The sequence below is a fragment of the Nicotiana tabacum genome, chromosome 16, assembly GCF_000715075.1.
Source record: "Nicotiana tabacum cultivar K326 chromosome 16, ASM71507v2, whole genome shotgun sequence".
Classification (NCBI taxonomy): domain Eukaryota; kingdom Viridiplantae; phylum Streptophyta; class Magnoliopsida; order Solanales; family Solanaceae; genus Nicotiana; species Nicotiana tabacum.
In genome coordinates this window covers 151,439,194-151,496,294 of record NC_134095.1, presented here as the reverse complement: position 1 = coordinate 151,496,294, position 57,101 = coordinate 151,439,194, and the positions used below count along the sequence as shown (strand labels likewise).

Genomic DNA, 57,101 nt, shown 5'->3' with positions numbered 1-57,101 from the left:
TTCTAGTAGCCGGGCCTGAAGTTCAGTTCTAGAGCTAAAGTTTTTGTTTTGTAACTGGCAAACTTCAGCTCTAGAGCTAAAGTTTCTGTGTTGTGAGTGGGAAACTTCAGCTCTAGAGCTGAAGTCTGTGTTGTGACTGGGAAACATCAAAGATAGGAGCTGAAGCTTGGATAAAATTAACTCTTATATGAAGCCGTTGGATTTGCTCCTCTCCATTGATCCAATTGATGAAGCCTTCACCAGCTATTAGCATTCAACCATTTCTTTCAATTGATGTACTGACAATGCAATTAACTATTTGTAAATCAAGTGCATTATTTCTCTGTTTCGTTGTTTTCACGTCAACGACTAAACAATATTAACTAGAAAATAAGCGCTATATTTTACACAGAAATTGTATAATGATCGTGCTGGCTACCCAATCTTTTTCCACAATATTCTGTACTTTGATTTTGTTTAGATAACTTTACTAAAGTTTTATAGAGTAATATGGTATCTGATCAGAGATAACTCCTTGTTGACATCTAGCTGTAATGAGATGGAGTTCCTTTCTTTCAATTTGCTTGTTTGCATGTTTCAGCTATTTATTTCAGAAGAAGAAGAAAATGAAGGAGGAGAAGAAGGAAGACAAAGTGGGCTGAAGTTATTTAAGAATTGGGTACAAGTTAAAAGTTTTTTAAAAAATGAGTATATGTTAAATGAGGACGACCAAATAGGGCGCTCCGTGCAATTTTTACGAGGGGCCATCCCTTGGTTATGGCATGTTCCAGAATATTATTAGCTCTTTGACTAGGATACTATTACAGTATTAAATGCCGAACGTATAAAGAGATTAATTATTACTGTAAGCACGTGATTTTTGACTCTCCCCGAGAATTTTCACATTTTTAGCGTGAATATTTTAACTATTTTACTTTATTTCGTTGCAAAAAGAAAAATCACAAAAAATATATATATAATTTTAGTTTATGTATTTCTCATAAACTTGAAAAATACAAAAAAATTGTACTTTATTTTGGTACTTTATATAAATTCGAAAATTACAAAAAAATATAGTTCTATTAATGTTTGCAGTCATTATAATTTTGAAAAATACAAAAAATATTACTTCATATTTTTGTCTTTATTAAAGAACGAAAATTACAAAAAATATAAGTTTTATTAATATTCTATAGTCATTTTAACTTTGAAAAATACAAAAAAAAATTACTTCATATTTTATCTTAAAAACGAAAATTACAAATAGTTTTATTAATATTTTGTAGCTATTTTAAATCTTGAAAAATATTTAAAAAGATATAGTTTTGTTTAAATACTAGTATTATTTTTGGTAGTTATTTTGCTTACATAGGACTAGTTAAGCAACGTGTTCCTATTTTTCGGGTTCGGGCAAAAGAATAATATTCGGGTTCAAACTACCCGATTTTAGGCCTAATTTTCGGACCTAGCCCATAATAAACCGTGTCCAGGACACGTGGGGAACCCCACCACGCGCGGGGGACATATGCCTCGAACCCCATCACGCGTGGGGCTCATTTTCATGGGCATTGTATTACAAAAACACGGACCAACGAAGAGGACTTTGAAAATTTGAAAGGAGAATACTGTTCTTTCTTCTTCTTCCTCCATTGAAAAAAGAAAAAAAACCTAAGAAACCCTACTCCTTCACGGCAAGAACGCCACCACCAGGCGCCGTCAACCACCAGTTCCCCACCATCGTCAAAACCACCCAACACCACCCGTTCCCTCCAACTCCGTCAACTGCTCATGACCACCAACCAAACACCAGTCCGTCGGCCACCAAGCCTCTCAAACGACCACCCTCGTTCCACCCCGAAACCACCACCGGACAGTCCCGACCGTAGCAGCTTCCCCATTTTCAGTCCGACGAGCAGCTGTTGCTGCGTGCCAAGCAGCTGCGGCTGCGTTTCTGAGCAGCTGTTCGTTGCGCGTCTTAACATTCCCATCGTGACCCATCTCCGACCTGCTGCATCGTCCAACCAGCAACCAGCTCCCCCCCCGTTGTCGCTGTCCTCCACCAAACAGACCATCGACCATCTTAGCCCAGTTCCCTCCATCTCGTCACCATTGGTTGTCCCCCGTCGATAGCCCAGTTCCCTCCGCAGCAACCAAACAATCCTTGGTTGTTGACAGTTGTGGGTCCGAGCTTTCTATTTCCGTCGAGGTCGTCTTTGGTTCGTCGTGGTCCGGCAAGTCGAGGTGCTGTCCGAGGTTCCGTCGTTGTTCTTCGTTCAGAGAGGTCCGGTTTGAGTTCCGTCGGAATCGTGTTTGTCGTCCTAAGTTTGCCGAGGTTCAAGGGTTAGTAAACCTCAAGCATTAAATAAGGAAATGTTATGTCAAAAGTTCAAAAAATACAATATAGAAATTGGTATGATAATTTTCTGCTTATGTTTTCATCGTATACATTTTTGCTCATTTTGCGTTATGTGATTCTTGTTTATTTGATGTCATTTAATTAAGTTTGACTAGTTGTTCTATGACACAAGTTTGCCGTTAATTTGTTCGTCCTTTCCTTCGCTTAGTTCATTCAAAAAAAAAAATTTATTATTAGTACATGTTATTACTACTCCCGAAATACTCATTCGCTAAAACTCTTTTTATTAAACTTCTAACAAGTTATGAGATTTTAGTTGTAAAGAAGCTGTAAGGTTTAGTATGGTTAAAAGCGTAAAAATGGCATCCCTTTAAAATATAAAAAAAATAAATAATAAATAATAATAATAAAAAATAAAATGAGACGAGCCTCGCCAAATAAAAGGGACAAATTGCGGGGCCCTCACAAAATATATGTATTAAATACTTAGATTCCGGGATGGGTCGTTTAGCAAATTTCACGGCCCTACCCAAAAATAATAATGCGCTAGTTGCTTTAGGCGCGCCTTTAATAATGTTATCTCCCTAAACTCGGGTGCACATTTATGTGACCCAAATCCAAATCTCAACGGAGTCGAAATATGTCTCTAGTCACGGGCGCATTGATTGTGGCGTGGCCCGAGATGCATTTCCATGACGTTGCAAATTCCTTTAAAAAATAAGAATGAGATGAGCCTCGCCGAATAAAAAATACAAATTGCGGGGCCCTCAGTAAATACTTGTTTTAAATTACTTAGAATTCAGGAGGGCCGCTTAGTGAATTTCGTGGCCTTCCCAAAATAAATACGCTAGTCGCTTTAGGCGCGCCTTTAATAATTTAATTTCCTTAAACTCGGGTGCACATTGATGTGACCCAAATCCAAATCTCAACGGAGTCAAAGTGTGTCGACAACCACGGGTACATTGATTGTAACGTGGTTCGAGATACATTTTTATAACGTTGCAATTCTTGATAAAAATAACTGTAAATGATAAAAGCGGTTGAAAGATAAAATTTGCACATAAGTTCATATTGTATTTAAAATCAGATAAATAAGCCAAATATAACAGTTGAGCGACCGTGCTAGAACCACGGAACTCGGGAATGCCTAACACCTTCTCCCGGGTTAACAGAATTCCTTATCCGGATTTCTGGTACGCAGACTGTAATATAAAGTCATTCTTCTCCTCGATTCGGGATTAAAATTGGTGACTTGGGACACCCTAAATCTCCCAAGTGGCGACTCTGAAATAAATAAACCAATCCCGTTTCGATTGTCCTTTAATTGGAAAAAACTCCCCTGCGCCCCCGCGGGCGCGGAAAAAGGAGGTGTGACAATTACACATTATTTTTTGTATTGTTAATTATTTATACAACATTTTTTACCATAGAATTAAGATTTCCGAGTAAACTCCGGAAGCAAGGTGGAGAAAAGAGAGGAAAGAATAATTTAATTTGTCCCATCGTCTGCAGTAGAAAAAGATTTAACAAATTATTGAAAAAATGGTAGTAACATTATTTTAAATCCAAAGGATATGGGTAGATATCACATAAAAGAAAACTTTTTGAAGCCACAAATTTCACTCTCAATTTGTGCAATAGGATTGATGTTTCTTTCAATTTTTTAACATTGTTCCTTTTGAAGTCCTTAAAAAATATCATTGGGACCAAAGGTGAAGAAATACATTCTTTTGATGAGGTAATTAAGATAGATATGGACAAAACCACCAAAGGAAGTGTGCAACGAATGAGGCTATTATTCCCTTAATCAGAGGTCTCGGGTTCGAACCGTGCGTATGAAAATTTTTTCGGTATTATGAATGGGGTCTTATGCGGTCCGAATTCGAATATAATCTGGCTCCAACGCGTGCACCAGACACCATACGGAAAACCAATAAAACAGATATGGACAAAGGATATCTAGTCATTGGCTGTCCAATGGCAGGGAGTCTCAGTGACAAGGTGGCAATTTCTTATGGATAGCAATAACTGTGACCTGACCAATTTATATGGACCTTTAAATTTAACAGAAGAAAAATAAGAAAAGAAATTGCACGTAAAATAACAAAAAATAACTCTTTGGCAACAAAAGAAAAAGAATTTTTATTGATCACATAAAACTATAAATGTGAATTACCATTTAATAACGCACAAATTAAACTTATAGAAAAAAGATTAGGGGTATGTTTGGTGTGAAGGGAAATTATAATATTTCTGAAATTAGATTTCATACGACATATCAAAATTTCTTTATGTATAATTAATATTTCGAAAAAAAATAAAAATAAAATCTTGAATTTTTTGACATTGTTTCTCAAATCTCCAAGTTTTATTTTAGAAAGTCAGAGTTCTTAATGTTCGACGTCACTCTAAAATTTGTTCTCATAGACATTCAAAACCGAATTAAAAGGTCTCTTCACATGATTTAGCATATTAGCTAATATAAACCAGAAGTATAATAATACTAATTTCTAAAAATAGAGACTACCTTGAATAAATTAAGGTTTTAATTTATGTACAGTGACAAGAACTTTGACACTATCAATATAATTTGCCTTGTCCTAGTAGGTTATTTGCCTTATTTTTCATGTTACTAATTTCACTTGTTATAGGCAGTTACTAACTGCATCTTTTAAGTGATTGTGTAAAGTTGTTTACACTTTTGGTGTTTAGAAGCTAAACTCATTACAACAACAACAAATACATTGTAATCTTACAAGTGAGATCTGGGGAGGATAATGCGTACCTTATCACTACTTTGAAAATATAGAGAAGTTATTTCTAATAGACCTCGGCTCAAGAAGTTAAACTCATTTACTAAAAAAGTGAGAAAAATATACACATCTAGATTAGTCGGACCAATAGATTCTGGAAACTTGAAAAAACAAAAGGTGTAGCACGTAAGGAAAAGAACATGCAAGTAGGCAACCACAGCCATACAATGAGTGAGAGGCTATCTATCTAGTTATCATCCATAATCTCATCCATTTTCTTCCCTCCATCCATTTTGTCCTACTCATCCCCTTATACCTTCCATATTTCTTTAACTTTCACACCAAATACCACATTCTTCTGCTGCATTTCTAAAAAGAACAATGGCTTCGGCTGCTCTCTCAGTAGCCAACTCTTCTCTTCAGGTCCTTCTTTCACTCACTCTATAATTAATGTTGTCCTTTTTTCTTGTCATTAACTTGATGGATGAACACTTTAATTTGTTGAATTCTTGTTTGTTGTATTGATGGGAATGCAGGTCAGCAACAAAGGATTCTCTGAATTCTCAGGGCTGCGCACCTCATCAGCTATTCCATTCGGAAGGAAAACTAACGATGACTTGCTCTCTGTTGTTGCCTTTCAAACCTCTGTTGTGAGTACTATTATTGTATTTTTATCTTTGAATGATTGAGTTTGAGTCTAGTAACTTGTTCAAGCATTAACTGGTAACTTGACAAGTACGGTAACTAATCTGCTATCACGGGTTAAACTATACTGATAGGGTAACACAGTGTAAAAGGACAGCCCGGTGCACTAAGCTCCCGCTATGCATGGGGTCGGGGAAAGGGCCGGACCACAAGGGTCTATCGTACGCAGTCTTACCCTGCATTTTTTGCAAGAGGCAGTTCGTATATTACTTAAATCCTTCATGTCTATTGTGATCAAGACTCCCGCTGTGTTCTTGTTGTAGTCTATGCTTCCTTTTTTATGTTGGATGTTGATTCACTTTTTCATCGAGTATACTTTATGTCGTTTTTAGTATAGGAAGATTTGATGTGTTTGGTTAAAAGGAAAAAGTCAGAGACTTTAAGCCTCTAACTGTTAGTCTTCTAAAAGTAAGTGCAATTCTTGTGCTCTAATGCTAGCAAAGAGAGTTAGAAATAGAACAAGAAAAATAGCTCCTCACTGGATCTTGATGCAAATTGGTAATTGCATAAGTTTGAAGGAAGATCAACACTACTCTTAAAAAGAATTTGAACCACATAAATTAATGATAACATTGTATAACATCTAAATTATACTTCCACAATTTTGGTCATTGTATAACAATATATTGGCTTGTCATTGCCCCCTCGTTTTATTTTTCATGAGCCGTGGGTCTTCCGGAAACAACCTCTCTGCCTTTTAAAGGCAGGGGTAAAGTATGCGTAAACACTACCCTCCCCAAACCCCACTTGTGAAAATACACTAGATTTGTTGTTGTATAACAAGATTTCTTGTGATAATTACATGAAATTGGATTTATAAAATGTAGATTGGAGGAGGGAACAGCAAGAGGGGAGTAGTGGAGGCCAAGTTGAAAGTGGCAATCAATGGATTTGGAAGAATTGGGAGGAATTTCTTGAGGTGTTGGCATGGTAGGAAAGACTCTCCCCTTGATGTCATTGCCATCAATGACACTGGTGGTGTCAAGCAAGCCTCTCACCTTCTTAAATATGACTCCACCCTTGGCATCTTTGATGCTGATGTCAAGCCCGTCGGCACTGACGGCATCTCCGTCGACGGAAAAGTCATCCAAGTCGTCTCCGATCGCAACCCCGTCAACCTCCCCTGGGGGTAAGTTCTTTCATGCTAACATATAACGAAAGGATTTAAGTTGTAGACATTCATGTATAGTGTAAGGAAATTTATATCTTAACCGTAACTTAACCGGCTATAGTAAGTTAGTTATCCTCTTTTCTCGAGTTAAAAAAATTTACCTTACTATTTGTTGTCATCTATAATTGGTTTTTAAGTATGGATAGTGTAAAAAATTCATTATACTTTCAGCGTACAAAAATTTGAATTATCACAAAATAGCAATCCATTTGTTCTTAGTGTGATTAGTGCAATATCTGTGGTCCAAGCACAACTTGGACGAGCATTGCAAGTGATTGTCATTATGCTGAGAACAAAAAACAAAAATATGAAACAGTAGTTATAAGTTTTAACAATGTCCAACAGTGAGTAGCTAGTAATGAATCATGATAACATGCTTAAGTTAGCTCATGTACTGTCTAGTATAATACTAGCTTGTGATATCTAGTCAACCTCTAACAGCTACTAAAGGGCAGCCCGGTGCACTAAGTTCCCGTTATGCGCGGGGCCAGGGAAAGGCTGGACCACAAGGGTCTATACGCAGCCTTACCCCGCATTTTTGCAAGAGGCTATTTCCACGGCTTGAACTGGCCGTGACCTCCTGGTCACATGCCAGAAACTTTACCAGTTACGCCAAGGTTCCCCTTCAACCTCTAACAACTACTATTGTTCAAAATGTTTGTGTAATTTGTTCAGAGATCTTGGGATTGACTTGGTGATAGAAGGTACCGGAGTGTTTGTCGACAGAGAAGGCGCCGGAAAACACATTCAGGCTGGAGCCAAGAAGGTGCTCATCACCGCTCCCGGAAAAGGTGACATCCCCACATATGTTGTTGGTGTCAATGCTGATCTCTACAACCCTGATGAACCTATCATCAGCAATGCCTCTTGCACCACCAACTGCCTTGCTCCTTTTGTCAAGGTTCTTGACCAAAAATTCGGTAATACATCTTTATCTAGTTATACACGAGCATAACTGTTCTTTACTGTCAGTGCATATAACTTAAACTCATAAACAAAATATTTTTCCTAGGCATTATCAAGGGAACCATGACAACTACTCACTCTTACACCGGTGACCAAAGGCTTCTTGATGCGAGCCACAGGGACCTTAGACGTGCACGAGCTGCAGCCCTCAACATCGTTCCAACCTCAACTGGTGCTGCTAAGGCCGTGGCCCTTGTCCTCCCAAGCCTTAAGGGGAAGCTCAATGGCATTGCCCTCCGTGTGCCAACCCCTAACGTCTCGGTCGTTGACCTTGTCGTCCAAGTCTCCAAGAAGACATTTGCTGAGGAAGTGAATGCTGCATTTAGGGAGGCTGCTGACAAGGAGCTCAAAGGCATTCTCGATGTCTGCGATGAACCACTCGTGTCAGTCGACTTCCGGTGCAGTGATGTGTCATCAACTGTTGATGCTTCACTTACTATGGTCATGGGAGATGACATGGTTAAGGTTATTGCTTGGTATGACAATGAATGGGGTTACTCACAGAGGGTGGTTGATCTTGCTGACATTGTTGCAAACCAGTGGAAATGAAATATGAAATAACAGTACTGCTAAATAGTTGCTTAAATTTTTTCCACTGCTTGTAGATTATTATTCCTTTTTGAAAATTGTAATGAGAACCAAAACAATTTTCCACCTTGTGAAGTCTCAGCTTCAATAAAAGTTTCCTTCTTGTCTTTATACAATCTGATTTTGATTCTGCTTATACTTATTACAAGATATTCTTTAGTTCTAACATCATGTAATCAGGTGATGAATAGCCTAAGTACCGACGAAGAAACTTATTATACTCATTGGTAAAAACAACAAAGACACAGTTAACTTATAACTAGAAAAGAAAAGAAGATGTTTTCAGCATGCTCCTGAATTTTTTTCTGATTTCAGAAGAGCATCTCTGATAGAGTAGGGGCAGCCCGGTGCACTAAGCTCCTGCTATGCACGGTGTCCGGGGAAGGGCTGGACCACTAGGGTCTATTGTACGCAGCCTTATCCTGCATTTCTGCAAGAGGCTGTTTCCACGGCTCGAACCCGTGACCTCCTGGTCACATGACAGCATCTCTGATAGAGTACAATTTGGAAACAGTTTCAGTGATGTTCATTCTTTCAGCTCCAGAATATGCAGAACAAGCAACCCCAACTTGAAGTATAGAAACCAGACACTCCTCACTCTGGTACATTCTTGTGTTTTCACCTCCATTGTCTTCATTACTTCCAAAGATAAGGGATGGTTCTATGACTTTTGTAGCTCCATTAAGCAAAGCATACTTAGCAAAACTGGGCAGGTCTAAACCATCCCTAAACATTCCATCTGTAGGCCTTTTTCCTATGAACATTTCAAGCAAGAGGATTCCGAAGCTGTACACATCACCACAAGTCGATAGCTCGCTGCCCATCCCATATTCTACAATTCACAAAACAAAATAAGGAACTTTAGTTTCTTAATAGGAACATAACTTAGTAGGATTTGATTTTATAAAAGTAAACAGTTCGCGATAAGTTTCTTATTGTAGAGAAAAAAAAAAATGAATGAGAGAAACAGTTACCTGGGGCAGTGTAACCAATAGTTCCTCTAACAAGACTAGAGCTTCCTTCTGAAACAGAAGAATTTTGTGCAGTTGGTTGAAGGAACTTTGCCAAACCAAAATCACCAATATGACCAATCAATCTATCGTCTAGAAGAATGTTGCTTGGCTTGAGATCACAGTGAATTATCGGAGTCTCACAGTGGTGATGAAGATAATCGATTGCAGAAGCAACATCAATAGCAATGTTGAGCCTTTGAAGAATATTCAACCTTTTCGATTCTTCCCGATTTGCATCTTCACTTGGACTCGGATGCAACCAGTCTTCGAGGCTGCCATTAGCCATAAACTCGTAAACCAATGCCTTGAATTCATTCCCTTGATAGTCGATTCCTGAACAAGCTGTGAGAACCTTCACCAAATTCCGATGTCTTATGTTTCTCAAGACTTCACATTCAGCCATAAAGCTTTTGGAAGCTCCATGTCGCGAGAGGTTTAATACTTTCACTGCGACGACTATTCCTCCATCAAGAGTTCCTTTATACACAGATCCATAGCTACCAGCACCAATCAAGTTGTCTTCAGAGAATCCATTAGTAGCTTGAAGCAAACTTTGGTAAGATACATTTATGAGTGATTCGCCAAATGAGCTCAAAACAGGCCCCTTTTTTGGTTTCTTGAACAAGAAAAAAAATAGTAAAGTGACTAGAATGGCAAGTCCTAGTATACCAAAGACAATAGACATTACAATCTTGAGGATAAACCTCGAACCAAATTTTTTTGATCTTTTGATGTCACACTCTGGAAGATGTATGTGAGGCACACCCCCACAAAGTTTTGGATTTCCAATTACTGATATTGCACTTGCATTCTTAAAGATGCCATCATTTGGTAACATTCCTTCGAAACCATTGAACGACAAATTCAGGAGTTGAAACTTAAAATCTTCCAAGTAATTTGGTACTTGACCAGACAAGTTATTCCTAGAAAGGTCTAAAACATGCAGACCTCTCAAAGAACTGAAAGAAGGTGGAATAATTCCTTGAAAAGAGTTTCCTTTCATGTCTAAGACTTCAAGTCTCACACAGCTACCAATGGTACTTGGGATTTTGCCAGTCAAATTGTTCTCGGAAACATTGAGATATTCGAGATTTCTCATGTGTCCAGCTTCGAGAGGAATGAAACCATCTAGATGGTTCTCAGAAATATCTACAGCAACTAAGGAAGAGAGAGCAAAAAGTTCCTTAGGTATTTGTCCTAACAGGTTATTTTGAGCAACATATATTTCAATCAAATTATTGCAATTTCCTAAACTTGCTGGTATCTCACCCGTAAGATCATTATCGTGAAAAAGAAGGATGGTTACTGCACTCAGATTTCCTAGAGATGATGGAATATTCCCAGAAAATCTATTCTGAGACAAATCCAAAATCTGCATTATCTTAACCTTCCCAAAACTGGTAGGAATAGTACCAGTGAGTAAGTTTTCCCTCACCTGAAATTCTTCCAAGTTGATGAAATTTCCAATCTCAGCCGGTATGTTACCACGTATTTTGTTGTATGACAATTGCACAACCTGAAGCTCAGTTGAGAGATTTTGGAAGGATACAGGAAAAATTCCTCCAAAACTATTGAACTGCATCTCCAAAATTCTGAAACTAGATGCGTTCGTCAGAGAGGACATGAAACTTAAATCATCTGGTTCTCCAGTTCCAAGATAATTCCCTGGAATGGTTAACTGTTGAAGTTCATTCAGGTTTTCAAGACTTGGTACACTTCCTGTAAGTTGATTACCTCCCGCAAGAAAATACACTAACTTTGATGAATTGGACAATGAAGATGGTATTGATCCAGAAATGTTGTTCCCACCAATTATAAATAGTTCAAGATTGGGGAGGGTGATTCCCAAACTTGAAGGAAGAGTACCTTGAATTTGGTTTATTCCAACATCAAATGTTGTCATGGAAGAGATGTTGAAGATTGCATAAGGAATAGTACCAATCAAATTATTTGCAGCTAATCCTAAACTGTTTAAGTTCTTCAGCTGCCCGAGTGAGTCAGGGATTTTCCCATGAAGATTATTCAATGGTGCATAGAATCCTCTCAATGAAGTTAGGTTTCCAAAAGAATAAGGGATTTCACCTGTCAAGTTGTTTCGAGTGAGTAACAAGTATTCGAGTTTGGACAATGAGCCTAGCTCCGGAGGAAGACTTCCGACTAACTTGTTACCTCCAAGGAGAAGAGATACAAGATTTGAGCACCTTGATAAATTTGAGGGAATATCACCATGAAATGAATTGTTACCAAGATTCAATCGTTGTAGCCTTCTCAAACGACCTATCTCCGAGGGGATTTCACCACGGAAGCTATTGTTTGACAGGTATAGAGACCTGAGAAAACTCATGTTGCCAATAAAGGGTGACAAGGGACCATCTAGATTTTGGTTCGCGAGGTTTAGTTGAAGGACTCTCATGTGTTTACGTCCACAAGTGACACCAGGCCACTGGCAAAAGTGTGTGGATACATTCCATGGTTTCATATATCCAAAAGGATCCTTTATTGCTCTCCTGAATGCAAGTAGTGCTTGTTGGTCTGTGTCATTGCCATGACACAATGCCACAGAAATACACAGAAAACTTGTAATGAAGAATAGAAGGGAAAATTTACTAGTTACTGAGTGATAGGAGGAGAACAATGCTGAATCCATATGCGAATGCAAAATCATAACAAATTTGGTGGTGTTTTTGTCCCTGAACACTTGAGAATATGTAGAGGAGGCTAGCAAGCTACACAGCTTAGCACGGAGTCCATTACTTAAACGGTCGCTCAACTATCTGAAATTATCAAGTAAAGTCGTCATCTTTCTTTCGTTTGTAATTGAAAAGTCACTTAACTTTACCTATTTTTATTCTAGGTAAGTTCATAATATATTAACAACAACAACTAAGTAAAATCCCACTAGTGGGATCTGGGGAGGGTAGTGTGTACGCAGACCTTACCCCTACCCCGAAGAAGTAGAGAGGTTGTTTCCGAAAGACCCTCGGCTCAAGAAAACAAAATAGGTATTTTATAATATTAAAAAGTTAAAAAAATAAAAAGAAGACAAGTAATTTAGAGGGTAAAATAGGTATTTGGTAATCAAAAGTTTGAGAAATTTAGTTGAGTGACCTTACTAGTGGTAAAGTGACTTTCTGTTATAAATGAAAGAAAGATGACTTTAGTAGGTAATTTCGGATAGTTATATGACTATTTGAGTAATGCGCTCCTTAGCATGAAATAAATGATGTTCTTAGAGGCAATTGCAGACCGGTCATATTGTAACTTACAGATGCATAAATGACCAACTGTATTTCTTCTTTTGACTATGATGTAATTCCCAAAGTCAAGCTATTAGAATCTGCTAAAACTTGTTTTCAACTTGTTTTAAAAAAGTTTAACTTGATTATTACTTAACTAATGATAAGTTGACTATGATGTAATTCCCAAAGTCAAGCTTTCATATCTGCTAAAACTTGTACTCAACCTTGTTTTTAAAGTAGTTTAACTTGATTATCACTTTTTAAATTGGTCAAACACTAAGCTCTATACAATACATGCACATGCATAAAAGGACAGTTGATATTGTTATTTTATAGAGCTATTTGTACTTAATAAACATGGATTAGTTTAACAGCAACTCCTTTTTTATTACTTGTGTAAACAATGAACATTATAGCAGAGTGTGAGGATTGTCTAAACACCTTTTCTGATTTGGCCTCTTTCAAATTTGTTAAGTTCAAAATCTGGATCCGTCTTTATACCTTGTCCATCACTTGATGTCCACTGAAAAAAAAAATGGAACACTAGTTGGTACAGACTCTGCTTTTTATTTGATAATAAGAGAGAGAATTAAACAGGATATAACATTAATTTTAACCAGAAGCGCAAAATAACGGGTCAATTGGTTTTGTGACCCATTACAAACTTGTATTTAGTTTTATGATCCCATCTTTTTTTTTTTTTTTTTTTTTACATATGGGAGATTTGCTTTTACACATGAGAGATCTATCCTTTACAGGTAAGAGATAAAAAAGATATTTTCTTAAATTCAACATTGTAAAAAGCCATGAAGGCCTAAAACCCCAAAAGAACAAGGGCTGAAAGTTATGGATATTGCTCCTGATCGTCTCAAAAAGAATAAACATATTACTATTTGACGAGTCAAACAAGATTTTTTTTCACCATATATTTTGCAAATAGTTTTTAAATATTTTGAATTATTAAATATTGTGACTTACGGTACTTTTTATGTAGCTCCAATTTGGCCATAAACTTTGGAAGCTTATTTTCAAATTTTGTTTACAAATATCTGTTTGGTTATAGATTTTAACTATTTTTTGGCAGATTTTGAAAACGAAATCTTCAAATTCCAAAACAAACTCTAGTTTTTGGAGTTTTCTACTCACAAAACTTCAAATTCTTTTCAAATAAAATTCATGACCAAACATAATTTCAACTTTCAAAAACTATTTTTCATCTCATTTTCAAAAAACTCATGTTTTCATTTTCAACCAGATCTATTCCAAACGCTAGCTTAGTTTCAAAATATATAAATTTTATTTCGAAAACTTAAAGAATCTTCCGCATTCACACAAAAAATAGTTATTTTGACCGAAAAGGTTCAAACTTCAAACAAATTGAAATGGACGAAATATTTGATTGTCCATTTCTCAAATATAAAACTATGAATTTGGGACTGCTGGCAGGGGCGGAAGGGGATCCCGAACCCCTTCGTCGAAAAATTACATTGTACTTATAAAGGAAAATCTATATTTTGCCGGTATATATTACGTTTTGATTAATCTCCTTGACATAACCCAAGAGCTCAGTGGTTAAGGAGGTTCAAAACCTTTATTAGATTGTTGGTTCAATTCCGACACTTTCTTTGAGCTTTGTTGAAGGGACTTTGAGAAGTACTTGGGTATACTAAGAGCTAATTGGCTGAAAATATGGATATTCTCAGTTGGAGTCCGGAACTACAATGTGGTTCTTTTGGACTCAAAGAACAAAAATATGTGGAAAAAAATATAGTGACCAAAATATATATAACGTCTTTTTAAAAGACGCTATACCTTAGCGGCTGTTTGCCCAGTTAAGTATATCGTCTTTTTAATTTAAATTAATTTAAGCGGGAAACTATAGCGTCTTTTGTTAAGACGTTATAGATATAATGTCTTAACAAAAGACGCTATATATATAATATAGACCCGTCTTCTTCCTTCCCCAAAACAGAATCATTGCCCCCCCCCCCTCAAATTAAAAAATTCAGCGGTCCCCCTCCATTTTTAATCCAAAAAAACTTGAGTGGAGCTTACCCGTCCCACAAAAAATAAAGATTCTCATTCCCACGTGCTAGCTAAGGCGTTATCTCGGATATTGTTGCTTGTTTCGGCTCCAAATCACAAAATCTTCGACTTTCTAAAAACCTTAAATCAAGGTATTCCAACTTAGTTTTTGTTAAAACTTATATAAAAAATGCATCCTAGTTGTTTTTCTCTTTGTTATTTTGTGATTGTTTTTCGATTTAACTAATTTATCATTTTTTATCCGGACTATAGTATTAGTGTGCTAAAAAAATCGTAAAATAGAGAAATTGTTATTAGTTCTTAAAAAAAATATTAATTAGTTACTTTTTACTGTGGTATATGTAATTTCGTGATTGTTTTGTGATTAAATTGATTTATTATTTTTATCTGATATAGATTATTTATTTGCTAAAAGATTAGTAAACTAGATAAATTGTTACTTTAGCTCCCTGTAGTGGTATCTTGTAGCCTAATGTAGTACTCGTATTTATAATGTAGTGACCTTTTAGCGTAGTAAAACGTAGTGCCCTTTAGGTAGTATCCTTGTAGTTATAGAAATTAATCATTTAATATCTCTTATTCCCAAAAATACGTCAAAAAGCTGGTAGTTCAAACACAAACTATCTCCAATTGAATGTGTGCTACTGGGCCTCAAATATTGTGTCCAGAATCAAAATATAAATATTTAATAATTAAATCTTGTGTAGTTATGAAAATTAATTATTTAATTTTTGTATAGTAAAAAATAAGTCAGTAACAAACAAACAAATAATAAAACTAACATATAAAATAATAAAACTAACATATACACTATATACAATAATAAACTAACATATGAAATAACAGACATGTTGAGTGAAAATCGAAAAACATTTCTCATCATGAACATAAGAATTCATGATACATTGGTGCTACTGGGCCTCAAATATTGTGTCCGGAACCAAAATATGAATATTTAATAATAAATCTTGTATAGTAAAAAATAGGTTGATAACTAAAAGATATATAAAATAATAAAACTAACATACATATAAAATATAAAATTATAATATTAAAAATGTATCAACCTAATTAACAATATAGTAAAAATATCGAATAAAATTTAATATTTAAGGTATTGCAATATATTTAAGTAATGGAAAAGAAGAATAATGTAATTAATTTTGTTCAATTTACAGTAGTTGTCATGGAGGTTGCGCCTTTGCATCCCGGACCTGCCTCCCTAGAGCTACTACAGCTACTGGCCGAGCATATGTCTTCCTACATATGAGAGGGGCAGTTATTGGCCCAGGCTTTACGTTCTAGTAGAGTAGATGATATGTGGGATTTTTTTACGGACCGCCAGCTCCATCCCCATATAGTCAGACACTTGCAAGATACGGGTTATAGGATCATTAATATCGGCCGGCTGCAGCTGAATTGGTCGCTGATCATTGCTTTGATAGAGCAGTGGAGACTAGAGATGCACACATTCAATTTGCCCATTGGCGAGGCCACTATCATGTTGTAGGACGTGGAGGTTCTGTATGGGCTGCCGGTTGATGGACTTCCTGTTGCTTTGCCGCAAGCCATGAGAGATTATACTTGAGATCATTATCGGGAGACGTTGCAGCGGCTCACCGGTTTCTGGCCAGAGGATGAGGGTGCATTGGTTGGGGCTAGTCGTCTTGCATTGATGCCCATACGGCTGCATTTGGAGGCCATGCATGATGACATTACTCATGATACACCAGATCTTCATATTAATCAGTACAAGAGGTCACTGCTGCTACTTATGTTTGGAGGTATTCCCGAACACTTCAGAAAACCTAGTCAGCTTGAGATTTCTTCATCATCTTGAGCGGCTAGATGATTTATGTCAATATAGCTGGGGTACTGCTGTTCTTGGTTACTTGTACCGGCAGATGTGCCGGGCATGCATGGGCACCCAGCAAGACATTGCAGGATTTATGCCGCTGCTGCAGGTGAAAACATAGTTAAATACTCTCTTTATTATAACATACATCATAAAAATATACCTTAAATTTTACGTCCAAATTGTATATTAGGTTTGGGCCTGGGTGACCACCCTGATCTTAGTGATATCCCATCGTTTAGTCTGGGGCTTACTCCAGGGACTTTGCAGGTGACCCCATCATCTCCATTGTCGATTGCAGGCATGACCTTTACCTCACAAGACTAGGATGGGCATTTTGCTGACCCTCCAAAGGCATCGACGGTTGCTGATGCTCGTCCGGTACGAGATGTGGATAGTGGGCGCCGACTTAGTTATTATTAGTTTGTATGAGTCCACCAAACAGTAGAGTACCTGGTCCTCTATGAGGTTATGCTGAGAATGCTAGTAAAACTGTAAGTAAGTGAGACACATGATTTTTACGTGGAAAAATCCCAACTCAAGGGAATAAAAACCACGACCTACACCTGTAGGCTTTCAACTTTACTAACTTGTAAAAACCTATTACAAGCCACTTTGTAATAACTCTATTACAAAGGATTTAACTCAACTAACTTATGGTACTCTCACCACAAGCCACTTTGTGACTCTCTAGTTACAAAGACTTTGACTAACTTGTGATACTCTCACCACAAGCCACTTTGTCATTCTCTAGTGACAAAGGCCTTAACTTATGACTTAAACTAGTCACAATATAAACTCAGAGAGTTTACGGATTTTACAAGAGGATTCCTAATTAATGCTTCTGGCTAAGCAGTTTAGGAGATACAATAAGAATAATCTCAAAGTTACAACTCAACTAAGGACAACAAAATACGAACTTTAGGAACTGGTCCGTAGTAGCGTTTAACTTTGTTCTTCAAGCTCGTGAGAATTGATTTCTCTGTTTTGCAAAAGGCTTGAATGAGAAATAGAATTGTTCAAGTGATGTTTTGATATAAACTCATTGTTGATAAACCTTGATGACATCACTTGAAATGATGTAAGCACTTTAGTTGGTCAAGGAATAAGTGGGCACTGGAAGTAGTGCAGTGCAGACAAAAACAGTGTAGGCAGTCACGTCTTCCAGCTATGTCCCATTGACCTCGTACTGCTATGAGGGAACAACAAGGGTATCAGGTCCTTGTTTGGTTTTCTATCCCCTAAACCTAGTTCACATTTGATCTGAAATCTATTAACTTGTAGTCCAGCCCAAGTATGTTAGGTTCCCTATCTGGTTCTTAACAAAGTTTGTTAGATCATTAAAACATAAGTCAAAGACATTGAAAAACCTATCAATTTTCCCCTTTTTGATGATGACAAACTTAAACAGATAACGTTGTTATTTAGAGCAAGATGAACCAGATAAAGAATAAGTTCCCCCTAACTTTATGCCTTCCTTCCTGTTTGATCATACTTATCCAGATAAAGCAACGGGAACTTATGACACATATATGTGTTCCCCCTGACTTTATTCCCCCTTTTAGCATCATTAAAAGACACAATCAGATAAATAGCAGAAAAAAAATCTACCCGAGCTAACTCATGCCACATATGTGCACACAACATGATAGAGCAAAGAAACATAGAATTTAAGCAATGAGATGATAAAAGAGGATAGATTTGATATTAATAAACTTTAATATGCCTTGGCTTAAAAAAGTAAAGGCAACATTGGACTGTTAGGACGGGAGAAGTATTGTTTCATCCCAACCACATCAAAAAAAAAAAAAACAAAACATCTGCTAAACAAAAAAAAACTTAAAAGAACATTTCACTGAAGGGGTACTTAGGGGGCACTAGGAGTTGAGGGCTCGGAAGCTGCAACAAGTGTTTGGAGAACAAGGTCTATTCGGGTATTGGCTGACTTTTGCTCATTGAGAAGTTCTGCTTTCAGGTTCTCTACTTGCACCTTGAGATCAGCATTTTCTTTTGTCAAACGAGCTACTTCATCATTTGACGCCAGAACCCCTTGGGCTTGCTGACCTTCCAGGATAGTATTCCTAGCCTTCAACCGACGAATCTCCTCAGCTGCACTGTTTTGAGCATTAATAAGCTGTGAGATGGTTGATGTACTTCCTAGCCCCTCATTCTTTTCTATTCACTCGCATTTTTCCAATGTTGTTTGTGAGAAAGTCTGCTTCTTAGTCCCCACCTTGCCTGGCCCCAGTGGCACCTCAAAGAATTTAAACACTCGCGTAAGCAAGAACCCGTAGGGAAGGCCATGATTACCATCTTTGAAGATGACGACCTTTTGCATGTGTTCAATCATAATAGCAGGCAAGCTCACAGGAGTAAAGCTATCCAGTTGCTCCATCAAGAGCAGGTCATACTTAGAAGTCTATGACCTCCTCTCAGCTCGAGGCAATAGAACTTTGTTTACCAATTCGAACATCAGCTAATAGACAGGGAGTAACGCTTTCTTATGGATCTAGTCCCCTTCTAGTTTGCATTATCTTTTACCACGACATTTCTAAAGTTAAACTGACACACATCCTTTACACTAGACACATCAGCTGTAGGAACTTTAAGAATTTCTCCAAGCAACTTTACATCGAACACGATATCTACTCCATTCACCAAAGCACATATGTGGTCTGTCTCAACGGGAAAGAGGCTAGCAAAGAAGCTTTGTACCTCATCCTATGTGCCTTAGGTGCATCTATTTGGAATAGATGCGCCCATCATTGAAACTCAACCATTTCAAAAATTTATCGCATACCAGCCATTTCAGAGATTGCTGGGTCAAACGTACGACCAAACAGAACTTTTTGGTGCGTCAGGCGTTCTGAGCTAAGGCTGACTTCACTTCTCATCCTCTTCACGGACCAGGTTCCTAAACAATTTCAAACTTTCGTTTGCTGGACTTCCCACCACTTGATTTTTCTTTTCCCTTGGTTTTGACTAACACATCCTCATCAGATCAAGAACTCACTCACAACATCCTTCAACTTGGAGCTAGAGGTTGAAACCTTCTCTACTAAAGCAGGCTGTTTCTTTTTCTGAGACCGTCTAGCCAGTGAACCAGGTTTATCTGGTGTTTCCTCTTCCACCTATACCACAGAGATCGCCTTATCACTTACGGACACACCATCTTTCACCAGCTTCCTCCTTTTCTTCTTACTATCTTTTCTGCTCTTTTGAAGGGCAGAGTCGTAGGCCACTTTAGCTTGCAACCTGGTAGTGGTTCGCTTAGTAGAAGACTCGGGAGTGGACACCACCCTTCGCTTAATTATGAACGCATCGAGAGCCAGATTATCTAGATCCTACTCATCACTGGACCTCATCTCAGGTGCCTGTATTTCCAACGGCACAACAGCAAATGCAGGAGCAGAACTATCCTGGGAATAAGAACCCTGACTTGGGTCCTCTGGAGAGAGATCAGGTTCCTCATGTGAGGGCCCAGTAGTATCTACTAGTACAACGCCTTCAACAGTTACAATGGACCCTTCGTCCCCATTCCTTGTACCTTATTTTTCTGAGAGATGATCTCATGCAGTACACCATCAATAGACACCACAAAGACAATTACAACATTTTCTTCCTCAATCGGCACTACTGCTACCAATTGATAGCAATACTGGCAGAACCCTCTGTGACCTCATGGTTTTGACCTTGTTCTCCACTTGGTCTTTGATTAGTGGGAACCTCAGAAGATGGAGAGGATGAATCAACAATTTTAGGGGTTTTTGAAATAGAGAGATATGGGGAATCTAGGTGAGGTGTGATTTTAGCAGGAAGGGTAAGAGTGGTTAAAAAAGGCTTAGTAGGGACGGAGGACTCCATAGGTTTTTCAGTAACAAGTATGACTGAGGCAGAGAGGTCGGAGTTTGTATCAGTCATTGGAAAGATGGAGCGATGGTGCTTTGGGAAGTTCTAATAGAGGACTTATGGTTTATGGAGAACAGAGGAGTTTTTTATTAAGAATGGATAATTATTAAGAGAGAGATAGACACCAGTTCTGAAACGGCGGTTGGGCGTGGAGAAATGTAACATTTCAGAGGGAGATGGAACGATTTGAAGTGAAGAGAAGTGACAATAGGATCTGAAAAGTTAGATGACACGGTAGTTATGTTTTGTACCTTTTTAAGACGTGTATTAAAGACTGCACAGAACTACTAACCTTTGGTACAAGAACCAGGTTCTTGACCTGTTATTTAAAAATATTAATCCTCGTTTATCATCCATGCACTGCATCTACGGCTTCTATACTCATCATGCGTGTTTACCTGCAATGGTATTGAAGTGAGTTGGATACGGCTAGAAAACACTTTTAACTAGTTTTTCTTGAAGGTGATTTTCATAGCCAACAATGAGGAATCAGGTTCTCAAATTGGCTTTAAAAGCCCAACTTCACTCTGTTTCTTTCAAAGTGTTCCCTACTTAAAGCCTTGGTGAAAATGTCTGTACTTTGGTGTTCTGTGCTACAGAACTTCATACATATCAACCCTTTCTCCACATTGTCCCTCAGAAAGTGATGCCTCACATCAATATGCTTGGTCCTTTTGTGTTGAACTAGATTATTGGCCATGTTGAGTGCACTGGTTTTATCACATAGAAGGGGAACACTCTCAGTGAGTACCCCAAAGTCCTCCAGTTGTTGCTTAATCCATAAAAGTTGTGCACAACAAGATGTTGCTGCTACATATTCTGCTTCAGCTTTTGAAAGACCCACTGAGTTTTGCTTTCTTATGCCCCAAGAGATGAGACATGAGCCTAGGAAGTGAGCCATTCCAGAAGTGCTTTTCCTGTCCACCAGATAACCTGCATAGTCTACATCAGCATATCCAGTGAGATTAAAACTGTTACCTAAGGGATAATAAAGAACCAGGTCCTGTGTTCATTTAAGATATCTCAGAATTCTTTTGGCTGCCTTCAAATGAGATTCCTTGGGATTTGATTGAAACCTTGCACATAGCCCCACACCGAAGATAATATCAGGTCTACTGGCAGTAAGATAGAGAAGAGACCCAATAATGCCTCTATACATGGTTTGTTTCACAGGAGTCCCAGTTTTATCCATGTCCAGTCGAGTGGCCGTGGCAATGGGAGTGTCTATCACCTTTGATGCTTCCATGTCAAACCTCTTCATGAGCTCCCTGATGTATTTTTTCTGACAAATAAATGTACCCTTTGGAGATTAATTTACTTGAAGACCTAAGAAGAAGTTCAGTTCCCCCATCATACTCATTTCAAACTCACTTCCCATGAGTTTTGCACATTCTTCACACAGAGAATCAACTATTGCCCAAAAAATGATATCATCAACATAGACCTGAATGATGAACAGGTTCCTTCCCCGTTTCTTTAGAAACAGGGTATTGTCAATTTTTCCTCTTTTAAAGCTATTTTCCAAGAGGAACTTTGATAACCTTTCATACCAAGCTCGAGGAACCTGCTTCTAGGGCCGGGCATATATCGATGAAAACCGATAACCCGAACCATTAATTGTTTATTGGGTTATTGGTATCGGATTATTGGGTTAATGGTTCAGTAACGGTTTAGAATTTTTTTATTATTGGGTTATCTGTTCGGGCCTCAGTTTTCCAATTTTATTAATGGGTTAACCGATAACCCAAAAAGAATTAATAAAATTATGACTTTATCCTTAAGTATATATAAATGCTAGTGCTTCAGTTCATTCTCTCCTATTCTTTCTCAACCCCACTCTTCAGTTGCTTCATCTTCATTCTTCATAGACCTTACTAGTTACTCCTAGCGTAAGTCTTTAGTATACTATATGTGAATTCTTCTCTTTTTTTGCTTAACTCCAGTGAATTGTCTTTTCTTTTTTGCTTAACTCTAGATTGAGTTATCTTATCGGGTAAACCGATAACCGAACCGATAATGATCGATAACCGATTAACCGATATCTTATTGGTTCGGTTATCGGTTTATCAAATTTGTAAACCGATAACCGATATGCTAAACCGATAATATTCATAACCGAACTGAACCGACCGATGCCCGCCCCTACCTGCTTTATCCCATACAATGTTTTGTCCAGTTTAAACACATATTCAGGGTGTTCATGACATTTAAACTCTGGAGGTTGCTTTCTATAGCCTTCTTCCTTAAGAAGTTCATTCAAAAATGCACTTTTGACATCCATTTGGAACAAGGTGAATTACATATGAGATGCAAAAGCGATTAGAATTCTAATAGCTTCTATGCGAGAGAAAATGTTTCATCATAGTCAATCCCTTCCTTTTGATTGTAGCCTTGAACCACTAGACTTGCCTTGTTCCTTATGGTATTCCTATGTTCATCAAGCTTTTTCCTGAATACCCACCTGGTTCCTATAATGGTTCGATCTGAGGGTCTGGGTACCAGGTGCCAGACATTGTTCCTTTCAAATTGATATAACTCGTCTTGCATGCCTGTAATCCAATCTGCACCTTTCAAGGCTTCCTTGATATTCTTGGGTTCTATTTGGGAGAGAAAGGCTGAGAAGGCAAGTAAATTTCTGGCTTTTGACCTGGTTTGTACTCCGGAATCTAGAGGGGTAATTATGTTGTCAAGAGGAAGAGAGATTTTGTTTCTCTTAGCGTCCGAGGTTCATTTAGAGAGAATGTGGGTACATTTGACTGGTTTTCCTGAGTTCTTCTCTCAGGTGCTAGTGGAGTACCCTGAACTGCATCAACCACTCTTTCTTCAAATTTAGTGGTGGTAATTAAAGTACCTGGTTCCATTGAAGATGAGACAGTATTGTCTTCACTTAGCTCTTTTACTTGACTCATCATATCTGCCTTTCTATTTGCCATGTCAATGACTTCACCAGGGACTAGTAAGGGTTCTCCATCTTTATCTTCTTCAGTATTCTTCTCACAAGATGGATAAGACTCATCAAAAATAAAATGAACACTTTCCTCAACACATTGAGTCCGCTTATTATATATCTTGTATGCTTTGCTTTGAGAAGAGTAGCCCAGAAATATTCCTTCATCACTCTTGGCATCGAATTTTCCAAGCTGATCCTTTACATTGTTGAGAACATAGCATTTGCACCAAAATGTTCTTAGGTGAGTCAGCTTGGGTTTCCTTCCATTCAACATCTCATATGAGGTTTTGTTCAGGAGGGATCTGATCATGCACCTGTTCACCAAGTAGCAGGCAGTGTTGACCGCTTCAGCCCAGAAGTTCTTTGCAATTCTACTGTCGATTAGCATTGTTCTTGCCATCTCTTCCAGAGTTCTGTTCTTCCTTTCTACTATTCTATTTTGCTGAGGAGTTCTGGGAGCTGAGAAGTTGTGGGTGATGCCATTTTCATTACAGAACTCATCGAATTTGGCATTATCAAATTCTGTTCCATGATCTGACCTAATGCATGCGACTCTAGACTCCATCTTCACCTGGATTTTCTTTACAAAGGACACGAACACCTCAAAGGTTTCATCTTTAGTTCTAAGAAACAGAGTCCATGTGAATCTGGAGTAGTCATCCACTATCACAAAGATATATCTTTTTCCTTCTCTGCTTTGCACTCTCATAGGACCACATAGGTCCATATGCAAAAGCTCTAGTGTCTTTGAGGTGCTCACATCCCTTTTAGACTTAAAAGAGGACTTCACATGTTTTCCTCTAGCACATGCATCACAGATTTTTTTTCCACCTTGAATTTTGACATGGGCAGACCATGGACCAGGTCCTTCTGAATTAGTTTGTTCAAAAGAGAAAAGCTTGAGTGACCCAGTCTTCTATGCCACAGTTCAACATCATCATCAACAACTTTTAGACAACTCAGATCACCACTTTGTAAGGACTCAAAATCAGCAACATAGATGTTCTTGTATCTTTTGGCTATAAGTACCACTTCGCCAGTTATCAAATTAGTAACTGTACATATCTTGGACAAGAATTCCACATTGTTTCCTTTATCATAGATCTAAGAGACACTCAAGAGACTGTACTTAAGGCCATTGACATAGTACACATTTTCAATACAATGAGTGAGTGACTTCCCGACTTTTTCAACTCCAAGAATGTACCCCTTTTTCCCATTTCCAAAGGATATACTCCCTCCTTGCAGGGATTTTAGTGAAAGAAAGTCCATGGTGTTCCCAGTCATGTGCTTTGAACACCCACTATCCATGAACCATGTTGACCGCTTCCTTTCACTGTTGCCTGCACAAGAAGATCAGGAGTTAGTTTTAGGAACCCAAGCAAGTTTGGGTCCCTTGTAGTAGACAAGAGGATGAATAAGAGCTCTTTTAGTCCATGCAGGCAATGTACGCTTTTTGTGAGTGGAACCTGGTCCCTCTTTTGTAGTCACTTTTTCAGCAAACACTTTGTTTTTCTGAATAGATTGAACCCTGGCCTAGCAATTTTCTTTGAAGTGACCATTGTTCCTACAGTGGGTACAAAGCCAGTTATCAGAAACAATGACATATTTGCTGTGAGGGTTGTAAGGAGTTTTCTCCCTTTGGAACCCTATTCCCTGCCTATTTCCACCATTATTAGTGTACATGGCAGTGATAGCTTCCGAGGACCAGGTCCACTTTAACGACTTTTCAAGATCATTTTTTACTCTTTCCATATCAGTTTGGAGGTGCTTGTTTCTCAGTTTCAACACACATCCTAGTTCTCACAGCTTTCAACTCATTTTCAAGTCTAATATGCTCCTCACTGGCTATCTCTTTTCCTTTTTCAGAATTTCCAAGTTTTGAATTAGTCTCTGGTCTCTCTATTGTTTCCCTTAGATTTGCAATTACTACCAAAAGATCATTTGTTTCTTCTTTGAAGTTTTCAATGGTTTCCTTATGGTCAATAACTACAACTACTAAGTCATCTCTAGTTTGTTGAACTTCTCCTAGTTCTAAGGTTAAGGAATCCCTATCCTCCACAAGACTATGATAGGCATCAATCAATACACTAGCTAAAGACATGAGTTTCTTAGAAGAGTAGGATTTTAGATTTCTCTGAACATCCCTAACATTTACTTCCTTGTTGTCATTGTCTTCATCATCATCTGATTGGGCCATCAAGGCAAGAGTTGAGTCATATTCATTTTCCTTGACTTCAACTGCCATCGTGGAACTATCACCAGCATCAGTTTCATCTTCAGATTCACCAGAGGAATATCCCCATGCTGCAAGAGCCTACTTCATCACATTGTCAGAAGATCTCTTTCTTTTGAAGTCCTTAAAAGGAACCGAGTTCCTCTTAGCTGCCTTTTCAGGGTTGTTCTTGGAGAATTCTTGCTTCAAGAGAGGACAGTCTTTGATGAAGTGTCCAGGCTTTCCACACTTATGACAGAGATAATAGTTTTTTAGTTTGCTGGAGCTGCCCTTTTTTAGAATTTCTCCATTTCTTCTGACCATCTTCTGAAATCTGTAGGTTATGTAAGCCATGTCACTGTCTTCCTCACTTGAGTCATTGTTGTCAGCTTTGAGTACCAAGCTCTTTTCTTTCTTTGGTTCTTTTCTTTCACTGTCTATCTTCTTCTTCATCTCGTAGGTCTTCAGATTTCCAACCAGCTCTTTTATGGTCAGCTCCTGCAAGTCCTTTGATTCAGTAATAACATTCACCTTGCTTTCCCAAGGGCTAGGCAGAATACTGAGGATTTTCCTCACTAGCTTGTTTCTAGGAATGGCTTCATGTAACGACCCGATTGGTCATTTTGGACTTTTGCACTTCGCTCGCTAGTTATCAAGCATGACTAGCCCCATGTGATGTATTATGACTTATGTAAATCGCCAGTTTTGGTTTTCAGGGTAATCAGAATGAATTTGGAAGAGTAGTTTTTAGTTTGTAGCTTAAAATTTAAAAGGTTTGACCAAGTTTTGACTTGTTAGTATATGATCTTGGATTGGAATTTTATGATTTGGTTAGCTCCGTTAGGTGATTTGGGACTTAGGAGCATGATCAGAATGTATTTTAGAGGTCTGTAGAAGGTTTAGGCTTGAATTGACAAAAATTGAGATTTTTGGCATTTTCCGGTTGATATGTAAGATTTTGATATAGGGGTCAGAATGGAATTCCAGAAGTTGGAGTAGGTTCGCTGTGTCATTTTTGATGTGCGTGCAAAATTTTAGGTCATTCAGACAATGTTTGATAGACTTTTTGATCGAATTCGGAATTTGGAAGTTTTTGGAATTCTTAGGCTTGAATCCAATGATGATTTGATGTTTTGATATTGTTTTGAGCGTTCCAAAGGTTGGAACAAGTTTTAATGACGATTATGGGATATGTGAGCATGTTTGGTTGAGGTCCCGACATCCTCGGGTGAGTTTCGGGTGGTTAACAGATCAATTTTGGACTTTGGACTTGGCAGTTTTTGCTGGTTTTTGTTGCAGACGATTTGTTCTTCGCGTTCGCAGTTATGGACTCATGTCCGCGTTTAGGGAATCACGTTAGCGAAGGGTGTTCTCTCAGGCGGTGAATTCTGTTCTTCGCATTCGCGCTTTGGGTGTCGCGTTCGCGATGTTGTGATGCTGTGTTCTTCCCGTTCGCGTAGTTATGTCCCCAGTAGGTATCACGTTTGCGTGGCTTGTGTTGCGAATACGTTGAGCATTTTGGGAGCCGATATTTTTCTTCATCGCATACACGATGGTCGTCGCGCGTTCGCGATAGAGGAAGCCTGGGCAGCTTTATAAAGTACTCTATTTCAAGATTTCGGCCATTTTTGCATTTTTGGAGCTTTGGAGCTCGGGAGAAGATGATTTTGGAGGGGACTTTCAGAGAATGGATTGGGGTAAGTGTTCTTCACCCACATTTGGTTAAATACCATGATTTTATCTAAATTTTTATCATTTAATTTGGGAAATTGGGATGAAAATTTGAAGAAAAATTGGAGAGTTGAATTGGGGATTTGAGAAGCCATTTGAGGTTCAATTTTGATGTTCTTGATATGTATAGAATCGTGGGAGAATGAGGATTCTATTAATGTGATTTTTATAAGATTTCGAGACGTGGGCTCAGGGGCCAGGTTTGGCCAATTTCAGGATTTTTAAGTTAATTTGATTATTTTCGCTTGGGCTTTGGTCCTTTAGCATGTATTAATGACGTGGAACTGATTTTGGTTAGATTCAGAGCAATTGGAGACTGATTTGAGAGGCAAAGGCACCGCAGGCTAGAGTTTGGACAGGATAGAGGTAAGTAATGCTTGGAAATGCTGTACTGAGGGTTTGAAACACCGAATTTCACATCGTAGTGCTATTTTGAGGTGACGCACACGCTAGATGACGAGTGTGGGGTCGTACACCAGTAGGGATTGTGACTTAGTCCGTCCCGTATGACTGTTTAACTGCGTATTTAAATGAAAATTGTTTGTTATCATCATGTTTGTGGCTAAATGCTATGTTTGGGCCTCATGCCAACTGTTTTGGACCCTTATGGGACTTTTACTACTTTTCCTCACTGTTCTGACTTAATAATTGTACTCAGTCATGCTGCATTTTTGTAATTTTTCCTAACTCAGCCTTATTTACTAAATTTTGGCACTATAAATGATATTTGAGCTGAACGCCTGTTTTGCTGATAGTCCGAGTGACTTGTGAAGTTGATGGCTGAGAGGGGCCGAAGGCCCGATTGTGAGGTTGATGACTAAGATAAGTGAGGCCGAGGGCCTGAGTGAGAGTGATATTTTGGGATCGGGCGGTACGCCGCAGCATGTTATATTGATTACATATTTTGGTATCGAGCTGCACGCTGCATCATGTTATATTGATTACATTTTATGGGACCGGGCTGAACGCCGCAGCGATATAGCGCTTGGATTGAAGGAGCCCCTCCGGAGTCTGCACACCCTCAGTGAGCGCAGTCGACTATATATATGGATCGGGCTGCACGCTACAGCGACATATGGATCGGGCTGCACACCGCAACGGTTATTATATGGTACCTATTGAGTGTGAGTGCTGAGTGTGAGCGCTGATTGGTAAGAGTTATGAGTGACTGAGAGGCTTACCCGAGGGGCTCGGAGGGGCTATATATACATGTATACGAGTGATACTTTGCCTGAGGGGCCTATTTATGAACTTACTGGTTTCGCTCCTCCTTAAAGTGAGTTTCTATTGAATATGTTGATTTAATTACCGCTTTCACTCATCTTTAGACTGAGCCTCTATTGAAATGTTAAATAAATATTTTAAAACAACTTTCCTTTGAATTGAAGTTTTTACAAGGTATTCAGAATTTAGTCACTGCTTTGGCTTTATTACTTCTACCGAGATTTTTAAGTTACAAAATGGTTATAAATTTCTATTTGCCCGAGGGGCTGTATACGAATTATGTTTTGGTCGAGGGGCCAATTATAATTTTTATCACTTTCACTATAAATTTTACTGAACTTATACTGAAAACTATTAGAAAGGAATCTTCAAAGGAATTTTCCCAAAATGGGAGTTGAACGAGGTAATTTGATTTGTATCCTGTTTTGGAAACATGCGGTATCCTTTGTGGTGCCATGATGTGGTTTACGTGATTTCTTACTACTCAGACTTTATTTACTTTTATTACTTACTGAGTTGGAGTACTCACATTACTCCCTGCACCTTGTGTGCAGATTCAGGTATTTCTGAACCCGGTAGCAGGTGTTGATCGCTTAGAGGCAGAGTCATCGGTGTTTAGCAAGGTAGCTGCCCGGCGTTCGCAGCACATCTTTTCTTCCTCTTGTTTCCATTAGACTATATTTAGTACATTTTCTGACTTTTCGTTGTATTCAAATTTTTTTTGTTGATGCTCATGACTAGTGACACCTCGATGTCACGCTTGTGTAATTATTTTGCACTTTTCTTTTAAATTTACATTACGAGATTATTGATTAATAAATGGTATAAAATAACTTTTATTGAATAATGGTAGATTCAGGAGTTGTGTCGGCTGGCCTAGTTTCACGATAGGTGCCATCACGACCGGTTCGGATTTTGGGTCGTGACAAGTTGTTATCAGAGCCTAGGTTACATAGGTCTCACGAGTCATGAGCAGGTTTAGTAGAGTCTCGCGGATCGGTACAGAGACATCTGTACTTATCCTTGGGAGGCTGCAGAACCTTTAGGAAAAACTTCATATTCTTGAATTCTTATCGTGCGTCCTTGATTCAGCTTGAAATGTAATTATTTGAATTCCTTCCACGCATTCTTATGCGCGCATGAGCGCGCAGTACCAGATGTGCATTGATGGCTTGTGATTCCCTAATCGAGGGGCGAGATGTGATCTCTGTGTGTTGAGGTTGGGTCAGTCTAGAAGACTTGAGGCTAGATTTTTGCCTATAGCTTGAGCCCTGAGCTATTGATTGCGTGAGCACGTGTTTCTGGATCTATATGTTCTGCTGTGTCCCTATTAAGGGAAGTAATAACTGGATATCTATGTGATGAGTATGATGTGATTGCGAGATGTGTGCATATGATTTGAGCGAGAAAAGAAGGGTCTGGTTAGGGATAGTAAGAACTATCCAGTGTTTGATTTCTATCGTGATTCGATGTATAGCCCGAGTTGTAGGCGGGTTGAAGGACTTTTTCATGTTGCCTAGTTGGGAAGTAAGGTAAATTTCACGTTGTGATATGAGTTCAGACCCAGGAAGATTAAGTGACTGCGTAATGTTTATGACGGTGGAAGGGTATAAAGAGATGTTAGTTTGAGGCGAAGTCGGTGGGTTATCTCCTACGGGTGTTCTGAAGTTTGTGTGATCCTTATGTTGTCTGTTGAAAGATCTCATTTACAAGTGAAATATGTGTGTTGCAATTTAAATTTGGGTCACTTAAGAGTGTGGGCTTGACTGTTACAAGAGTGAATGCGAGATTTGTAGAAGATTTGAAGTACTAGATGGTCTGTGTTGCACGAGCTTATGAAGGATTGAGTTTAATCTCACTATGGTATTATGTCAGTAATAGAATATATGCATTATGGGTTATTGTGTATGTTTTGATCCATGGCTTCGAGCCAAGTGGGGGAGTCTGCTATTGATTAGTTGATTGCACGGTTATGTGCTATGTTAGTCCCAGTTTGTGGCATGTCGCGCCCCCTTTTTCCCATCCTCGTGGAGGGAGGTCTGGGTTTCGACATTCATGGGGTGTAATGACTCATTTCCTCTCGAGAATTGGGTATTTGAAGAGTCACCACCTAACGGGTTATGGTGCGTTAGGGCACCTAGAGTGATTAAGTCTTAGACTGGTTTGCATTACCGGAGATTAGGGTAAGGGCTCGAGATAACCTCGAGGGGAAGGTGTTAGGCACCCCTATTGGTCCACAACTGTGGGTCCCGACCAAACTTATATTTATAAATTAGTCCATACAAATAGTTGAATCAAATAAGCAAAGCACGTTGGATAGTTCAAGTAGCGAAATAAAGGTTTGAACAAATTCTACAAAACAAGGTTTTAAGCAAGGAGAAGGTTTGGGGTAGGGAGGGGTCCTAGGTTGTTTATCCTATAGGATTTCCCCACACAATGTCCGGTAAACACTGCTCGATAAAGGTCTATACGTGACATTAGCGCGTAGTCATCATATCCCATGTTTACCCTTATTGGTCATGCAAAGCGAGTGTTGGTCACTGATTCCTATTGTGTGCTGCTACCCGTCCCTTCTTAATAGTCTTGGAAGGAGTTAGGAACTCTAACTATAGGCGGTTATAAATGCACCCCTAAGTTTTTGAAGGCAAAAGATCTAAGGCAACAGTCAAAAAAGCATTTAGGACTTCCACATAAATGGGGGCAATTAAAAGGCTCATAGTTTCCTCCGCAAACAAGTATACATGCAGCATGACTCAACCACAAGTAAGGTCTTTAGTAATCAAAGTCCTAAAACATGATTTCTAAGTGATCATGCAAAAGGAAACCACTTTCAGATATAGAAGCCATAACATTATTAGCTGCCTAGGACCTCCTCTTTAAAATCTTATTAGAATTCAGAGACGTTGAGTGACAGAAACAGCTTCAGAGAAATGCAAGTTTTGAAAATGCCCTAAGGCTTGCCTATATGCAGAATTGCGTCCATGTTGATGCAGAAACAGACAAGTTTTTGAAATAGAACCTTTCAATACCTGTAGGCAGAATATCTAACAGGATTAAAGCAATTATGAAAGGACCAGTTTTAAGGAGTTATCGTTTGACAAGGCCAATATTAAGAAGTAAACTTGTTGAGATAAAGTCAACTTATTAGGCTAATTAGATTATCAGACATAATTGCGAGTAGAAGTCCCTATATGCATGGTATCTAGGTGTGTTACTGGTTTTAGGCAATTTGCAGTAATATGTGAAAAACTTATTGAATCGGAATTATGTCCTATAGGCATGGTATCTATACTTGAATTGATTTAAAACATGATGGTCGGGAACCTGGAAACATGGTTTCTAACATAACAAATCCAAGATTTATGAACATGATTTATATCTGACACAAATGACATTAAAAGTGAAGTCCTTATAGGCATAATTCTATTATGATGCAAATGAAATTGAAAGCGGAAACCTATAGGCATGATACTATTATGCAAACGCAATCAGATTTAATAAAGAAAGAAAACCTATAGACATGCTTCCTATTGAGTGGAGCAGACGGATTTGAAAATAAATCCTAAGAGCAGGATTTTACCCATGTTACCCCACAAAGTATACATCTACCCACCCTTTTTACTAAGTGCCCCCAAGTATTTGTTTACAAATTATTACAGGCCAATGAAGGAATTACATAAATGAAATAGAAAACTAAGAAGCTATTCTATAGGGAGCCTGCAATCAGGCCCAAGTTTTCCAAAGCCTCCAATGGTCTTTCAAAACCTCATTTCAATAGACAAATCAGGGTCTAGGTGCATCAAAGTTCTCTAAGGGTCTCAAGGACCCCGGGCAATGCTTACACCTAGACATAGTAGCCAAGCATTGAACTAGTGCAGTGTGGAAAGCCAACCTCAGTATGCCAGAGTTCCAAGGGTTCTCAAGAGGATCCCAAAGCAGTACACATGCTAGAGGGGGCAGAACTTATTAACTAAGAGTAGAGTGAAAGTGCAGGATACATGTTGAAATAAGTTTATAAAAGATTGGACTTAAAGGTCTGAAAGCAATTAGTAAAGCAATAGAGGTTGTTTGAAAGAGGTTGGAGTAGTAAACAGAGTTCAAACACTTCAGGATAAGACCACACACAACAATTTCACAAAATCTAAATATATTTAGTAATCACATAGGAGTTAAGGGGTTTGGGGATACACAGACATTGCCTGCAGACACATGACCCCAGCAGGAGTATTAGGACTGGTATGGACATGCTCAGAGATAGTTTGACACTGGCATAATCACAAACCAGTCATAAGCACATAGAGGGGAATATGGATTTGGGATTCATAAAGTGGTAAGTGCACAGTGGGTAAAAGAAACAATTGTTCAGACATGCTTAAATCACACAAGGGAATACATGAGCTTAAAAGGAGGGAGTCATACTAGCATGTTTAACTACAAACTCCACAACAAAACTATAAGTAAAAGTAGGCTAGAAATAAAAGAAACTGAAACAAGAAAAGAAACATATTGTTGTTGTGGCTGCAAATTAAATTAGGACATACCAGTGAAGATAGAAGTAAGCAGAATGAAAGAACCAAAGAGCACAGATGATTAGCCTTGACTTGCAGCCGGCTAATAGTAATAGAATAACACAGAGATTTTAAATAAGAGAGGGGTTTTTGGAAGCCAAGTGTGTGTCTTGTTTGTGAAAGTTTTAAGGTATTTATAGTTGAAAGTAGGTAGTGGAATAAGGTAAAAATCATAGTAGTGTACTAATTTAAGAACTCAGAATCAATCACTTAGAGAATCAAGGAAGTACTTCCTTGAGTTAAGGGAATCAAGGTCAAACGGAAATATTCAGTACCATATAAGGGGGAAAGGAGGAATCAGTGCATAATTAAACAAGGAAAGGAGCCAGAGTCCATTAGGCATAAAGTAGTCGATTAGGACCAAATTCAGAAAGACCCAATTAAGGAAATACTAAGCAAAACCAAGTATCATAGTAAATAAGGTAATAAAACTAGTGAATTCAAACAGACGAGTAGAATCGTAGGGGCTTTAAGGAAAATCTTTCAATTACCAACAGATAAGGAAAATCAGAATCAATTATGAGGGGTCATGATTCTGCGTGTTTCAACATATAAATAGAGACGAATGAACAGAAGTAGAAAATAAAACAAGGTCAATTATATAGGAAGAAAGAAATAAGAGATGAGCAAACACAGTCATATATAGGTGATGTAAGTAGGCTAGAGATTCAGCAGGACATATTCGAAGCATGGTGACCACGAAAAATTAACAAGACCAAGGCAAAGAAAGTTATGCTAGCACACAAAGCCTAGGCAAGAGAATCATAATAACACACGGAACCAAAGTGAAGAAAATCATGCTCACACACAAAAACAGAGTAAGAAAATCATGCGAACAAACAGAAACAAGTAAAGAAAATCAGGCTAACACACAGAAACAAGTAAAAAAAATCATGCTAATTCACAGAAACAAGTAAAGAAAATCCTTTAAAAATTAGGACTTTTAACAGAGTTGAGTTAAAAAGCAGTAGGAACATAGAATCGGTCAAGATAAACGAGGAAAAAAGGTTTAATCATAAAGGAATAAGTTGATACCGGTATAGAAAGAACTCCGAGAAAACCCTAGTTTTCAAAGAAAGTGAGAACATTTTAGACTAGAGGATCTTTTAGAAGAAAGTTCGAAAATAAGCAAATCATAGATGGAAACAGATTTAAAGCATGAAAATAACATAGATCTGAGAGATCCAAAAGAGAGTTAGGGTTTCAAAAGGAAACCTAGGTAGAAATCGAAAGAACCTGTTGTAACTTCATAAATTGTAACATACATGGTGTGATTTTGCCCAAAATCATACTAGAGAAGCCTCGAACAATAGAATCATAAACCCTAGGTCCGAATCGACATGGTCTAGGACCCTTGAATGCCTTAGAGATGATGAGGTAGGTGATGAGAGTGACCATTGGAGGCTTGAGGTTTGAGAGATAGTTGCCGGAGATGACCGGAGAAGGAGCTGAGTGGAGGAGTATAGGGTTAGGTTTGAGAGAATAGTGGAGATGAGAGAGCATCTAAAGGCGGTGCCTTTGGAAAAGTGACTTAGGGTTAGGAGTCGTTTGAAAATTAAAAAAGAAAGGAATTATTTGGACCGTTGATCTCCCAGATCAACGGTCAGGATTAAAATGGGTAGGTGGATTTCGGGTTTGGGTAAGGGTTAATAGGGTATGGTTCGGGTGATTTGGCTGTGAAATTGGCTGGAAAGAGGTCCAATTTTGGCTATAATTGAAAGCCAAATTTGGCTGTTATTTAAATAGCCAATTTTCCCCTATTTAATTTATGAAAAATAATAGGTAATCTCTGGAAAATAAATCAAGGTGCCAAAATGATTTAAAATACATAATTGACAATTTAAAAATACAGGGCCCAATTTTATGCATATAAAACATAATTATATCTCAAAATGGACTAACATTGCAATTATATGCAATTTAGCTTTAAAAATAACAAATGTAATTATAAAAAATACATAAAAATTACATTAGCTATATTTTGGCATAAATATAGAAATTAAATAAAATTAATTATCAAAACAATAATTTTGGAAATACTTATTAGGGATTTTATGGATAAAAAGGGAGAAAATAAATCAATTTAAACCCTTAAAATTATGGGAAAAATAATAAAAACCTTGGGCATGCTTATGTATGCATATATATGCTATTTTGAAGGCTTTTATGCATGCTCAAAATATATAGGGAAAAATTGGGTATCAACAAGGCATACCGGTGAATCAGTTATGACTTACGGAGATTGAGATCGAGGATGGCTCGAGTAAAGGAAAATTTTGACAAAGGTTATCTACATAAGTTTATGAGAATCACAAAATGTCATGAGTGGTTATTGGTAAAGGATGTGCAATACATTGAACAGGAGGTTGCTTGGTTGCATTAAGGTGAGGTTACATTCTGTGGTGTCGGAGCGCTAATGGAGCACAGGTAGTCCGACCCGTTAGATCAGTCTAATTGCGGTTTGAGTGGAGTGGATGACTCCTGAGAATGGTTCTAATGAGTTCAAGATTTTACATATAATAATTGGAGATTTTCAAGTTGTATATTTAGCTAGATCTGAGGTTTGCATTGGAGGATGTCAAGACTAGTGGTACTTCTATATTATTATGGATTCTACACATCAGTATCAAGAAGGTAAAGGTAATGACTTTAGATCGCAATAGGTCTTCTCAGAGCAGGTATCCCGGTTGTGGTACTTTTGGGGGTGCTTAAGAGGAATGCGAGGGTTTATGAGCCTTAGGGCAGGGTGATTGATAAGTGGTGATTTTACTACTCATTCTAGTCTCTTTTCTTTAGCTTTTATGTCCTTTAACTATAATATGAGGTTGGTTATGGTGTGTATTGTTAGATTTTCAGGTAAATGATGCCATGAAGTGATTTGAATTCAATTGGAGTGGAATTGAGTAAAAAAGGATGAAAACATGCAAAAAAACCCCAGTGATTCCGCATCTACGGAAGGCTGGTTGCAGAAGTGACCCCGCTTTTACGTGAAAAGGTCCGTTTCTACGGAATTGGCTGAGCTTGCAAGAAACTGCATCTGTGGTTATATTACCGCTTCTGCGGTGGTGCATCTGCGCCTGGTGAACCGCATCTACGGTTACAGAGTTTTAGTGGCATTTCGCTTCTACGATGGAATCTCCGCATCTGCGGAGCCGCACCTGCGAGGATTCTTCTGCAGGTGCGGTCAACGGGCATCAGACCTGGGCAATTCAGGCATTTCATATTTTCTCGACCCCAAACCATTTTTATACTCGTCCAAGCAGATATTTTGGAGATCTTTGACATAATTTCAGTTCTTAGGGCTTGAGAGAACAAGGTTGGAAGCTAGGGCTTTGCACACACACTTTGGTCTTGAAGATTTGAAGCTTTTGGTTGAGAATTTCTTACCCATTTATGTTGCTTTCTTCATTTCCTTGCTTTATATTGTATATCTAAGTGTGTAGTATTTTATTCAACATTTGAATCTTATTTATGGAAATATTCATGTTTAAAGTGTGGATTAAATACCTCGTTGTGCTTATGTATTGAATGATTTTTATCCTTTTATTAAGTGAGCTATTGTTACTTTAATTATTCTTGTTCTTTAATGTTTCCAAAGGGATTAGCTAACCCTAGGACTCGCCTATTAACTCCAAATTAATTTTGGAAAAGATAATTTGGGGTTGGGAAAGATTAATTAACAAGAACTTGAGGTTTTAACCCTCATTTTATATATTCTACCTAGGGATAGGATTGAATTACTTGTAACCATTTCGGGTGTGCTTAATCTCTTAATTGTTTTAGGGATAATTCAATTAGGAAGTCTTGTTAGTCTTAGGAAAAAACTAATTAAGAATTATTATCCTTGGCTAATTAACATAAACTCGCTCATATTTGTAAAATTGTGAAATACATTGGATCGTTACTTGAGTGTAATTCCCGATACAACCATACTTGTAGCCATTGATAATTTTACTTGCTTTCTAGGATAGTTTATATTTTTGCATTTAGATATAAAATATTTTATAAACCAATTCTAAGTGTTTGACATTGCACGATAAGTGATAATTCTCTTACAGTCCTAATCGCCTACATATTATTCTCTGTGGGATTCAACATCGACTCATAGTTGGGTAAATTATATTGCATGTGACCGTGTCCATTTACTTTTTAGTAGTGGATTTGGACGTCATCAAAATTGACACCGTTGTCGGGGAACAATTTGGCATAATTTAGGTTGTTTGAGAAATAAGCGTAAGTGCTTTGGTCCAAACTTGTGAATATTTGTGTAATTATTTTTCTTACCTTTGTCTATTTTTCTTGTTTGTTTCTTGTTTATTTTCTTATTTTTTGGAAAAATGGCATCATATAATGAAAATTGGTTGGATGATAGTTGTTAATACTTTGATGACCCTTGTCCTTATTGTGTAGGACCACACTCGTGGCAAAATTGTTTAAATTCTCCCGGAGGTGGATTGTGCGCACAATCTCAAACCCATGAGTGGAGTATTTGTGATAGGAGTGGTTTTCAAAATGGTCATTGGGATGATTGTGCTTATTTGTCCTTCCCTTCCCCAAGCCCCTTCTATGATGATTCTACTTTTTGTGACGAAAATTATAGGGATATGGAAATGGAAGAAGTTGAGCATGGTCGAAATGGAGAGTTCAAGCTCATGTTGGAGTGCTTATTTGAAGGAGGAAACAAAGAACAAAATGCCTTGGAGGAGTTTTTGGAGAATAGTCTCCAAAATGACTTGGCACTTGCAAGGTTGCACTCACAAATGGGAGAAATGCTTGAAGCTTTAGAGGACTAAAAATCCTCGGAAGTTAATGATAGACAAAAATCTTTCTTAGATGTGGAAGCCGAAAATCCTTCCTTGGCGCTCGATCAAAACCAAGAAGAACTCTCAAATTCTCAAAATGAGAAGATGATGCTCATGTTGGAGACCATTCTTGAAAATGAGGAGAAGCACAACATTGCACTCGAGGACTTGAAACAAGGCTTGGCTCACAATGATGAACATATCCACACTTTGGTAGAACAAATGAAAATATTGGTTGAGGCTCACTATGCCCACCAACTTGAGAGCGTGGAAGGAAGCCAAGAAGAGTCCAATTCCGAGGAAAAAAATGAGCTTTACTTTGAGGATTCAAGAATTGAACATCCGCCAATCGACTCCATGAGTGTTAGTGATGCCAAGAAAAATATGGAATTAGAGTCAACCAGTGTAAATGAAAATTTGGTTGAGATTGACTCTAGTCCGGGGGAAAAAGAGGATGTCAAAATCCGGGAAAAATTACAAGTTGGAGGTTTGAAGTCACATTCCAAGCATTTTTCAACATTGGAATTGTGTGGTGATATGGGAATTGAACTACATGATTCAATGAGGGATTGCGAGGAGGAAAATCAACAACCATATGTCGCGCCTCCTTTTTTTCCTAAGCGAAAATCGGGCTTATGACATTTGGAGAGACAACTCATTCCTTTTGGGAACTGGGTTTGAATTTGAAGAGTCGCCACCTAATGATTATGGTGCATTAGGACACCAAAAGAGTTCGATTTTAATAACCAGAGATAGGGGAAGAGCTTGAAATTATTCTAAGGGGAAGGTGTTAGACACCTCTCAGAATCCACTAGTGTGGTTCCCGGCCAGACAATTATTGTGAATTGAGGTGCAATTAACGTATAAGCAAATAAGGCTCAAATAAGAAGGGTTTCAACACATAATGGTTTGAAAGTAAACAAGTTTTGAAAGAACAATTAGAAAACTGATTTTTTAGAATAAGGAGTTAAATTTCTAAAAGAATAAAGAATAAAGGAAAGGGGGTCCTAGGTTTATTAAAAATATGGATCATCTCATACAATGTCCGGTAATCACTCCTCAATGAGGGGCTACACGTGACATTATCGTGTGGTCATCATATCCATATCTACCCTTCCCACCCCGTTAAGGTATTAAAGCGCAGATTGGTCTCGATTACTTATTGCATGATATTACCCTTCCCATTCCTATTAGTCCTGGAGGCACTTAGGACTGCTAATCCTAAAAAGGAGGGAGGAGTTTCAAAGGTAAAACTTCTAAGGCGACATACAAAAACACATATTGCATATAAAAGGGGAAACACATAAGCATATAGGCTCAAATATACCTCCTCAAACAAACACATAAAGTAGCATGTCTTACACATACTGTCACACCTCCTTTTTCCGCCCCCGCGAGGGGCGTAGGAGTTTTTTCCAATTAAAGGACAATTATAACGGTATTTGTTTATTTATTTCAGAGTCGCCACTTGAGAGATTTAAGGTGTCCCAAGTCACCAATTTTAATCCCGAATCGAGAATGACTTCATATTACAGTCTGCGTACCAGAAATCCGGATAAGGAATTCTGTTAACCCGGGAGAAGGTGTTAGGCATTCCCGAGTTCTGTGGTTCTAGCACGGTCGCTCAACTGTCATATTTGGCATGATTATCTGATTTAATACATGTTGAAACTATGTGCAAAATTTATCTTTTAACCGCTTTTATCATTATTCTTATTATTATTTTATACAAGAATTGCAACGCCGTGAAAATGCATTTCGAACCACGTCACAACCAGTGTACACGTGATTTGTTGACACATTTTGACTCCGTCAAGATCGGGATTTGGGTTACATAAATGCACACCCATATTTAAGAAAATAACCTTATTAAATATGCGCCAAAAGACTACGCGTTATTATACTTTTAGGTAGGACCGTGAAATTTACTAAAACGGCCCATCCCGGGATCTAAGTATTTTTTTTAAAAAAAATAAATAAATAAATGAGATTGGAGAATCCTGCAATTTTTTTATATTGTTTACATCTATTTATTTTTAGCGAAATCCTTCCTTATTTTATGGATATCCTTTAATGACTACATTTTATTATTGCTAAGTTTTTCTATAAATATAAATTCAATCTCTACGTACTTAAAATAACATATTAGATACTAGTTTAAAACAAATATTAATGGAAAGTAATATTACTAAAATTATAATTATAAATACAACATGGAATTGTCAAATAATTATTTTTAAAAAATAAAACAAAACTAATTATCCCATAGTCGGATTGAAAATCATATTGTTAGATGACTTGAGCTATTGAAATTAATTATTTACAAATACTGAAAATTAAAAATAATTTTGATTACTAAACCGTATTTCTAAAAATTAAATAATTTAACCTTGATTATCCTTGTTTTAATTCAAATTATGTCCTAATACTTGATTCGCAAAATTAATTCCCGTTTTAACTGAATTTAGCTACATGATTTCGATTAACTTAACGTTGGCGATACTAAAACCCTTATGAATAAGGAACTTAATCAATTTTGCCAAACTGATTTGTTAAAGCCATTTTTTACATTATTTTCTTCTATTTTTATTATTTGACAGTTTAATCAGTAATGAACATGCTTAAATATATACTACCTAATAATCAGGTTAAAGTAAAACATTATTTAATACATCGCTACAATATGCCTAATTATGCAAACAACGGCGATTTACAGAATAATAATACATGAAATGACCTAAATACAATTAAAAAAAAACTAAATTAGAAATTTAACATTCCATTCTTCATTTCAGCTTATAAAATGCCAAAATTACAATTGTGTACCTGATATTGCCAATATAAGAAGAAGAAAGTCAGCCACGTAGTACGTAACACAGCAACAACAATAATAACCAGCAATCCAGTCAACAGAAATCCCAGTGACAGATTTGAAAATCAAAATAAAATCCAGAAACACTGTCAACAAACAACGGACAGAAACCAAGGGAATTTTCAGATTTGAAAGGCTAATTAATGTTTAACCCTTAATTTCTAAACCCGTATATCAGAATATTTATCAGGTGTGTACTACTCTCTCTTCTAATTTCCAGCTCTTTTTATTTGTATTTTTTTTCTTTTCTTTTTCTTTCTTGAAAGTTTTAATATTTTTCGGATTTTTTCTTTCTCTCTTAAATATTCAGCTTTTTTTCTCTCTCCTCCTCTATCTGTCCGTGTCCTAAAATCTGATCAAGCCTCCTATATATATATCACATCCCCAAACCCTTTAATTAATTAATAAAACACCCATTTTCTCTTACCAAACTCATTATCTTCCCACTCATCCCCATTTTAATCCTACTAAATTAAACAAATATATCAACCCAACCCATTACATCTTGTCCCCCATGCCTATCATAAACAATTACCATATTCCCCTCCACTACATTTTGTCTTGTCCCCCATTTATATTAAACAACTATATCAAACCCCACCCCATTACATTTTGTCCCCCATGCTTAATTACTTTAATATTATCTTAATTTTAATGGAAAGAACATTCAAAATAAATAGTTATTCAGAAATTAAATTCCAAAAATACCCCTCTGCCCTTACTGAAATTACCAAACTACCCCTGAAGGTACTGCAAATTACCAAACTACCCCATCAGCTATAACCACTTCACTTAATCAATTTCAACCAAAATATAGCAAATATGACCAATTTCTAACAATGTTCAAACAACAAATCACATGAACATGATTTCTAAACCAATTCAACAACAATATCACATGAACACAAATCGAACAACAAAGAACAACTAAAATTTTGATTGAACAATATTTTTAGCAACAAACAAACCTACTTTCAGATTCAACAACAACAACAAACAAGTATATTCAGATTTCTAAATTCAATAATCATTTGAACTTAAAATCAACTCTAACAACATTACAACCAACAATTCCTATATTAAACTTAAACAGGATTATGAGACAAACTCAAGAAATAATCATAAATGATGAACAATAAACAAGAACAATCAAACTTATACTAATTTCGGATTCAAGAACAATTAAACAAAGTATGAACATAAATGAAAAGATTCAACAACAATAACAAGCAAGTTTTATTCAAATTCGAATTAAACTGGTATTAAGCTTAAACAAAACAAATAAACTTATTCAAATCACTTAAACTTCAAATAATCAATTGATCTTTTAAAATTAAATCCAACAAAATTATAACAAAGATACATGATTCCAAAAAAAAATTAAAACATAACTTCACATTAAATCACTGAATTAAAAACGAACTTCAAACAAAGATGAACATGAATTAAATCTATTTTTAAACAACAAAACAGGACGGATTCACATGATTAAACCAACATACTCCCCGACTACAACTAAATTCTTTTTAGACAAATAACAAGATCGAACAAGAACCAATTATGAGCTTAAACTTGAATCTAACAATATTAACAATTTCTGAAAAATACATAAAATACATGAAACAAATTGAAGAAATAATTAATTAAATTTCAATTTAAATCTAACAAATATTAAACTAACAATTTCACATGAACAACTGAAAAATTAACAAAACAATGAACATGAACAAAACAAAAATCAAACATCTACCGATTTTAGATTCGAGAAATATCAAAATGAAATACGGACAAAAATAAAACTCAAAATCTACTAACCGGATCGAAACGACGAACAACGACTAACCAATGACGACCTCGGACTATGTAGGGACTGTTTTGATGATCCCCAACCAAAACTCGAACAGAAAACTCGACGTACCGGACCTCGACTCAACCAAAGACCCTCGAACTTTGAAGAAGATGAAGCAACAGCAGAAGCAAAAACGTGAAGCAGTAGAAGCTCGACGTTGAGGCGACGTAATGGCAGCCATGGCTGCTTGTGTCGATGAGGCAGAAGCTGGACGACGCCGATGAAGGTGAAGACGCAACAACTGGGTTTCTTTGGACGTAGCAGAAGCAGCCATGAAGATGAAGTAGATGAAGCAGCGACGTAGAAATAGCTACGTGAACAGCAGCAGCAGCGGCTGGACGCGAGGAGGAGGAAGGCAGAGAGGACGATAGTTGTTGTTTGGTCGACGGGTTGGACGCGATGGCGAGGTGGGGGAGGGTGGAAGCCATGGCAGCCTAAGCTCAAGCTTAAGCTCGACAAAGAAGACGCGAGGAGTCATTTGGGCGTGAGAATGGAGGGTAAAGGGCAGCCATGGATGGAGCTTGGTGAAGCTTGGAGAAGAAGAAGATAGGGAGGGGGGGATGGCTTAGCCCTTTTTTAGGGGTTTCTTTTGTTTGTTTTGTAAAAATGTAAGATAATAGGGGTGTTGGGTCTTTGGGTTATGGACCGGGTCGACCCGGTTTAAAATGGACCGGGTCATGGGGAAGGTTAGGCAATTTTTTGGGCCTTTGGCTTACAATTGAAGAAGTGGCCCAATCCGATTTTTCTTTGTATTTTTTGCTTTCTTTTCTTCTTTTATTTTTCTAAAACTAAATTATAAAAATACTTAAATTATTATTAAGAACTAAATTAAATTATAAAAGCGCAAATTAACTCCCAAATACAATTAACGCACAATTAAGTAATAATTAAGTATAAAATTGTATATTTGGACATTAAATGCTAAAAATACAGAAGATGCCTATTTTTTGTAATTTTCAATTTTTGTAAAACAAACTTAATTACTAACAATTGTATAATTAAATCCTACATGCAAAATGCGACATATTTTTGTATTTTTATTAATTTAACAAATAAACATGCACAGACAAAATACAAATAATTATTCAAAAATATCACAAAATTGTACACCAAGGAAAATCATTTTATTTTTGAATTTTTTGGGAGTAATTCTCATATAGGGAAAAAATCACGTGCTTACAGCTGCCCCTCTTTGCTCGAAGACACGAAGGGTTTTCGTGCAAAAATAAAGCGAGCGATTTTTGCCCATCCGAGTACTCCGTGTGAAGCATTTTTTGAAAAAAGATTTAACCAAACCTTTGCTTCAGAGGTTTCCTACATATCCTGGGCTAAAACAGGAATCAGGTTAATGTAGTTCGGGAAGTTTTGGTAGCTGGGACTACCATGGGACTGCAATGTTACTGTTGTTGTATGCTACTTTTACTTGTTTGCTGACCTCCTTATTACACCATGCTTAAAAGAAAACAAGAATCTAGGCTAGACTGCGGATCATAAGATCTCATTTATCTGCAACTTGTTCCTGTTGCCTTGCTTTCTTGTCTGCTTGCGTTTCTTCCGGTGCTTTTCTTCCGAGACTTTGGGGATGACACTGGCCTTTTGCTTTTCTGAATACCAGCTTTCATTATTTTGCTCGGTCCGCTGGGGATATGGCTTCCTTCATTAAGCTTTTTGGCGGTTCTTCTAGGGATACGACTCTCTTCATCAAATCTGTTATGCTGGACATAATTTAATGTTCACAGACCGCTTCTTTCAAGACGCGTCTTTTCTTCCTTTTGACTCATGCGCTTGAACTTGTGCTGGGACCTCTTGTTGCAACCTTCTGCTTTTCGGTGCTGAGGATTTTTTATTGTTTCTTGCTGGGAATTCCTGTTTTAACCTTCTACCTTCCGGTGGGTTACTGATTTCAAGATCTGCAGTATAAGGCTAAAAAGTATTCCTCTTTATACAGGTGGGCGCCTGGATGCAACAATATGAAATGTATTCCCTCGTTATACTGGAGGGCGACCTAGGACATGAAATGAAAATGTATACCCGCATTATACTAGTGGGCGACCTAGAAATGAAAACTGAAATGTATGCCCGCATTATACTGGTGGGCGACCTAGCACACAAAATGAAAAACAGAAATGTATTCCCGCATTATACTGGTGGGCGACCTAGAATAGAAATGAAAAGACAGAAATGTATTCCCGCATTATACTGGTGGGCGCCTAGGACATGAAATAAAAAACAGAAATGTATACCCGCATTATACTGGTGGGCGACCTAGAACATGAAATGAAAAACTGAAAGGTATGCCCGCATTATACTGGTGGGCGACCGAGGACATGAAATGAAAAACTGAAATGTATACCCGCATTATACTGGTGGGCGACCGAGAACATGAAATAAAAACAGAAATGTATACCCGCATTATACTGGTGGGCGACCTAGAACATGAAATAAAAACAGAAATGTACACCCGCATTATACTGGTGGGCGACCTAGCACATGAAATAAAAACATAAATGCATACCCGCATTATACTGGTGGGCGACCTAGGACATGAAATGAAAACAAAAATGCATACCCTCATTATACTGGTGGGAGACCTAGAACATGAAATGAAAACATAAATGCATACCCGCATTATACTGGTGGGCGACCTAGAATATGAAATAAAACAAAAATGTATACCCGCATTATATTGGTGGGCGACCTAGGACATGAAATGAAAACAGAATTGCATACCTGCATTATACTGGTGGGCGACCTAGAACATGAAATGAAAACATAAATGCATACCCGCATTATACTGGTGGGCGACCTAGAACATGAAATGAAAAGACAAAAAATGTATTCCCGCATTATACTGGTGGGCGCCTAATTGGTAAAGAATAATTTGAATTTGTTCCTCGATTCTCCGAGAAAATTTTCACTTGTGGCAGAAAATTTTCTGCCCCAATTCTGGCGATCTTTCTTATGGCGTATCTTTAGGCCATCATCAACACTTTATTTTCCTGTTCAAATCAAAGAAAATTTAGTTAGTTTTTTTTTGAAATATGGTGAGTGGTCATGTCACTCCTGATGGGGATAATTGTTCCCTTCCCCTTATTCCTGTTTGGCGTTCCCAAAACTTATTGGGGATGATGTTATTTGCTGGGGATAACATTCTGCTGGGGATGGTTTTTCCATTTATCCCTTCCTCATTTGTATCTCAAAAATTGCTGGGGTTTATTTTGCTGAAGATGGATTTTCCTTTCTTCCCTTCCCATTATGTGTTGTCCGACCACCTAGGAACTTGGGCGATATTCGATCGGAGTCCTGCTGGGGATCGTCTTGGAACTTGGCCCACAATTCCCTCAACATTTTTTTCCAGCTCTTCCCCGTATTTTCCTTGCCATTTTAGGACAATATTATTCGGCCTGTCAACCAACGTCTTCTGTCTTATTGCCTTGTCTCTGGCCTGCCCTTTTCACATTTTATGTTGTACCATTTTGACAACTGGTAGTAAGCTCTGAAAGACCTTCCTTAAAACATAAATTTCTAGAAAAAATTCTTTTAAACAAAGAAATGAAAAGATAGAAAAAGAGAAAATCTTTCTGAACAAAGGATGGGGAAAAGAAAAGAAATGAACTTATCTAGGTGATATAACCGATTCCAACGATCATGTTGTGCATTCCGGATTAATCAACCCAGTCTATTTGTGTCGATCAATCTTTCTGATGCCTTCACTTGCTGGGGATAAATAGGTGCCCAATTCTTCGCAAAATACGGATCCTTTCTGCCAATCTATCTTGTCGCCTCATAGTGCCCTCCGCGGGGTTTTCACTAACAAGGCTCTCTCATTTCTCACAACTCCCGTCGCCTTATGGTGCCTGTGAAGGTTTTCACCGATAAGACTCTCCCATTTCTCACAACTCCCATCGCCTTATGGTGCCTGTGAAGGTTTTCACCGATAAGACTCTCTCATTTTGTATTTCTAAGCTTTCGTCGCCTTATGGCGCCTGTGAAGGTTTTTGCCGATAAGACTCTCTCATCTTATTTTCTCAGTTGGGGATTGGAGTGTTGCCGATAAGATTTTTCTCTGCTGGGAATTCTTATGGCTATCAATTCTTTCAACTCATGATCCTCATTCAGTCGGGGACCAGCGTTTTATTCTTGGTTTTCATTTGCCTATCTTAACACCTCTCGGATACTGATCGGGAGGTCTTTTTTGGACATCAATATAGGTTAGAAGAAAAGGATATAAAATTCAAAATAACTTTGATGGGTAAAGTATTACAACTCTTGGAATCAAACTCTTTTTTTTTTTCAAAATTTAGAAACATAATTTCTGCCCCAGTTTTCTTGCTTGGGGATTTTTCTTTTGATTTTTTTTCCTTTTTTTTCACCTTATGACCGAGCCGTGAGGCGCCTACGTATCCTCTTTGAGGAATCAGGTCGAACGTAGTTCACTCGATTCCTTTGTTTTTCTTGCGACCTTCCCTTTTTTGTTTTTGTTATTATTTTCATTTTTTTTCATTTTTTGTTTTCATTAACGATTCCAAGAGAGGGGTATGAAAGAATAAGTAAGGCACAAAGGGGTAAAGCAAGGGTTAAAAGTGTTTGGATAGAAGAAAGAATTGCCTCCGTCATTTCATTATCCGATAAGCACTAAGTACAGACAAACAGATAAACAACAAAAGAAATTGCACATAATATCTTTTGACTGCATCAGAATTGATATCCATGTTGACGCATCTTCCTTCGACATCTGTCAGACGTAAAGCGCCGTTGGATAATACTCTGGTCACAATATACGGCCCTTGCCAATTCGGGGCGAACTTGCCTTTTGCTTCAATCTGATGTGGGAGGATCCGTTTCAATACTTGTTGCCCTACTTCAAATTTCCTGGGGCGCACCTTCTTATTGTATGCTCTTGCCATTCTCTTCTGATATAACTGGACATGACATACTGCCGCCAATCTTTTTTCATCTATTAAACTCAGCTGCTCTAGTCGGGCTTTGACCCATTCATCATCGTCAATCCCGGCCTCAGCGATAATTCAAAGGGATGGAATTTCAACTTCTGCTGGTATTACTGCTTCAGTTCTGTATACCAACAAATAAGGAGTCGCACCTATTGAAGTACGAACAGTAGTGCGGTATCCTAACAACGCAAATGGTAGCTTTTCATGCCATTGTCTGGATCCTTCAACCATTTTCCTCAATATCTTCTTTATGTTTTTGTTGGATGCCTCAACCACTCCATTCGCCTTGGGCCGATACAGGGTGGAATTACGGTGTGTAATCTTAAACTGTTCACATACTTATCTCATCAAGTTGCTGTTAAGATTAGCACCATTGTCCGTGATTATTATTTTTGGGATCCCAAATCTACAGATGATATGGGAATGGACAAAATCCACCACTGCCTTCTTGGTTACAGGCTTGAAAGTTTTGGCTTCAACCCACTTAGTGAAATAATCGATGGCTACCAAAATGAACCTGTGACCGTTCGAAGCTGCCGGCTCGATAGGCCCAATGACATCCATGCCCCATGCCACGAATGGCCATGGTGCTGGCATTGTGTGCAATTCTGTTGGTGGAGAATGAATCAGATCTCCGTGTATCTGACACTGATGGCATTTTCGTACGAAACTGATACAATCATGCTCCATAGTGAGCCAATAATATCCCGCTCGCAGAATCTTCTTTGCCAACACATATCCGCTCATATGGGGCCCACAGACTCCAACATGTACCTCTGTCATCACTATCGTGGCTTGACTTGCATCAATACATCTCAGTAATCCCAGATCTGGGGTTCTTTTGTACAACATTCCTCCACTGAGAAAAAATCCATTTGCCAGTCGTCGAATGGCTCTCTTTTGATCTCCGGTTGCTTGCTCCGGGTATATCCCCATCCTGAGGTATTCCTTGACATCATAAAACCATGGCTCACCATCCATTTCTTCTTATATTATGTTGCAGTAGGCATGTTGATCACGAACCTGAATATACAACGGGTCAACATGGATTTTGTCTGGATGGTGCAACATCGATGCTAAAGTGGCCAAAGCATCGACAACCTCATTGTGAACTCTCGGGATGTGTCTGAACTCCACTGATCGAAATCGCTTGCTCAGATCATGCAAACATTGTCGATATGGTATAAGCTTCAAATCCCGTGTTTCCCATTCACCCTGGATCTGATGTACTAGGAGGTTCGAGTCTCCCAAGACCAAGACGTCCTGAACATCCATGTCTGCAGCCAATCGCATGCCCAAAATGCATGCCTCATATTCAGCCATGTTATTGGTACAATAGAAACGTAGCTGAGCTGTAACAGGATAGTGATGTCCTGTTTCTGAAATAAGTACTGCTCCTACTCCAACTCCTTTTGCATTCGCAGCCCCGTCAAAGAAAAGCTTCCACCCTGGTTCCTCATTCAGTTCTAACTCCTCTATATGTATCACTTCTTCATCTGGAAAATACGTCCTCAAAGGCTCGTATTCTTCATCAATAGGATTCTCAGCCAAGTGATCGGCCAATGCTTGGGCTTTCATGGCCGTCCTCGTCACATAGACAATGTCGAACTCTGTGAGTAATATCTGCCATTTTGCCAATCTTCCTGTGGGCATAGGCTTCTGGAAAATATACTTTAATGGATCCAGGCATGAAATAAGGTAAGTAGTATGTGACGACAAAGAATACTTAAACTTATGTGCTACCCAAGTTAGAGCACAACATGTCTTCTCAAGTTGAGTGTACTTATTCTCATAGGCTGTAAACTTCTTGCTGAGATAATAGATGGCTTGCTCTTTTCTTCCTGTGATGTCGTGTTGACCTAACACGCAACCAAACGAATGATCCAGGACCGTTAGATAAAGGATTAATGGCCTCCCCGACTCAGGTGGAACCAACACAGGTGGATTGGATAAATATCCTTTGATCTGGTCAAATGCCTCCTGACATTCTGCCGTCCATTCTATCGCGGCATCTTTCCTCAGCAATCGAAAGATGGGTTCACAAGTTGTTGTGAGCTGAGCGATGAATCTGCTGATATAGTTCAACCTTCCCAACAGACTCATTACTTCTGTTTTGTTCCTCGGTGGCGGCAATTCCTGGATGGATTTGATCTTTGACGGATCCAACTCAATGCCTCGCCGACTGACGATAAATCCCAACAGCTTTCCAGATGGAACACCAAATGCACATTTGGCTGGGTTGAGCTTAATGTCGTACCTTCGAAGTCTTTGGAAAAACTTCCTAAGGTCTGCTACGTGGTCTTCCTGACGCTTGGATTTGATGATCACATCATCTACATACACTTCGATCTCTTTGTGTATCATATCATGGAACACAGTAGTCATTGCTCTCATGTACGTTGCCCTAGCGTTCTTCAAAACGAATGGCATTACCCGATAGCAATAAGTCCCCCATGGCGTAATGAAAACTGTTTTCTCTGCATCTTCTTCATCCATCAGAATCTGATGATACCCGGCTTAGTAATCCACAAAGGAGCCGATTTATCGTCCAGCGCAATTGTCGATCAAGATATGGATATTGGGCAATGGAAAGTTATCTTTTGGGCTTGCCCTGTTCAGATTGTGGTAGTCGACGCATACCCTGATCTTCCCATCTTTCTTTGGTACTGGTACCACATTAGCCAACCAATCAGGATATCGAGTGACCCGAATAACCTTTGCTTGCAGCTGCTGGTTACTTATTCTTTAATCTTCACACTTATATCTGTCTTGAACTTCCTGAGTTTCTGCTTGACGGGAAGGCATGCCGGGTTAGTGGGCAATTTGTGAACCACTAGTTTGGTGCTTAAACCCGGCATGTCATCATACGACCATGCAAAAACATCTTTAAACTCAATGAGTGCTTTGATTAATTCTTCCCTGATGCCAGGCTCAATGTGGATGCTGATTTTGGTTTCTCGGACATTATCCGCATCCCCTAGATTTACAGCCTCGGTGTCATTCAGATTAGGCTTGGGTTTCTCTTCAAATTGGCATAGTTCTCGGTTTATTTCTTCGAAGGCTTTATCCTCATCATATTCAGACTCATCGTCACAATCGATCTCTTGTATCATTAAATCAGATTCAGATTGATTTATTAGACTAGGTCGAAGAACTGTCGTGCATGCCATATCATTAGAACCAGTAAAAAGAGAACTGTTCAGAAAGAGAAAATAATAAAACAAAATTAAAATGAGACAAGAAAAAGAATTTTATTAAAAATGCGGGATAACAGGGTTCACACTTTTACAAGGCAAAATGAGATTTGGATTACACCCTGAATAATCCGAAAAACAAGAAAGCAAAAATCAAAGCCTACTACCAGGACTCACCCCGAGTAGGAAGAGGAGTAACCGTCCAATTGTTGGTTTTGGCCTCAGGCCCCATAAACTGTATGTATGTTCCGCTGGAACCCTCTCCGACTTCTACCATATTGACATCAGTGAACAATCTTTCGAAGCTCTGATTCAGACCCCCGTCAATCCCAATCAAAGGCCCGAGAATTTTCGGGACCGGTGACCCCTTGGCGCTTGCTCTAACAAAAGATCTTGAGAGACGTGGCACAGGTTTGGGAAGAAATCAAACTTTCTTCTTCATTTTCCGCGCTCGCTTTACATCTGTCGCAGTCGGGTTGAACCCCAACCCAAAGGTCTCCAAATTCTTGGGCAAGGAAACAGGTTGAACAATTCCCTGAAGCTCAGCTCCCAAACCTTTTCCTGGCACAAACCCATTACCCAGCATTTCTGAAACCATCATGACCGTTGCGGAAGCTACCCTAGGGTGCTGAATGATTTTACCCTCAGGGATCTTGTTTGCCGACACTGCATCAAAAATCTGGTAGACCCAGGGACCTTTGTCATCATTGGTATCTATGAAGGGTACAATGGCGCCTCTTATGGTGCACGCAGTGTCCTCGCCGTGCAACACGACCTCTTGTCTATCCCACTCGAACTTGACCATCTGATGCAAGGTGGATGGCACGGCTTTGGCTGCATGGATCCACGGTTGTCCCAACAGAAGGTTATAAGATACCGCGACATCTAATACCTGGAATTCTATGGTAAACTGGACTGGACCGATGGTCAACTCAAGTACAATATCCCCCACGGTGGCTGTTCCATTTCCGTCAAATCCTCGGACGCAAATGCTATTCTTGTGGATTCTTCCGTGGTCGATCTTCAACTGGTTCAGGGTGGATAATGGACAAATATTGGCACTTGAGCCGTTATCCACCAATGCCCGAGTAATTGCCGAATCTTCACATTTGACAGTTAGGTAGAGAGTTTTATTATGCTCCGTGCCCTCCACTGGCAGATCGTCATCTGAAAATGTTACACTGTTCACCTCGAAAATTTTGTTGGCAATCGTTTCCAGGTGATTTACAGAAATCTCGTTGGGCACATGAGCTTCATTCAGTATCTTCATCAGGGCCCGACGATGTTCATCCGAATGGATTAGTAATGATAGCAGCGAGATCTGGGCCGGTGTTTTCTTCAACTGTTCGACCACGGAATAATCCTGCACTTTCATCTTCTTTAAGAATTCCTCAGCTTCTTCTTCTGAAATAGGTTTCTTTGTTGCAGCTGGATTGGGTCTTCTCAACTCCGTCGGAGCAAAACACCGTCCTGATCGAGTCAGTCCCTGCGCCTCACAACTATTCTCCTCCACTTGTTGTCCCTTGTACATCACCACTGCCTTCTCGTACTTCCAAGGCACGACCTTGCTATCAATCACTGGTGTTTGGACTACTGACTTTATGATGACCGGTTCCCCGCAGACCCCCTTCACAACAACAACGGGTGCAGATGATGCTCCTGTTATTACCAACTTGGCGGGTTCTGGTTTCCTTGTAGCAGCAGATGGATTCTTCCCCAATATTACCACTGGCTTGACATCTTCCCCCTTCAACTGTACCCCTGCTTCCTCATCGATCGATTTTTCTTTCGGAGTGGCACGAATCATCATCACTGTCTGTGAGGGTTTCTTCGGCTCCCCTCCTTTGTGCACAAGCTCGATCATGTGGGCTTCGGGGTGCTTTGGCAATGGGTTCTGGTTAATATTGGGTGCCTCCGGGGCCTGTACCTCGATCTTGTTGATATCAATAAGATCTTGTATCGCATGTTTCAGCCTCCAACATTTCTCGGTATCATGTCCGGGAGCTCCCGAACAATATTCACATCTTACCGAGTGATCCATATTTTGGGGTAAGGGATTTGGCAATCTAGGCTCAACAGGATTTAATAAGCCCAACTGCCTCAATTTGTGGAACAAGGCAATATAGGTTTCCCCCAACTCAGTAAAAGTTTTTTGCCTCTGCAATCTTTCATTTCTGGAGGCCGGATTTCCCCTGAAACCCATCCCTGGAGGGTTTCTATAGGCTCTTGGCGGTGGATAGGTGTTTTGTGGTGGTGGGTAGGTGTTATGTGGAGGTGGGTATGTATTGTGGGGAGCCGGCGCGCGCCATTGTGGGCGAACCGGAGGTTGGGTGTATGTCTGGGCTTGATGGACGGTGAAATGTTGTTCTCGTGGTGGGTAGTAGGATTGTGGAGGGTAATTTGGAATGTGTGGATAGTTTAGACGATGGGGTCTGGGTTGGTAATGAGGGGAAGGACCTCTAGATCTGGACCAATTGTCGGCCTCTATTGTCGGCCTCTATTGTCGTGACCTCCTCTCTCCTTTTCTTTCTGAGCGCACCTCCCGTGCCTCTCTGAATGGCCTGAGTTGTTGCCTTAATTGCCGAGTAACTCAGGATCTTATTGGACTTAAGTACCTCTTCTATCATACCTCCCATTTTCACCACTTCATTGAATGATTTGCCAACTGACGTCACCAAGTGACCAAAGTAAGTTGGCTCGAGAGTTTGTAGAAAGTAATCCACCATTTCTCCCTCTCTCATTGGGGGATCAACTCTGGCTACCTGTTCTCTCCATCGGAACCCAAATTCCCGAAAGCTCTCTCCGGGTTTCTTCTCAAGCTTTAGCAATGTGAGACGGTCTGGGACTATCTCAAGGTTGTATTGGAAATGTCCTGCGAAAGCCTGTGCCAAGTCATCCCAGGTGTACCACCTGCTCGGATCTTGTCTTGTATACCACTCTAATGCCGACCCGCTCAAACTCTGGCCAAAGTAAGCTATCAATAACTCATCTTTTCCCCCCTGCTCCCTTCATTTTGCTACAAAAACCCCGTAGATGCACCATAGGATCGCCATGCCCTTCGTATAAATCGAACTTGGGCATCTTGAACCCTGCTGGTAATTGAACGTCAGGGAAAGGGCATAGATCCTTGTAGGCCACGCTGACCTGGTTGCCTAACCCGTGTATGTTCCTGAAGGACTGCTCTAGGCTTTTAAATTTCCGCATCACCTCATCCTGCTCTGGGCTCTTAGCCGGCTTTTCAATCTCCGCCGGGACCTCAAAGTGGGGATTATAGGTATGTGGCTCGGGTGCTTTGAATGTGAGTTCAGGGGGGTAATATTGTGTGTCGTGATCCTGAAACAATGGCTCACTGGATGATCTGTGCAATGGGGCTGGGGGAGGTGCCACAAAGACGGGAACATTTGGTGGAGGAGGTTTTTGAGTGGGTGGTGGAGCTTGGGAATCATAAGCCTCTCTTCCCTGATAATAGTGATGGCTTGGGAAACTTGTTGAAGGACCGGGAGAGGGGTATTCCGGCGTGTGTACTGGTTGGAGGGTAGGAGTAACAAGTAGTTCCTGCCCCTTCTGGGCTCTAGCTAAGGCTATCTGCATTTCATTCATTTCTACCCTCATTTTTTCCATTTTTTCCAGGGCTTCCTTCAGCAACTGAATGGCTGTCTTTTCTGACTCAATGCTGTTGTCTGACCCAGTCATGCCTTCTGGTATAGGACCTTTTGATCTTGTTTGATAATGGTATGATGCCAGTACGCTCTAACAAACTAACTGATATGATTGGTACAACAACAAACTTGTTAGTGTTAGAGTCTTAACAAATATTGTTGGGAGATGCAATGCTCTTAGGCAGTTAATCATTTCTAACATGCTTTTGCTCTGACCGTATGCATCATCCCGGCTTATTTTGTTCTGACAGATATATTTATTTATTTTTTATTTTTTTTATTTTTTATTTTTTTCATAATTACGGTCGAATCCAATAGAGATTGCCTACGTATCGTGACCCCACACGAATCAGACCAAGCGTAGTTCGTGTCATAAAGACAATTTTTTTATTACTCAAAATAATGTTGTTACAAGCCATCAAAAAAAACAAACAAAAATATAGACTTCATATTTTTGAGAATGTTTGAAAAGAACATATGGGTAGACAACAGACTCGAAAAACAAACAAGTGCAAGATTGAACTAGGGATACATTAAAGCTTTGAATTTTGGTGCCCGCGAGGCATCGTTCGGCCTTTCCGCGGGCTTGGGGGCCAGGCTTCTTTGCAAGCTTTTTAATTCCTCCATGATCTGATGGACATAACCCATGACTGAGGCAAAAAGGATATCACGAGGCATCTCTTCACATGTTAGGCACTTCGTGGTGATATAGCGCCCTATCTCATTGATCCTACCCCTGATTCTACCCCTCTCTATGCACAACTGTTCTATCCGTTGATTCTGTAGTCCCAATATTCGAGTATTGTCAATGAGCTAATCTTGGAACCTCTCCATTTGTTCTTCCATTCGGGCTATTGTCTCATAGCAGCGTTCCCTATCTGTTCTAGCATCCCGGGCTTGTTTAAGGACCCGATTATTGAGAATGGAGTTTATTTCTCTCAATGTTGTAACACTCATTTCGTAGTCCCTTTTCACTTGCCATAGGTGCTCTCTCCGCGCTGCTGTAACTCTTGCCCATCTGATCCGCATTCTTGCTATAAAAGCCTCAGATCCCTCCAAGTCTTCTCGGCTTTTGCTGACCTGACTCCTCAACTCTGCTATCAACCTCGTATTAGCCCGGCTTCTTAGCTGGTTGTTGGCATCCATTTTCATCATCCGGATCTGGGCTTTGAGGTTCTCGCTTTCTCTGGTTAATCTGTTCTTTTTTCCCTTGTCGGCAGCAACCTGCACTTTGTTTTTAAATTTTAGATCCTTAATCTATTGTTTCAGTTTGCCTATTTCGGCAAGATATTCCCGCTCTTTGGCCAACCGGTCCCAATGTTCTTTTGAAGCCTTGGCAAACTCTTGAAGGTGAGGTCTTTTAGCCGGCCTTCCAGACGACATTTCCCCTTTGTACCACGCCTGATATCCAGGTGAAACTTCCCCTCTTGCTTGATTCAACACACAAGTATTTGCCTCTAAGTATTGACATTGGCTCCAAATCTGGCGGACCCTCGCTTCAGGAAACTGACCATCGCAACTGATCTCAATTACCTGAGTGATTAAATCCTCATCTTTGGGCACTATCTGACACCTCCCAAGTTGCCTCAAAACCCGATACGACGCATAAGGTTGAATGCTCTTAAGTCCCATCAAGAGAAAATGGGGTCTAGCTGCTGGCATGTATATGACTTCGTCGATCGGTAACCATCCCAGTGTCCACTGTATTTGACTGGCGTTGAGGGTCCGAAAATATGAAGTCCATGCCGAGACTCCTTCAGGTAGGCCGGCCTCATTAATTCTGGTGTAGAACTCCTCTATGCATGTCTTTTCAGAAGACCCATGGCTTAGGAACTGGGCTCGGTGACATAGGTGTTCGGTCATCCACATTTGCAACAACAAGTTACAACCTTCAAAAAAGTTTCCTCCGGCTTTGCAGGCCGTGAGAGCTCGGAACATATCAGATACAATCATCGGTGCCAGCGTGCTATCTTTTTGAGTGAGCAAAGTACTGACGACCCCAGCTATCTTTATGTCAATATTCCCGTCTTTCCTCGGGAAAATTAAAAGCCCTAAGAAGGTTATCATGAAAGCAACCCGTCTATGTTCGTCCCACTTTCGACGGTTACTTTTGCTGCACAACTTGTTTTCTGGCTTGTCGAATCCTCCTATGTGGCCATATCTTTGGTATATGAAGCTCAGAGTGCAAAAACCTTTTGCCAAATCAGGGTTATGGATTGTTCTGACTATCTTTAACGAGTCTAGAAACCGATGCACTACTACAGCTCTTGGAGCAACCAGGTATTTATGCCTCAACAGAACCTCAGTACTGTCGATGTACCCTGCTATTTCTTCTAAAGTTGGGGTGAGTTCAAAGTCCGAGAAATGGAAGACATTGTGCGCTGGGTCCCAGTAAGGGACAAGGGCTCTTATAATATCTCCTCGAGGCCTGATGTCCAACAAACTCGTGAGACCTTTCAAATGTTTCTTGATTTCGTCATGCCCTTCTTTGCCTAAATCACTCCA

At 38.9% G+C, this 57,101-nt stretch overlaps 2 protein-coding genes across 2 annotated transcripts; one reads left to right on the top strand and one right to left on the bottom strand.

Moving 5' to 3' along the window:
* Positions 1-5,368: 5,368 nt before the first annotated feature.
* Positions 5,369-8,628, top strand: LOC107780142 (glyceraldehyde-3-phosphate dehydrogenase A, chloroplastic). The gene is made up of 5 exons (NM_001425820.1): positions 5,369-5,511; positions 5,625-5,738; positions 6,621-6,922; positions 7,640-7,884; positions 7,977-8,628. Exons 1-5 carry the CDS (start codon positions 5,470-5,472, stop codon positions 8,477-8,479), a joined length of 1,206 nt encoding a protein of 401 aa, NP_001412749.1. The 5' UTR covers positions 5,369-5,469; the 3' UTR covers positions 8,480-8,628.
* A 215-nt stretch (positions 8,629-8,843) lies between these two features.
* On the bottom strand, positions 8,844-12,113 carry LOC107780146 (uncharacterized). Its single transcript, XM_075232450.1, has 2 exons — positions 9,493-12,113; positions 8,844-9,350 (listed from the first exon to the last, which is right to left on the bottom strand). Exons 1-2 carry the CDS (start codon positions 12,008-12,010, stop codon positions 8,992-8,994), a joined length of 2,877 nt encoding a protein of 958 aa, XP_075088551.1. The 5' UTR covers positions 12,011-12,113; the 3' UTR covers positions 8,844-8,991.
* Positions 12,114-57,101: the final 44,988 nt, after the last annotated feature.

Bases quoted from the DNA above. Each gene is read 5' to 3' on its own strand.
- LOC107780142 (NM_001425820.1), top strand. From the start codon at position 5,470: ATGGCTTCGGCTGCTCTCTCAGTAGCCAACTCTTCTCTTCAG. The intron at 5,739-6,620 runs GTGAGTACTATT...TATAAAATGTAG, and splicing joins TTGCCTTTCAAACCTCTGTT to ATTGGAGGAGGGAACAGCAA. The intron at 6,923-7,639 runs GTAAGTTCTTTC...TAATTTGTTCAG, and splicing joins CCCGTCAACCTCCCCTGGGG to AGATCTTGGGATTGACTTGG.
- LOC107780146 (XM_075232450.1), bottom strand. From the start codon at position 12,010: ATGAAACCATGGAATGTATCCACACACTTTTGCCAGTGGCCTGGTGTC. The intron at 9,351-9,492 runs GTAACTGTTTCT...TGTGAATTGTAG, and splicing joins TATTGGTTACACTGCCCCAG to AATATGGGATGGGCAGCGAG.